The sequence below is a fragment of the Microcaecilia unicolor genome, chromosome 7, assembly GCF_901765095.1.
Source record: "Microcaecilia unicolor chromosome 7, aMicUni1.1, whole genome shotgun sequence".
Taxonomy (NCBI): Eukaryota; Metazoa; Chordata; class Amphibia; order Gymnophiona; family Siphonopidae; genus Microcaecilia; species Microcaecilia unicolor.
This window is the reverse complement of record NC_044037.1, coordinates 72439072-72511160: the sequence shown is the minus strand read 5'-3', so window position 1 is coordinate 72511160 and position 72089 is coordinate 72439072. Positions and strand designations below refer to the sequence as shown.

Below are 72089 nucleotides of genomic sequence, written 5' to 3'. Positions count from 1 at the left end.
CTGAGCCTCAGCAAAGAGATCTGTCTCTCTTTTCTCCCTGGCTAAGACTGCAGCAAAAACTAGTACACTCCAAATGAAAATGAGCTCCTTGGCCAATCATCATTGCCCCATGTAAGCCGCATTGAGCCTGCCATGAGTGGGAAAGCGCGGGGTACAAATGTAACAAAAAATAAATAAAAAAATAAATCAGAGCCCAGAACAACAAGGTTTCAGAAATATACTACTTCTAGCTTCCTGTTTGTGTTAAACTAAAGAGAGAACATTCATTTCTCTGTAACAGCTTTACAGCAAAGAAACCCCACTTGCTGGCCAAATAGGATTTCATTCCAACTCCTTCAAACTTTATTTCCAGACTACTGTATCAACTCTTCACACCCAATAATATTGGGTGACTTTAACTTTATATGTGATGATCTAACCTCCTTTTTTACACAGGATTTCATCTCGCTTATCACTGACTTAAATCTTACACAACACATACCAGATCCCACACACTTAAGCGGTCACACGCTGGACCTTGTTATCTTCTCCACTAATATATCCCACTCCCTATACAATTTCTCACTGCTACCTTTGCCCTGGTCTTGTCTATTTCCTAATCTCCTTCAATTACACAGTAACTGCGTTCCAACACTCTCAAATCCTGGGAAGCTCAACATTCAGGGATCTGAGTAAAATTATACAACAATTGATACTGCAACATAGCAATCTAGATATTAGCAACTTCCCTCAGCTTTCATTAGATGACAAGGTAGACCTATGGAATACATTACTTAACACTGCTTTCAACACCATTTTCCCAATCCAGACACAATCATCTACCTGCTCTAGCAAACCCAAACACCCCTGGTGTACACTCAGTCTGTGTCATTTAAAATGGCAACTCAGACTAGCAGAGTGCAAATGGAGGCAACAACACACTCCCCATACTCTTTCTATCTTTAAAGACACTGCCCATTCTTACAAGGCAGCTCTCCTAAACGCAAAAAAGCCTATTACACAAAAAAAAATCTCTAATGTACCAAATACTGCAACACTATATAAAATCTTTAAATCCCAGACCACTACTTCCACCCAAAAAGAGTCAACTTCCACAAATCCCACTGCTCAAGACTTGTCATTGCACTTCAAAAATAAAGTTGATAGCCTGCATGGCACCTTGTGCAAATCCTTCACTTCAGGCCCTGCCTCACCAATTTCTCTTACAAGATTGCTATACAGTTCACTAGGTAGCTTCACCGTCCCTGCTTCTCACATCCTCTCCATGGCCATCAAGTGCATGAAGTTAACCACCACCCCATGACCCTATGTCCTCGTGTCTAATCAAAAAATTATCAGATATTTTCCTTCCTTTCATCCTATCCATGATCTCTACCAGCCTGTCCAAAGATTATGTCCCCCAGTACTGGAAAATAGCAGTTATCTGGCCAAAGGACAAAGACCCTGTTCAACCACTCAATGATTGTAACAATTTTCATCCAATAACAAGCTTACCATTTCTGGCAAAGGTCATGGAATATATTGTCTACTCTCAATTAGCTGACTTCCTCAACAGAACATACGTCATTTACCCTAATCAGACCAGTTTCAGACAGCACTACTGCACAGAGACAACACTACTTGGAATTATGACTTACATATACTACCTTGACCAGGCTAAGACCGTTCTTCTCCTTTCTATTGACTTATCAGCAGCTTTTGATCTGGTTGGCATTGATCATGATATGTTATTGTCTAGGCTTCAACAGATACATTGCTGTCTCATGGTTCTCATCATATCTTTCCAACTGAAGCTACGCGGGCAAAATGAAGCCTCGTCCACATTTTTCTCAGTAGCTTCAGGAGTTCCTTAAGGTTCCATTTTAGCTCCTATACTCTTTAATATCTTCTTTGCACCTCTCCTCACACTTCTACACTCCTTGGACTTCACAGCATATGTGTACGCTGATGACATCCAAGTCCTTTGCACACTTTATCCCTCTGACCCTCTCCAAAATATCAACTCGAAACTGACTCAAATAACCAACTGACTACAAGAAAACAAGCTCATCTTAATCCAAGCAAGTCTAAACCCCTTCTCTTCACTTACAGTACAAACAAAACACTGTTAACTCCTATCTTACTGTGTTCTGACCCAGTTCCACCCATGCCTACTATAAGAATCCTAGGAGTCATCATTGACTCCTCACTCACATTTTTGCCACAGATATCCTTCTTCAAACTGGAAGTGATCCATTTCATCAAAAACTTGCTAAATGCTCCAGCTATTAACATTCTTACCCACTCTTTAGTCATCAGCCTATTGGACTACTGCAACACCCTCTATAAAGGTCTCAGAGTTAAAGACCTTAGTCGCCTACAACTAATACAAAATACAGACATTAAACTCATTACAGGAAGCAGGAAATATGATCATGTAACTCCACTACTAAAATCAGCTCACTGGCTACTATTGACACACCACATAACATAAAATACTACTCCTGGTCTTCAAAATTCATACTTCCAGAGAACCCTGTTTCTCTCCCGAATCCTGACCCCTTACTATCCCTCAAGACTGTTTAGATCATTTCAACAAAATCAACTTATAGTCCCCTCCTGTCAAGAATTGTCTATGACACCACTCGATGCTCCATTTTTCTCCATGCAAGATCCAGAACTCTGGCACAAGCTATCCCACCACCTCAGACTATCATCCTCGCTCCAACAATTCATATCAGACCTTAAGACTTTTCTTTTTTATAATGCCTATAACTAATGCTAGCTTCTAGTCCCACTGTGGGCAGACCGACGGCCAGCCTGTCTTTCACATTCCCCTCCACTGGTGTGTATTTCCCCACTTTCCTATCAAATATTATAGTTGAACCCCCCTTATCCCCCCTTTTCTCTGTCTTTCTCTCTTCTGCTATATTTTCCTCTAATTATAGAATGTAAGCCACTCAGACAACTTGATAGGCAGGGTAGAAACTCTAAATAAATTTGGAAAATATAGCTGAGCTGGTACTGAGGGCTGTCACAATCCTGCCTAGAAGCAGAAAGCTCTGATCTCTCAGTGACTGTATTAATACTTTGGGCAATTTCTATGTAGCTTGGATTGAGCTTCACTCTCTAGTAATGCGAGGAAATGTCTCACCCAGGATTTTGTAGTATAGAGGCAGCGTTGTACTAATGAGTCACAAAGAAAACTTCGGGTCAATATTCAAAGCAATTTAACCAGCTAAAAATGGCTTCTAGCTGGTTAAATCGCTTGTTCAGGGGCTAATCGCTCATATTCAGTGGTACTTAACCAGTCAATACTGCTAAGTTGGGAGTGTTAGCACCCAAATCAAAACTGGCTATGTTGGGAGTGTTCTGGGGGCAGAGTTAGCACTTGACTGATTAAGTGCCGATATTGAGCGGCCAAGGTAACCGCATAAATAGGACTGCATAAAAGTCAGTCCTATCTTTATGTGGTTCGCCATAGATGGTTAAGTGCTGAATATCGCACTTAACCAGCTATGGTTTTGCTGGCTCAATAATCCTGGAAATTCAGTGCCAGAGCCTGGATATGGCCCTGCATTGCATCTCCGGGCATAATGCCGGCAGCGGTCAGCGAAACGCTGAGCTCCACCGGCTGAATATTGACCTCTTCCTATATAAGCAATGGAAGCCCTACCAGAGGAGCTTGTACGAGACATAGGAAACTCATCCCCCCCCCCCCCCACTGCATAATCCTCTTTTCCTTCCCTCCTGCAGACTTTGCAACCCTCTCTACTCCCTCCCCCCCTTCACCAGTATACACAGTGCAATCCTCTCTCTAGCTGTGATTCAGTGTTTCTTATCACCCTCTCCTCCTGCAAAATCCTCTCTCTTCTCTCTCACCCTCTGAGCCCCTCTCGCTAGGTGGCAGCACTCCATGCTGCTTGTGCCTTGTGTACCAGTCAGCTTTACTCTGAAGTTTGAATGCACAGTGCTGGCAGCAGGCCTCCTGAGACTATGAAGACCATTGTTTTCAAACCATGAGATGGCAGAGAAGGCAGACATGGTGTGACTTACCACTCACATCCTGCGGGAAGGAAGGGGATGACTTGGTGGTGGTGGTGGGAGCTGGTAGTCGAGGGGGTTGGGTGCAGGCTGGTCAACAGTGACAGTGTTCGTTCTTCAGTTGTAGTTGCTACCATTCATCATTAGAGGGCGATTCATCAGTAACTACTCGCCCATTTCTGTTCTACCCTGCAAACAGTTATACAAATTTTAGCCAAATGAAGAGCAACTGCCTTGAGCACCAAGCAAGGAGAAGGGGTGCCACGCTGCCTCGTTCAATTAGTCTGCAAGCACATGAACTTCAAATATAGGGCTGTGCTGAAATAAATCCTTGCTCAGGGCACCGTTTTGTTCAGAGACTGCTCTGGGCAATGGGTTGGGTAGATTACACTGTCACAAATGTTTGATTAATGAGGCATATTAATAGTTGATCACATTTTATTATCTGGTTTCTGGTGGAAGAAAAATGTTGAAGCAACTTTTGACATGCATTTGATATACAGCATATCTTTGAGGTTTCCTGTCTTGCATTTGAACACATTCCTTCACACTCCTAAGACTTCAGGCAAATTCTGTCTGGGTGGGTGGGAAAAGAATGCCTTAGGAGGGAATATTATTTCACTAGAAAGCAAACCAGCCTGGTTTGGGCTAGTTTGGAGTACTTAGCAGTAGTGAATATCACTAGATGTAGATGTGAATTTCTATAGAAGTTTCCTTTTGTGTTCTCCTCTATGAAAGGTGTATTAGGTTATAATCATTAATCAATACCACAAAATATGCCAGTGTGGGCATTTGTACAGCAAAAGACCATGCTGCTAGATGCATCAAATCGTTTAATGCTGCATATAAAAAGGACTTTACATCCGTATAGGGGGGCAGAAGCCTCACATTTATAGTCTGAGATGACTATAAATGTGAGGCTTCTGATTTTAGGGTTTTGCATTTTAGTAGACAGTTTAGGTGGGATCTAGAAATATTTTCAGACCTGATCTGTATAAGGCCATCATCCAGTAGGCTGAGAAGGAGCAATTTTAGCCTATGTGTCCTCTTGGTCCCAGGCATTCACTTCCCTTTTGCTCCTCTCAGTCCTGAGCTTTCACTTCCCTTTTCTTCCACTCTAGCTTGCTTTCATGTTAATGTGGAGAAAGTTACCTTTATTCATCTTTAAGCGGGTCCCTTTTGTTTATGAGAACTGGTCAGTCTGATTTTATAGAGCTGACAATAAAGATGGCACAAAGGCAGGGATCAACTAGAACAGGGCTTCTTAAATTTGTCCAGGGGACCACTTAGTCAATTGGTTTCTCAGGGATCAGTTTGCATGCATCGGAAACCCAGTATATGCTGATTTATCTCATGCATATTCATTGTGGATAACCAGAAATCCAGATGGGCTGTGGGATTGCCAGGAGAAGCTGAGGAAGCCCGCTACTAGAACAGAGCTACCAGGTGACTTAGGGGCCAATATTGAAAGGGAGATAACTAGGTAGGAAAAGCTGTTACCTGATTATCTCCAGCTGACAAGGCCAAAACTAGATATTCAATGGGTCATACCCAAAGAGTGTGGCTGAATATCAGGACAGACCACTGCAGCTCTATCTGGGCAGTGACAGGGTAGTCAGGGGAAAAATCAGAGCAGAGCTACTGGGCACCACAAGAGTTCAGTGGCAGTACACAGATAACCAGCAAAATGTTGTCCTAGGTCACTATTCAGGTACTGCTGTTGAATTCTGCTTTCTAATGGAAGAAAGGGGATGGGATTATATTCAGGTACTTATTTGGTGCCTTGTTAAGTGACTTGCCCAGAGTCACAAGGAGCTGCAGTGGGAATCAAACCTGGCTCCCCAGGTTCTTAGGCCACTGCACTAACCATTAAGCTACTCCTCCACTAAAAAGATTAGGCACTATAAAGAAGCCCTATAAAGATCAGGATTGTGTCAGTGGGTGACACACCTGCCTGTCCCTCACAATTAAGAACACACAAAAACAGCCTTACTGATTCAGATCAATGGTCCATCTAGACCAGTACCCTGCTTCCAACAGTGGCCAATCCAGGTCAAAAGTACCTGGCTGAAACCCAGTTAGTAGCAACATTCCATGCTACCAATCCCGGGCCAAGCAGTGGCTTCCCCTATGTCCATCTCAATAGCAGACTATGGACTTTTCCTCCAGGAAGTTGTCCAAACCTTTTTTAAACCTAGTTACGCTAACCACTGTTAGTGTTACCACATCCTCCGGCAACGAGTTCCAGAGCGTAACTGTTCTTTGAGTGAAAAAATATTTCCTCCTACACCACTCCGGATTTTATAGACCTCAATCATATCCCCTTCAGCCGTCTGTTTTCCAAGCTGAAGAGCCCTAAAGCATGACATCATTGTACCACCCCCTACTGGCAGGAACACTGGTAGAGAACTCCCCAGCAGCTCTAGAGGCCTGTTAGTGACACCACCACAGGACTGACATAGCTGTACATTTCTTGAAGGCACACTTCACTGTTTTTTTGTTTATGGAAAGAGAAATGGGGCTTGATATACCGACTTTCTGAGGTTTCTGCAACTACATTCAAAGCGGTTTACATATATTCAGGTACTTATTTTGTACCAGGAGCAATGGAGGGTTAAGTGACTTGCCCAGAGTCACAAGGAGCTGCAGTGGGAATTGAGCTCAGTTCCCCAGGGTCAAAGTCCACTGCACTAACCACTAGGCTATTCCTCCACGCCACTTTAGCATTTTGTTAGGTATTTTTAACATGTTTTTATACTTACCTTCTACCTTTCTCTCTCCCTTCCCCTCAGTAGATCAAATTCTGCATATTTTCCTGTTATGTTTTTGTTTGTTCCAGTTCTTGCAGACAGTTCCCAGCTTGTCTACTGTTAAGATGTTGTTCTAGAGACTGGAATGTAAGTTATTGCATTGACTTGGCCTGCAATGTTTATTCTCCTATCTCACTGTCTCCAGAACTGAGTAGGTTCCTAACACACTGCTTCAAAAGAACCTACCCTGAGGCTGCTTTCTTGGTGGAAGAATCTTCCACATACCCCATCTTCGTTAAGCAAATTACTTTTGGCATTTGGTATTTTGTTTTACTGAAATTAGTGTGCGACTTCATTTGTAGCACAGCTGTTATCAACTAAGAAGTTAAATGTATTACATAATAATATCAAATTGTTTTACGTGACTTTTATTTAAAAACTTAAGTTAAAAAAAATCACAGGTCAATATTTAAAGCTTGCAGTCAGCATTTCTTTTTAAATACAGCTGCAAAGTTGTACGAAAGTCAGCAGCACTGAATAATATTCTTACATATAACTTCAGAGCTATCCCCCAGATTCTATAAATGCAGCTATTCTGAGACGTGCAGCAACTAAACTGGCTAACAAGCCAATTAGCACCAATAATTGTGTGCTAACAAACAATTATTGGCATTAATTGGCAGCAATTTGGATTTGCATGTTCAACGTGCTAAACAAAGGTTGGGAGGGTGAATGTCTCTGTGATACAGGTCATAATCTACCTGAGCCTACTTTAACCCATCTATTCCTCTGTTGCTTTATTCTCTGGTGGTAAATCTTATAGGGTGCAACTCAAAAGGGGGGCAGGGCCATGGGAGGGGCATAGGTGGGTCAGGGGCGTTCTCTAAAGGTGCAAGCAGTACTACGAAATACCCAGGATCCATGCTTAACGTAGACACTAGGATTTACACCAGGTTTCAGTGGTGTAAATTGTTAAGTTTGGTATGGAAATCGACTCTAAGCACTATTCTATAAATGGTGCACAACTCAGAGGACTACTTTTAGAATAGCGCTTCATGTGGAATTTTTTTTGGCGCCCAGAATTTACTGAATCTAGTCCTATATGTATAGCAGCGTTCAGCCACAATCTATATGGCACACTTGCTATGGCTGGCAGGGAACTCCATGCCCCAGCAGCTGAAGAGGTCCTCCTCCAGCAGCCAGGACACGCCCCTACGATTGGCAGTCAGTGGCACTGACTATGGGTGGTTGCCACACCAGCCTCTGCCCATGCTCTGTTTTCACATGCACAGAAAAATGAGAATGCAGAAGGAGCCAGCACGGCGGTGGCCCATGGACAGTGCCACTAACTGCAGAGTGTAGGGGAGTGTTCTGGCCGCCAGAAGAACACCTCGTCACCTGGTAGGGCTTGGGGATCCCTGCCAGCTTGTGTATTTATAATTTGCATTGGGTGACACTGGGGAGGGAGGCAGAGAAAAAAACACGTTTGGCCATGCCACTTCTATATAGCTAAGCAATTTTATTTGGATCAGGCTTTTTGCTGTCCTAATTAAAACTGCTTAGTTATGCGGATAGTGGGTGATTGTCTCCAGCTAGTTATATGAATGAATGGAATGTTATCTGTGCCCTGGCTTCCTCTTGGTACTATTTAGATAGCACAATGGAGGTCTGTAGGAATTTTCAGTTGCACCGTCTGGGCAATTCTTTAACTTAGGTGCTCACATTTATGTATACAGTACATGTGTAAATGTATAGAATACTAGCAGTTTTGCATGTATATGTGCACATACATGCATAAATGCTAGCATGGCATGTAAGTGTTATTCTGAAAATACCCATTTAACTTACATAGCATGTATATGCAAAGGGCGGTGCATGGGCAGGCATAGGCAGGGCTCCTACTGTGTTTGAAACTTCTTCCTACTGTAGAGTTGACTGAGGTTTAATTTAATTAATTTAGCTCCCATTGTACCTGGTGCCTAGTAGAGTCTGTCTGGCCAATATTCAGCACTATTTAACCAGCCAGGAATGGCTCCTGGCCGCTTAAATAGCACTTAGCCAGCTAAGCGCTAATATTCAGCGTGAGATAGCTAGTTATCTCTACTGAATATCAGCGTGTTACGCATAGCATTTAACTGGCTATATTGCATGATATGAACGGCTATCTGCGAATATTCGACACTTCGCCGACGCCGGCTAAGTTTAGCAGCCAAATCGGACTACATAAATAGCAGTTCTTTCTTTGGCCACGATAAATGTAACCAGCCAGCACTGAATATTAACTTGGCCAATTAAACTGCTGGCCACAAAAAAAAACAACAACAACGTATATTCAATGCCAGTCACCGGGAATGGTCTGGCATTGAATATCCGGGCTTAGCACCGATCATGGCACTTAGCCAGCCTGCCTCCTGCGGGCTGAATATTGGCTGGATTGTCTTTAAGGGAGGGGATGCTTCTTGGAGAGTTGAGAATTCCTGAGAAGTACTACAAGCTTGAAAGCTAAGCTTTTCCTGATTTATATATTTTCAGAGTTTGTGCTTGTTTTGATTCATAGATTCTATACTGCTCTTTTACCTGTGTGTCTCTCTCTAGTTTCTTCCTAGAACATTGCTGATTTACCTCCATCTATCCTATTCAGAAAAAAAGGAAGAATAAAACCTTCTTTTCCTGTCACTTGCAGAGCTGTTTGCTGCTATACTTTGCTATATTTCTGACCTCCTGCTGGGCTCAGGGGTATAACCAGCAGCAGAAAGGAGGTGTTGATGCCCATGTACAAGTCGTTGGGGAGGCCCCACATGGAGTATTGTGTTCAGTTTTGGAGACCGCATCTTGCTAAGGATATAAAAAGGCTTCAAACGGTTCAGAGAAAAATGACAAAAATGGTAGGGGGTTTGTGCCACAAGACGTATGAGGAGAGACTTGATGACCTGAAGATGTACACTCTGCAGGAAAGGAGAGACTGGGGTGATTTGATACAGACATTCAAATATTTGAAAGGTCTTAATATGCAAAAAAAGACCTTTTCCAGAGGACATGAATTGAGGTTGCAAGGAGGGCCAACTCAGGAATAACATCAAGAAGTACTTTTTCACAGAGAGGGCTGTGGATGCCTAGGATGCCCTCCTACAGGAGGTGGTGGAGATGAAAACAATAACAGATAAGCACAAAGAAATCTTGTATGAAAGGCATGGAACCAAACAAGCTTAGAGGCTTGGGAAGCAAAGCCAGTGCTGGGCAGATTTCTATGGTCTGTGCCCTGATCATGGCTGGATAAATAGGCCAGTGCTGGGCAGCCTTCTACCTTCTGTGCCCTGATCGTAGTTGGAGAGATTTGGATGGGCTGGATTAGGGCTTTGATGACAACTTTAGTAGATGGAGAACAAGGCCAGTGCCGGGCAGGCTTCTATGGTCTGTGCCTTGAAAATGGCAAAGACAAATCAAGATCAAGCCCCATCTCTACCTATTTTCAAATCTATGCTGAAAACCTATCTTTTCACTGCTGCTTTTGGCTCCTAGCCACTACTCATTTGCCCTCCCCTTGTCCCTTCCTTCCTTCTCACCCAGTACTTCCCTCACCCGTAACTGTCTTGTCTGTCTGTATTACTTAGATTGTAAGCTCTATTGAGCAGGGACTGTCTCTTTGTGTCAGGTGTCTGGTAGCGCTATACAAATGCTAATAATAATAATCAAGTATGTATATAGTATATAGTATCACATCATACCTTATGCTATGAGTTTATCTTGTTGAATAGACTGGATGGACCATACAGGTCTTTATCTGCTGTCATCTACTATGTTACTGTGGAGCTCATTTTCAAAGTACGTAGACTTACAAAGTTCTATAGGTTACTCATAACTTTATAAGTCTAAGTGATTTGAAAATACAACGCCATGTTATATCCATAGCGTACAGAATACTGTTACTTATGTGTCTGCTTCACTTAGTTGCTCATTCTTACACCATCTCTAGGGCTGGCATAAGCGTTAGGCCCGTTATTGCTTGGTTACATTAATATTCTATAAAGGAAAATAGGTGCCTACTGCATCCCTTCATGCTGCTTGTAAGAGAAATTTTACAACTGGGAACCTCCACTGATGTGCCCCATGGATGCACAGTACGAGCCTATCCTATATAATAAAACGCAGCTCCAACATTCTGAAGCTGACTGCATGGCTGAGGCATTCCTGCTCTCTATATCCATCTCCTGAATTGACATCACGTACTTCCGGGTTCGTCACAGGCAGAAGTGACCAACCACATGAGGTTTCTCGGCTTCAGAATGTTGGAGGTGCATTCTATTAAATAGGATTGGTCAGTTCCTTGAAGCAAAGCCAGAGCTCAGCGTCCTGCACAGTAACGCTCAGACACCAGAGAGTGAGGGGGGGCCTGACACCAGAGAGGGGGGGGGGAGGTATCTCTGTCACACATACACACACACACACACACTCTCTCTCTCTCTCTCTCTCTCTCTCTCTCTCTCTCTCTCTCTCACGCACTCTATCTCTCTCACAGTCAATGTCTTTCTCTCTCTCACTCTCACACACTGTCTCTCACACACTCTGTCTCACACTGTATCACATTCACTCTCTATGTGTCACACAGTCACTCACACACTCTCTTGGTCTCATACACTCAGTCTCACAGAGAGTCTGTGTCTCACACACACTTTCTCTCTCGCACATACTGTATCTGTGTGAAACACACTCTCTCTCTCTCTCTCTCTCACACTGTCTCACATACGCACTTGCACACACTCTCATTCTCACACACACACTCTCTCTCACAGACACACTCGCACCCAGACTCTCACTCTCTTTCTCACACACACACACACTTGCACATTCACTCTCTCTCTCTCTCACACACAGTCACTCTCACATACACTCTCTCAAGCATACACACTCCGAGGAAAACCTTGCTAGCGCCCGTTTCATTTGTGTCAGAAACGGCCTTTTTTACTAGTTATATAATGGTTCCTGGGCCCCAGGTTCTATTATAGAATACTAGCGTAACTCGGTATTGCCATTCCTGGCGTTTACATGCCATAGACCTGATGTAACTGCAGGTGCGTAAATGCGGCAGGGATACATGTAACTTACAGCATTCTCTAAGTTACGTGCATAGTTGGGAACTCTGCCCATACATACACCCCCCTTCATTTATGTGCTATATACGTTTGGCACACCATCACAGAGTAGCTCTTAGGTGCTCTGCTGGCACTTTTGCAGGTAAGTGTATACTTACATTAGTATTCTACACACTTGTGTACATAAAAGACACATAAATGCGGGCACTTAGATTATACACAGTGTCTGGAAAAAACAGGACACCCAACATTTTTCCAGATAACCCCCAAAACAAATATACTGGTATTTAAAAAATACTACTATTATTGACAGATGTTACTGCAAGATGCTGTAAAAACCCGATGATCCCTGTTTTCAAAATGACATAATTCAGGAAGTGACTATTAAGATCCGTTTTAGCAAAATAGCGTTTACTGAGGAATTAAATTTTTATGACAAAATGAGGCACACGGCGCAAAGCGTTTGTTAAGGGAGTTTCCTAATAAACGTTGGCCTAATGTATTTTCAAAGGTCATACTAAATGTTTAAACAATTGAAAGTATTTTGAAACTGTGTAGGGGGTCCATTTTTTCCATACATGTGTACAATTGCCCTTTATATATGTTCGTGATAGGGCATTTACACATTTAGCAATCACTACTAAACATATAAGTGCTTTTGAATTTTGGCCTGTCAGATTTTTATCTATATCTAGAGTTTTTATACCTTTTTCTGGTTTCTCACATATAATGTTTCTGGTGCACATGGGATGCGGTTGTAAAGGGGAGTTCTGGGTAGAGAAAGGAGGAAATGAACTTTAAGTGTTGTTTTCATTTCAGTACTTCAAAATTTCGATTATCATATCATGACTTTCAAAAAAGAGAGTTCACAAAGTTTCATTTCGTCTTTTGTTTATTCTTCTCTAAAAGGCTTCTCTCTTTATACCTTCCCATGTAACTGAGCTCACTTGTGCATCTCTTGAAACCTTTGTTGTATTCTATCCACATCCCCTTTCATGAAATGATACAGACCTTTCTTGGCTGAAGTGAAAAAGACTTGCAGATATTCTGTGGTTGACAGAGCAGGACTGTTTTTTTGTTTTTTGTTTTTTTTGTCTGAGAGATAACAGTAAAGCTGCTCTTTAGTTAGACAGCAGTACTGCTGCATCCCCAAGATATAAAATAAAATCTTGATTATCCGACTTAAACGGGACCGATCTGTTGTTGGATAAATGAAAAGTCAGATAATATGGAAAACAATGGTAACCCCTCGAACAACGCAGGAACAAAGGGAGTAAAAGCAGGGTCCCGGGTTCGGAAAACAGAAAGAGGAGTCAAACAATGCAGACAAAAAGGCAGCAAAAGCAAGGTTCCGGCTCACAATGGTGGAAAAATACGGTCCCAGGTTCGGAAAACAGAAAGAGAAGTTGCATGACATCACCGGGGGTCTGTTAGATATGTCGGATGGTTGGATCAGTGAAGGTCAGATAACCAAGACTGTACTGTACTAGTAAAACTTCCTACATTGCTTTGTTTAGTGTGTGAACATATCCAAACTCTGACCATGGTTCTCAGTTATCAAAGCTGGCTGGGTGCAGGCACTGTGGTAAATGTAATGTAATGTAAAAGTAGACGTTGCTTTGCCCTGCAGATCTTAACTACCTGTTAGTTAAAAATGCCACAATTTAATTAAGCTCTGGAATTTGTTGCCATTGAAGGTGGTAAAAGCCTTTTGCATAGCAGGGTTTAAAAAGGTTTGGACAACTTCCTGGAAAAAAAGTCTGTTACTAAGGTGGAGTGGGGAAAATTCACTGCTTATTCCTGGAATAAGCAGCAAGGAATCTATTTACTCTTTTGGGATCTTGCCAGGTACTAGTGTCCTGGAATGGCCACTGTTGGAAACGGGACACTGGTCTTGATGGACCTTTGATCTGTTCCAGTACAGCAATACTTATATACTGATGCAAAGGGGGAGCCACCTGCTCTTGTACCTAGAGCCAACCCAGAGGATAAATCTAGCAATGCTTACCACCTGTATCTTAGATTTCTCCTTCACCATGATTTCACTGGCTGGAACTTCTCCACTGATTGGGATGCGTGAGTAATTTACTGGCTCCTTTTACTTTCACAATGTTTTCTTTTAGCCAATAAGACTGGTGCATCTTAGCATTAAAATAATTATCTATTCCCAACTTCTTTTATATGCTTCTCCCTTAATAATAGCTGAAAGTTGTCTCCACATTTGATTCAGAATTGAGTGGACATACTTCTAATCTAAGAAACCTGGGTGGGTTATAGCTGCAAGGGATTGCAGATGTAGACAGAGTAAGCATTAAGGGGTTGTGTTAGTCAAGCTGGTGAACTACTATGATAAAGGAAACTGTATTTTGGCAAGTCTTCACTGGAGGCCAGTGTTCCAGATGAACTTCTATTACCAAAGCTAAGGCTGGTGTAGTGTACCAACCCTGGGGTGAATCACGGGCTAGAGGTAGTCAGGAGTCTTCATGGCTACATGCTCACTACATTCTGCCACCTGGTTAAGAGCCATATTTAGCCGGTAGAACTGGAAATACTGGAATAAAAAGAAGTGCAAGGAAAGTTGCTAACGGCTGTTAGTCACTTGGTCACGGTATCCTCTTCCTCATAAAGTAATATTTTCAACACTGAGTTGCAAAATCACTCTTTCTCTCTCTTTCTTTGTGCTTGCATAGCTATTTGGTTTCTGTGCTCTGTAGCTCACTTTTTAATATCTTTTCTCTAAAATCAACAATACCAAATGATATATTCACTATGGTAAGAGAAAATAGCTTCACATAATGATATAAGGATGCTACATGATTCCTTCGAATCGGCAATAATATATTATAAAGCTGCATTTTATACCTTTGTATGTATTTCCTATTGTAGTTGATTTTGTCTCTGCCAAATGATCCCATTCCATTTATTATTTTGTTATGCCACCATTCTAAAAGGAAAACAAAGCGGTTCACATGAGTTGCCACTAGTACAATATACAATGAAAAGTACAATATAAAATGCTAAAAATCAAAATCAATAAAAAGAGCTACACTACTGGAAGTACTCCACAATACACTAAACATTAGCACAAAGAATAATGGGGCCCTTTTACTAAGGTGCAGTAAGAAAAGAGCTTAGCACGTCCTAATGCAGGACTTTCCAGTGCGCTAAGCCCATTTCTAGCACGTCTATAAAATAGCCCTTTTTCAATTGATTTTTTTCAGGCTGTGTGCTAATGTTAGCATTAGCACGCGGCAACTGAAAAAAATGTAATGTGGAAACACTTGTTGCCTCCTATTTAGGAGGCGCAAAGGGCTCCCATGTTATGGACATATTAACTAGTTAGCACTACCTGGTTAACATGTCCACACCCATCATCCACGTATGGCATGCCCCCTTCAAAAATAAATACAAAAAAATAAATAACATGTGCTTAGCTTGTGAAAACAGGAAAATTACCTCATAAAAGTAAGAGGAAAAGAAGGCCGCTCTGCATAATAGCTGAAAAGGTAAGGAAAAAAGGTTAGCCTTTATACATTACAAGATGACTCAGAAAGAGGAAGACAAAGGCAAAAATACTTTGAAAAGATCAGAGAAGCTGGAAAAGCTGTCAGGAAAGCGAAGAGGCAAACAGAGGAAAAGATAGCCGATACAGTAAAATTGGGAGGCAAGACATTTTTTAGATATGTAAGTGACAGGAAGAAGTGCTATAATAGCAATGTGAGGTTCAAGGCTGAGGGGGAGGAATATGTAGAAGCTGATAAGGGTAAAGCTGAACTGCTAAACAAATATTTCTGTTTGGTGTTGTTACGTTCCTCACCTGGTGCCAGGCCTGTGCGGCCGATTCGCCGGCGAGTCGTGGTCTGGTGAAGATAGCCAGCCATCTTGGTGTTGGTTTAGCTTCAGGAAGAAAGGAGGGTCTGTTTTTGTTTCCTATTTCTGGTAGCTGTCATCTGGATTGGATCAATGGCCGCAGCCATCTTGGATAGATCAAGCCATCTTGGAGTAATGAGGTCAGGAAGGAAGCCCATATTTGGACGTAGGCATCTCTGCTGATGGGGGCAGCCATCTTGTTTCAGCTGCACATGTTTAGGATTGATTCCTGCTCTATTTAAAGCCCTGCCTCCAGTCCTTTGTTGCTTCGGGCTCAATTGTTCTGAGGAGTTGCTGTCGGAGTGCTGTTCGCCGACTACTTCTGTTTCTTGTTTTCCTGTGTACCGGACCTGGGCTTGTTTTCTCGGATTATGCTTGTTTGCTGCCTGCCTTGACCCTGGACTGATTTTGACTATTCTTTGCCTGTTGGAGTACTAGTTCTGGACTGTGTCTGTTTCCTGCCAGCCTGGTCAGCGGCTGTGCAACCCTGCCGGTTCCAGAAGTCCTGGTGGCCACCTGCAGCTGGGGGCTCAACTCCCAGTGAACGGTGGTCGCTTCTCAGGTGAAGCTAGGGGTTGTCTGGCTTCCTGACTGAGTGCGGTGTCACTCCATCTCTGCCGTGCTCAATCGGGGCACAGGGGCTCACTACTACCGGGTCATACTGATGAAAAGCCTGGGGCGGCACTGCAGAAGACAAATGCTAATGAGGATAGATGGATGGTAGATCTGGACCGATTTTCTGTGTTCATGAGGAGCTGGCTAAACTGAAAGTAGACAAAGTGATGGGGCCTGATGGGATACATCCGAGAGCACTCGTGGAACTTGGAGAAGTTCTGGTGGCTCCAATGTCTGACTGTTCAATGCTTCCCTAGAATCTGCAGTGGTCCCAGAGGACTAGAGAAGGGCGGATGTGGTCCCTCTGCACAAGAGCGGAAGCAAGGAGGAGGTTGTGAATTACAGTAACCTCAATAGTGAGTAAACTAATGGAAAAGCTTCTAAAGCAGAGGATTGTGAGGTTTCTCGAACCAAATGGACTGCAGGACCTGAAGCAGCATGGTTTCACTAGAGGCAGATCTTGTCAGACAAATCTGATTGACTTCTTTGACTGGGTGACCAAACAGTTGGATGTGGGAGGGGCGCTAGATGTGGTGTACTTAGATTTTAGCAAAGCCTTTGACACGGTTCCGCACAGGTGACTGATAAATAAATTGAGTGTTCTCGGTATGGGAATTAAAGTGACTGACCGGGTTAAAAACTGGTTAAATAGGAGGAGACAGAGGGTAGTGGTAAATGGAGTTTGCTCTGAGGAAAAGGATGTTACAAGTGGTGTAACACAGGGGTCGATCCTTGGGCCGGCTCTTTTTTACAACTTTGTGAGTGGTATTATGGAAGGGCTGTCTGGTAAGGTGTGTCTCTTTGTGGATGATACCAAACTCTCTAATAAGGTGGACACCCCAGAGGGTTTGGATAGCATGAGGAAGGATCTGGCGAAGCTTGAAGAATGGTCTGAAACTAAACATGACCAAGACTGAGCTTCTTATCTTTCCCCCTAAACCAACCTCTCCTCCTCCCCCATTCTCTATTTCTGTGGATAACACTCTCATCCTTCCTGTCTCATCAGCTCGTAACCTTGGGGTCATCTTCGACTCCTCCCTCTCCTTCTCTGCACATATTCAGCAGACTATTAAAACCTGTTGTTTCTTTCTCTATAATATCACCAAAATTCGCCCTTTCCTTTCTGAGCACACTACCAGAACCCTCATCCACACTCTTATCATGTCTCGCTTAGACTATTGCAACTTGCTTCTCACAGGTCTCCCACTTAGCCATCTCTCTCCTCTTCAATCTGTTCAAAATTCTGCTGCACGACTAATATTGCGCCAGTGTCGTTATGCTCATATTAGCCCTCTCCTCAGGTCACTTCACTGGCTTCCTATCTGTTTCCGCATACAGTTCAAACTCCTCTTATTGACCTATAAGTGCATTCACTCTGCAGCTCCTCAGTACCTCTCCACTCTCATCTCTTCCTACATTCCTCCCCGGGAACTCGGTTCACTGGGTAAATCTCTCTTATCTGCACCCTTCTCCTACACTGCTAACTCCAGACTCCGTTCCTTTTATCTTGCTGCACCATATGCCTGGAATAGACTCCCTGAGCCGGTACGTCAAGCTCCATCTCTGGCCATCTTCAAATCTAAGCTAAAAGCCCACCTTTTTGATGCTGCTTTTAACTCCTAACCCTTATTCACTTGTTCAGAACCCTTATTTTATCATCCTCACTTTAATATTCCCTTATCTCTTGTTTATCCTGTTTGTCTGTCCTAATTAGATTGTAAGCTCTGTCGAGCAGGGACTGTCTCTTCATGTTCAAGTGTACAACGCTGTGTACGTCTAGTAGCTCTATAGAAATGATAAGTAGTAGTAGTAGTTAAATTGGCAACTAAGATTTAATTCTAAGAAATGCAGGGTCATTCACTTGGGTCACAAAAACCCGAGGGAAAGGTACAGTATGGTGGGTCAAGAGCTTCTGTGTACGAAGAGCAGGACTTGGGGGTGATAATGTCTGATGACTTTAAGGTGGCCAAACAGGTAGAAAAAGCGATCGTCAAAGCCAGAAGGATGCTTGGGTGCATCAGGAGAGGGATGACCAGCAGGAAAAAAGAGGTGATAGTGCCCTTGTACAAGTCTCTGGTGAGGCCCCATTTAGAATACTGTATGGAATAATGGAGACCGCAATTACGGAAAGATATAAACAGGATGCAGTCAGTCCAGAGGGTGGCTACAAAATTGGTCAGTGGTCTTGGTCATAAAACAGGGACAGGTTCATGAACCTCAACATGTATACGCTGGAAGAGAGACGGGAGAGAGGGGATATGACAGAGACGTGTAAGTACCTCAGTGGCGTTAATGTACAGGAGGTGAGCCTTTTTCAAAAGAAGGAAAACTCTGGAATGAGAGGGCGTAAGATGAAGTTAAGGGGAAATAGGCTTAGGATGAATCTGAGGAAACATTCTTTCACGGAAAGGGTGGTGGATGCATGGAATGGCCTCCCGGTGGAGGTTGTGGAGACAAAGACCGTGTCAGAGTTTAAGAAGGCATGGGATAGACACGTGGGATATCTTAGGAAAGGAGGAGTTAGTGGTTACTGAGGACGGGCAAACTGGATGGGCTATTTGGCCTTTATCTGCTGTTATGTTTCTATGTTTAGTATGTCCTGCTTTTTAGGCATGCTAAGCCTATGTTAGGTCTTAGCACACCTTAATAAAAAAAAAAAACGCAAAATGCAGGACCACTATAGCCAGTGCCATCAACCTTTAGAGCTACAATCCCAGAAAAGTCATTGTAAAACAAGAAAACCTTGAGCCCTTTCTTACATTTTGAAAAATTGGTTTCTAGTCTAAGATATTGGGATAGTGAGTTACATAGGATGGGGTTAAAAAAAAGGCTGACTGCCTGGGGGAATTAAGTCTTTCTCTGGACAAACATGGTATTACTAATCAATTCTGCTCTATAGAGCAGAGAACCTACCCAGGGGGCTTTTTTGAGGGGGTACTTGGGGGTACTGAGTACCGGCACCTTTTTCATTGTCTGCTAAAATTGGCCCATGGTCCCCAAGTTTTAATGAAAGAGTTCAGGCTCTACACACCAATTCTGCCTTGTCATAGATTCTGTGACTGGTTGCAGGAGACCTGGCTATTGTGGGGTGGGTCCCTCAGTTATCACCCCACCTCTGAAGAGTGGCCCGGCATTTGAGTACCGGCACCTTTTTGCTAGAAAAAATGCACTGGGTATAAGGGATCAACAAATCCACAATGTAAAAAACAAAAAAAAAAGTCAAGAATAGAATGCCTTATGTGCCATGATCAATATTTTAAATTTAAAACAGAAACCTAGAGACAGCCAGTGCACCTCGGGCAATAAAGGAGATACACAGTCACAATGCCTCGCTCCCATAACTAGAAGAGTCGCAAAGTTCTGAACAAATTAATGGCACTGAAGAGCACATTTAGGAAGACAATTATATAATGCATTTGCATAATCGAATTTGCTAATGACTAAGACATGAATCAATTTAAATAGAGCTAGTTTATCCAAAAAAATGCCTGAGTAAATTTAATTGATTGCATGGCACAAAAACAAGGTTTAGCAACCGTAGCGATGGCATTAAACGTAGCCGCAAATCCAGAGTGATGCCTAATAGTAAGTTTCTGGCCCAATTTAAAAATATACCTATTTTCTAAGCAAAGAAAAAAGTGAATGATGTGATTTTGGGTGAGAACAGTAGGCTCGGTGGTAATTCTGTAAGCATATGCACTAACAGACATGCACCTATTAAGTGAATGAATCATTAGAATAATAGTCATTTATGATTCTGTTCTCAACATTGCAGTTCTAGGATGTTAGGGAAAAATGAAAAAAAGCAGTTTAAGGAACTTGGACAAAAATGTATCTGTACACAATGCAGTTCGTAGAGGGTAAATAGTACAACCCGGTATGTACACTATTGAAAAATGAAGTCTCTGTTTTGACTGTTGAGCAAGTTCTGCACTCTACATTCATTTGAAAGTACTGTTACACCCATTCCCTGCCTTCTCAGAACTCTCTCTTCTCCAAGTCAAATGCAATCACTCCTTCCTGGGTTAAGGCGACCAATGCAGCTGCTAATATCTATTTTTATACATGAGGTCCCTTTAGGGGCACAAAAATATTGTTTTTGGAGAAAAGCCTTCATTGAGCAAAATGTTGCTATTTTAATGTCTCGTCTTGAATGATAATGGTGGGAAATCTCCCAGCTCAGGAAAAATGTTTCTGCAAATTGCTCGTGACTTGTCAGAGTTTACTCAAAAGTAACTGCATTTTTCTAAAATGCAGCTGTCTGGCAAAAAAAAAGATGGTTTATTTTAGAAAACAAGCATGGAAACTCCCCAAATTTTAACTTTGAGTGAACCTTGTTTAATAAGAAAATAAGGAAGACATGAGAGAGGTTAACTGCATATAGACCTAAGCTAGGCTTACAATTATGTTGACAAATTTTTAGGGGTGATAAAGTTCCTGTACCCCTCCCTTTTGCCCAGTGGACCACTAAACTACTCTGGATCTTCCAACCCTTCCTCCTAACCCCCACCCAGACTTCAGGGCTTCAGCCCCCCCCCCCCCCCCTCCATTAGGCACTAAGCATTGGAACTTAGATTGCGCTCACAGGGCCCACATGGAAACTCTGGGGCTGGGGAAAAAATGGCACCAGCACCTAAGTGAGGAGTTTTCTATTAAATATGTGTGAGCTCTGCATCTGCTTTATCACAGTTGCAAACAGTATGTGGTAAAGTATTGCACATGCAAATGGTTTCAAAATGAAATCCCCTTGCATATTCCCCCCTCTATCACCCCTCACCCCCCCCTGCCCCCCCCCCCCCCCCCCCACCAACTTCCACATATTGTCCCAGCTAACTCTTTCTCCCAGCTAATATCAGTAGGAGTTGGACTTGGACAGTAGAACAATAGAGGCATCGGAGTCAAAAGTTTGGTGTCACATTATTTAATTTCCTTTGATGAAGATACATATAAGAATTCTCCTTGGGAGGACTTAAAGACCTTGGGGGTGCACAAAGGGAAGTCCTGTTCTTACTTTAACATAGTTCTCCTTGCCATTGCACTGAGGTGAATCCTAATTGAAAACAATAGGCTAGGAAGTCTAACTGCTGACACTGGTACATGTTCACTGTCCTTTATCCTGACAAACACTGTACTCATTGTACGTCGGGCACTGGCTGTACCAGAATCAGGGCTGCGACATTGCAACTCCACTGAGTAGGATCAGGGGGGTGGTAAAATTCCTTTAGAAAAGGAAATTGTATCCTACTCTTATTTTGCAGGAATTATCACTCGATATTAGCCATCTCGTTTCTCGTGACCATAGTTTCTTGTTAGATCTGTTTACAAGGAAACTTCATTGCTGGCTAATGACCAGATGGCATCACTTCTCCCTATTGTTATCAGTAGAACTCCTTCCTCCTTCCCTTCAGCAAAAACATAACAGAACCAACCATTTCTGCTCCCTGCAGACAGAGAAGCCACACTCACGTTTCTCCAGTGCTTCATTTATTAATTTTTTTTAAAACACATAGACCTCTCCTTTCCACAGACTAAAAGAATTCCCCTTGACATTCTTGCTGCAAATTGAAAAATTACTGTACTGCATCCTTTGTCAGCTATGAGATGAAACTCATACCTCTTGGGTGTTACAGCCTCTGCATTAAATTGCAGTGCCAGATCACAGGTAGAAGCCTGATTACATAGTTAACAGTGATTACAACCAGGTATTTTATCCTCTTTATTAAACTAGTGGTGGGAATTGGCAGTTCTTAAACATTAGGGAGACAATTCCATAAATTGGTATCTCTATTTAGGCACCAAGGAGGAGATTCTATTTATGGCGCCTAAAAAATTGGCGCTGAAATCAGTGCCGACTAAGCATATTCTATAATCGGCACCTAGATTTAGGCTCCGATTATAGAATATGCTTAGTTGATATTTCAGCGCCGATATCTGCGCGCATCCCTTTACACCAACAAAAACCTGGTGTAAATCTCAGTGCGTAGATTTAGGTGCACTGGGCCATATTCTATAAATAGGTGCCTAAATTTCAGAACACCCATGAAACGCCCGTAACCACGCCCCTTTTTGCCTCCGCTCATTAGAAGTCCGGCGCACATTGTTACAGAATATGCTTAGCGAGTTGTGCGCCTGAATTCTAATCAGTGCCAATTAGTGGTCATTATTGCTTCTTAAGTGCTGTTATCAGCGCTCGTTAGCTTGTTAAGCCAATTAAGTTACGCGCAGTGTTATAGAATCCGTGTCAATTTCGGCGCCTATATCTAAGCATACTATATAGAATCCGGGGGCAAGTGCTGGGCACACATTTTATTTTGACAAGATGATTTTATAGAATACTAGTGTAAATTGGCATGGGTGCACCTATGATCATTTTAGGCAGGTGTAAATGGGCACACCTTCATTTGCTAAGTGGCACGCATAACTGATAGTATTCTAAAAATTATGTGCATCTCTTGAAGACATGCCCATGTTCCACCCACATGTATGCCCCCTGCAGTTACACACTATCCCCTGAATTCTGTAAAAGTCGCAAATTTGGGTACAACCCAATTTGCACTTGCAATTTAACTGAATAATGAGCTAATTATCTAATTAGAACCAATAAATGGCTTGTTAACAAATTGGCACTAATTAGATTTTAATTGAAATATACACATGTAAATTTAGACTTGGGAACTGTGCCTAAATTTTACACAAGTTCAAAAAGGGGGGGGGGGTGCGGAAATGGGAGGGTCATGTCAGAATGGGGGCAGTCCTATAACTTACACGCGCAGTTATACAATAAGGGGGATACGCGCCTAATTTAGGTGTGATGATTACACCACATTTCAAATGGCGCAAATGGCTGCGCCTAAAGCTAGGCGTGATTCTTGGGCATAAGCCCTATGCAATAAACCATGCCTAACTTTAGGAGCGGTTTATAGAATAGCACTTTTATTGGCGCCAATTTTTTTGTGCAATATATATTCACAAAGAACTACCACTTATTGGTACCAATTATAGAATTACCTCCTAAGACCCTATGTCTAACTTGAGTCAGGTTCATATAAATTCCAGGGCAGTCTGTTCTTGTTTCAGTTCAGAGGCAGGAGAATAGCAAGCCTTTGCTATTTTATTGCTTTTAAAGCACTGAGACTGGGCAGCGGTGGCTGCTGGGCATTGTATTTTTTTGTCAGGGCTGACCTAGATTAGTGACTCCTAGAGGTTGCTGATTCTGATTCTGATTCTGCAGCTGCTTTACATAGAGCATTTTGTTTTAGAGAGCAAGGTGTGAGGTGCTTTGGTAACTGGAAATAGCATCCCTATGTTTTGTAGGCTGTATTGCATTTTCCTTAAGACAGAGTGGTCTGCGTGCTCATTTTTTTTTCTCAGTCTGTTCCTGTGTTTCAGAGCTGTGTGTGAGAGGGCAGGTGCTTTCAGGCAGTGTAATTTTAGATGCGTTTAGGCATGCCTAGAATTCCGGATGAGCATTTCTGCAGTGAGGAGAGATAACCCAGCCTAGGAGAAATTACTCTGGTGTGCTCTCTGATAACTCAAGCATTGTGATTATCCACTTGCAATGTTCTTTTCCTTTAGGCTGTATAATTTACTGTCCCTCTTTTTCATTTATAAAATGAATACAGAAAATTCACATTCACATCACACAGCAGGGAGGGGTTTACTCAATATACACTAAAGATTAAATCATTTGCATCAGTTTAAGCCCTAACCAACAGCATAGCAGATGAGACAATTCTTCATTGCGCAATGACATTACAGTGTAATACAGGTTCTGACATGAGGTGAAAGGAAGTAGCCTGGGGAAGTGTGCATGTTAGTAACACATCATGGTGTGCATCCTCTAAAGGAATGCCTACTGGTACACTGAAGACCTGTTTTCTTTGGGTCTTCAGAAGGCTACATATAAAGCACTGTGGGTGTGAACATTTATGTGTAGATTACGGATGTAAATATTTAAAATACTGGAATGTACATGGGTTTATGCACACATAGGCACATAGATGTGAAATTCCTGCCTGAGTGCTCTTCTGTAAGAATGCACGCATCTTATTTAGAGTGCGCCTAGCAGGCGGGCGGACCCTGGACGGAGTGTGGGTGGAATTCACGTGCACATACCTTATAGAATACATTAAAGCATGTGTGTATCTTCAGCATTTAGCTGCTCACGGTTATACCAGCTCTATTACCGGTGTAGGTGGTCACACCTAAATACAGCCTATTTCATTTAGCCTGGAAAGACCCTGGCTGTGGAGTCTGGATAAAGCTCTCATGTTGTTTTATGTGGTATTTTATGTTGTTATTCTTAATTGTGTATGTTTTATTGTAATCTGCCATGAACAGTGAAATGAGCGGAATATGAATGGTTTAAAATAAATAAATAAATGTATATAACCTGTTATGCTAAAATTCTATAAAGGAAAGTAGGTACCTACTCTGCCTTATTGAGTAGGCTCCTATCAGGCGCTTATTTGTAGGTGCCCAGTTATAGAATAGCTCTCCATCTAACCAAACAGCATAATATAAGAATACTAGTAAAAAAGGCCCGTTTCTACCAGAAATGAAACGGGCGCTAGCAAGGTTTTCCTCGGAGTGTATGTTTGAGAGAGAGAGTGTGTGTGAGAGATGGAGAGTGTGATAGACAGAGTGTGTGTCAGAGAGAGTGTATGTGAGAGACAGAGAGTGAGTGAGTATGTGCCCCTCTCCCTCCCTTTATGGTTTGAGGCCCCCCTTCCATCCCCACCTCTCTGGTCTCAGGACCCCCCTCACCCCCTCCCTCCAGCCATCCATGTCCAGCGACCCTCCTCCCCCCTCAGGGCCGTGCCAGCACGGTAAGCGGGGTAAGCACCGCAGGGGGGCGCTGTCCTCTGGGGGGCACCGCCGCACCATGCTTACCTCACCCTCCCGCTCCCATGTCCCAACTGCCCGCCCTCTTCTCCCCACCAAGATCCCTTTCCTTTTTTTCCTTTTAAATTTACCTCCGTGGCAACGTAGCATCAGTGAAGGAGGCAGCGCTCCCAGTCCCGACGTCTCTAGCCTTCCCTTCGCTCAGTGTTCCGCCTTCTTCTGACGTCAAGGAAATGACGTCAGAAGAAGGCGGGACACTGATCGAAGGGAAGGCTAGAGACGTCGGGACTGGGAGCGCCGCCTCCTTCACTGACGCTGCGCTGCCGGACGGAGGTAAATTTAAAAGAAAATTTGTTCACTAGCTGAGAAATGATCGGAGTTTCCGTTGCCAGTTGGAATGAGAGAGCCTTACGAAATGACTTTTCAGGAGATTCTGTTTATTTCGGTGCCAAGACCAGAGCGTTGCATGATCTCAGAGAGGCTCTGCCTCTGCTCTGACCCCTCGGCCACCGTGAGCCTGCAATAATTTGCAAACAATTAGGGGGAGAAAAGGGGGGGGGGCGGGGGACTGACGTGCAAGACTTTACTAAACAATATAGGGATAGCTTTGCTGTATGTTCAGCATTCTCAACTTTTGAATCATTATTTTATTTTTATTAAAAAAATGAATAATTAACCCATACTATCTTACCATTATTGACCTGCTTTGTAAAAACATGCTAAAATATCTCTGTGGAATGTGTTTGGACTTGCTATGTGACTGAAAGTATTCTGTTTTACTGTTCATTGTATAGCAAGAGAAATGCATCCAGGGTATAAGGACAACATGGAGTCTAAGGGGCCTTTTAGCAAACTGTGGTAAAATGTGGCCTTGGCGCCAGGGGCGTAGCTACGTGGGGCCACGGGGGCATGGGCCCCTGTAGATTTGGCCCTGGCCCCCCGCTGCCAACCCCTTCAACCCCCACTCCCCTGCCATTGCCGTTGTGTACCTTTGCTGCAGGACATTAGACTCACAGAAACAGAAGCCTGCCCTTGCAGATCAGCAAAGCGGCCGCGCCAGAAAAGAGGACTTTGGCTGGCGGGGGTTGGGGACCCCTGCCAGCAAAGGTACCCGACGGCGGCAGCGGGGGAGGGTTGGTGGCGGTAGGAAGAGGGGGTCAGCGGCACTGGGGGGGGGGGGCTAAAATGTGCCCCCTTACCTCGGGCTCTGGACCCCCCTCCTGCCAAAATCTGGCTACACCCCTGCATGGCACATGCTTAAGCGGGTCATTCCCATGTCCTGAGGCCACTTTTCCGCATGGGTAAAATGGCTGTTTTTCCTATTTTCTGTATTAATGGTCACGCGCTAATTTTCTGATTAGCACGTGGCCATTAGTGTGTGAGCCCCTACCACCACCTATTTTGTAAGCGGTAAGGGTTCACGTGCTAACCACGTGCTAATTGGTTAGCGTGAAATGATGTAGCTGTGCTGATTAGCGCAGAACATGCCTACTGTCTGCCCCAACCCAACCCCAGTGCAAACACGTGGGAAGCATGTGTCAATGCCAAACTTCCTGTGGGATGCCTGAGTGCACCCCACAGTAAGGCATTTTAAGCTGTGGTAAGCATGTGTTAGTGCTTACCACAGCTTAGTAAAAGGACCCCTAAAAGAGTGACTGTAAATTTTACTGGGTACATGTTACTATGGCAAAAATGCTGTGTGTGAAATGGAAGCGATGTTGCTGTGTGTTAGGAAGGTAATACTAAAAAGGATTCCTATTTCCTTGTCATCAAGCAGATGAAGCCATTACGTATGGGTTGTGTCCATCACCAGCAGGGGGAGATAGAGAGCACTCAACTTTTCTCAGTGCCTCATGGCCAGCTAGCTCCACTGCCTCTTCAGTATTCTCTATCTCCCCAAGCAGGGTGGCTGCAGCTTCTTCGAGCTCCATCAAAATCTGCCTGGGGGTGGCTCCTGGCTTGCCAGTTTTTAGCCGAGGTGTTAGAGGCTATAGCAGCTTCACTTTGAAGGCACATAGGTCAGCCCTTTCCCTGCCTTACCCATGCCCCCTTGGATGTGGACAAGAATGTGCCTTTTCTAGCAGTTCTCAGACTGTGCACCGCGGCACCCCAGGGCGTCGCAGTGAACTCTCAGGTATTGCGGCATATTTTCCCCACCTGCCTCCCACCGCCACCCAAGCTGCTACTGCTGCTTCTCTAGATGAGTGTAATGACCCAAGAAAGTTCAGGAACCACTGGCCTATTCTATAAAGAAATGTAGATGCCTACTTTTTGACAAGTGCAGGTGGGAGCACATGGTGGGAATTTTATAGATTTTTTTTTAACTACCAGGAACAACACTCTAAATGCTAAAGCACCAGCAGGTTTGAATGCTGAAGTTGAGTGGATAAATCTGATTTACAGTATTTGATTTCATTGCTGACTAATGCCGAATGTTCAGCTAGTGAAGAAACAAATTTGATTGGTAGTACATGATGTAATATGTTGTAGCAAGCGCTGATAAAACATATAAAAACCAATGTATGTTGGTTTCAGTTTGAAGCAATCAATAACACATAGGGAAGGAGAGATTTTGGCGATATTCATAAATTGATACCCCTGAAACCCAGTTATTCGCAAAACACTAATTGCGTTGAGGCTTTTAGAAAAGTTTGTTAAATTAATTTGAGAGTTTCTTACAATGTTGGATTGGTGTTGCACTACCGTTGGTGTTTCTTCACATGAAAGCTTAAGATAAATGGTTTTCCACTGAGCACTTGATATTTAAGTGGCATAAGAGCAATAGTATGAAGACCAAAAGTAGATGTAGGAACATTTTTGGAATTTTGTGTTAATCTACATGCATATTGGATTTTTAGGATTAAGTGATGCCTAATTCCAGAATAAAAACCTTTTGATTGGTTTTGGGACATCAGCTGAATAGGTTAAACTTTTATTGGAGTCATTCAGATAACTGTCATTACTGACTCAAAAAAAAATGTAAAATTATAAAATGCCATTGTCTTTTCTTTATAACTTCCTCTGGTTATACGAGACAGCTGCAGGAAGGATAGAAAAATCTTGTTTAGCTGAAGTTACTAAATAATGGAAATATCTATGTATACACCAGGTAAACAAATGTTTCCTGTCTCCAAAGAACAAGAGTCCATTCCATAGCCCATAAATACATGAGTATTTGCCATAGTGAGTCAGACTAAGGGTCCATTAAATACAGTTTCTGTTTCCAGCAGTGGCCAATCCAGGTTACAAGTGCCTGGCATGATCCCAAAAAGTAGCAAGATTCCGTTCTGCTTTCCCACAGGAGTAAGCAGTAGCTTTCCCCAGGTCTACTTTAATAACAGTTTATGGACTTTTCTTCCAGGAATATATCTAAAACCTTTTTTAAACCCAGTGATGCTAGCTGCTTTTACTACATCCTCTGGCAACAAATTCCAGGGCTTAATTATAGGTTCAGTGAAAATTATTTTCTACTATTTGTTTTAAACATACCAATTAGAAACTTTATGGTGTGTCCCTTAGTCTTTGCACTTTTTGAAAGAGTAAAAAATTGATGTGCACATACTCATTCCACTCAGGATTTTATAGACCTTTATCATACTTCTCCTCAACCGTCTGTTCTCCAAGCCATCTTTTCTCCAACCAAGGGGCCTTGAAGTAGAGGCACCCTATGATCTAGGGTCCAGTCTCTTGAATGAATTCATTGATAAATTATTTACCCTTCAATTTGCCATATGAAAACGCTTCTCTTTTTAAATTATGCTGCAAATTTGTGTATTATTCATACTATACTTAAATAAGCCCTCTCCTTTTTTGGAGTTCTCTACAGCCATACCTCAGGAGGAAATTCTGTAAGTGGGCACCTCCAGTTAGGTACCCTGAGGCCTCCTGGTAGGAGCCCATTCTATAATGGAACCCAGATTCTTTTATAGAATACTAGTGTAACTTGGTATTGGCCTAACATATAGGTGCCCCTAGTTATACCAGCTATAGAGCCAGCATAAGTGCGGGCTCCTAAATGCATAAGGGATGCATGTAACTTATATTATTCTGTAAATTACTTGCATAAGTTTATCATTTATTATCATTTATTAAAATGTACTAAACCATCTTTATCACTAGAGGAAATCAAGGCGGAGTACAATAAAATACATTTAAAATTCAATTTAGGAAAATAATGCAATAATAATAAAAGACAGGTCCATGTCCCACCTATGCTGTGCCCCTTGCAAATATATGCTATGCTAGTTATATGGGCATTTGCAGAGTAGCATTTAGGTACCCTGCTACCACTTATGCAAGTGAATGCACATATACCCACGTGAGTGCTAGCATTCTGGACATTTTTTGTGTGCGTAAATGTAGGAACCAAGACGATAGAATGGCCCTTCTTAATGTCCCATAAACCATAAGTTTTTGCATTTACTGTCACAAGCTTAGGACACTCCAAAAATCATCAGTCACAAGGCTCAACATTCTTTTCTGCAGCAGTTTTAACGTTCACCTGCTACAAGTTCAGCATCTCCCCACCATGCATACAATCAACATTGTGAGTGTGAGCTATTTATAGAATTACCCGATGTTAAAAATTACTTGATTGGCTGAATTACCTTATTCATTTAAATTATGACTCCAAATTATCCCTTACCTAACCTCAAGATTCTGCATATAATCTAATCAAGTAGTATGAGGTCAATTCACTAGGTTCCAGCATGTTCAATGCTAAAATTGCTCTCCATCCATCAACAGCATCTGAGTTACTGTGTATACTGAAGTATAAACTGAGAACTTATTTTCCAAGAATTACCTCAAATTAGCTTATCAGTTTATACTTGAGCCCCCCTCCCTCAGTCTCCAGCATTTCTCTTCCCACCCCCTCCCCGCCACTGGTGGTATCCAACATTTCTTTCTTCCCCCACCTCACCACCTATCCATGAGGTTTTCCTTACCTACCTTTCCTGGGTTGGTGCTGGTGTAAGCTGCATAATACCATAAACATCGCAGTCAGCTGGTACAGGGCCTTGAGCAAGGCCTGCCAGCTCCTGCCCCCTCTGAAACAGGCCCCCCCAATATTCAAAAACATTTAACCAGCTAAGAATGGCACCTGGCTGGTTAAATGGCAGTTAACTGGCTATCCAGAGATATTCAGCAGGAGATAACCGGCTATCCCTTTCTCAATATTCCCGGTTATTGGCTAGGAGAAAACCAGCTATAACTAGTGAAAACTGCTGGACACCAAGGGGGGTGAGGGAGGAGAGAACTGTTGGACACCACAGGGGAGGAGGAGAAAAATGTTGCATACTATTGGGGGGGGGGGGGAGGGTCCTTTTGTTTTCACTGTCTTGAGGCCCATGTGATATCTTATGAGCACACAATTTTCTATCCTCTCAGTATATATTTGAGTTAACTTTTTTACCTCTTTTGTAAGTGAAAAATGTGACCTTGGCTTATATTCAGATGGGCTTATATTTGAGTATATATGGTACTGAACCTCAACATTTTGTGTTAGTAGAATTCAAAATTCTACTATTGCAAGATTAAAATAAGGATAACACTACATTACAGCAACTGAAACATAATATCCAGTGCTAAAATATTAAACATCTCGGTATAGAAGCCAGCTCTATGGGTGCCAGTTGGGTGCTGAGCACCCCCAATATTAAGCAAGCTCCTTTGTTATGTCCATGAAGGGGTGATTTCTGTTGTGTTTGCCACCTCTAATCATTTTGAAATGTTGGCACCTATGTATCTCAGAAATGTGGTTGCCGTGTTGGAATATTTAATGAAGTGACCTTTACAGACACTACGCTTTATAGAGAAAAAAAAACAATAGGAGACCAATTAATTTTATGAAAAACAATTGGAGACTAATTAATTTCCCTCCTGAGCTCAGTGTGACACCCGCTCAACTTCAAGGGGCTCTTAAAAGTGCCACCCGATGCTTTTCCTTTGATTGTCAAAATATTTGTCTTACAGTTCTTTGAACGTTGTGGGATGCTGAGGGGCTCGGAGACAGAAGCAAATTTCAGTGGATTTTTCAGCTTCATTGAAAATAGTCCTCATGGGTAGAGGCAGCTCTTCAAGCTACATTTGTTTTTGAGCCAGGGCGGAGAGAGGATATGCAATTTGACCTCTGTGGGGCTATACTGGAGGAAAACATTTTCTGCTTCATATCCACACGGGGTAGAGGGTTGGGTGTGCGTGTTCTTCTGAAATTCCCCTATGTCCATCAGATTGTGGGAATGTTACTACATCCAATAAGATCTAGACGAATCTATAATAAATGGAAAATCCAGATTGCAACTTTCATCTTTTTTGGTGCTGAATGCATGATTTCACAATTTCTAAGAAGAAAGAAGGGGAAATAAATCTACCCCTATTTGTTTAGAATACAAACATTCTGGTTTAACTGATAGCTTGGTAGCAGCTTTTTCTTGTATTGGTATGTGTAGCTACTCCTTGGTACCTTCTTCACTTCTAGATCCAAGAAGTGTATGCAGTAGCCTAGTGGTTAGTGCAGCGGACTTTGATCCTGGGGAACTGGGTTTGATTCCCACTATAGCTCCTTGTGACTCTGGGTGAGTCACTTAACCCTCCATTGCCACAGGTACAAATAAGTACCTGTATGTAATATGTAAACAACTTTGAATGTAATTGCAAAAAAAACCACAAAAAGGCAGTATATCAAGTCCCATTCCCTTTCCCTTCTGGACTCATTTGGGAAGAAAAGGACTCTCTTCCACTCAAGGGCTCTAAATTCAGTGCCTAGAAGGAAGTGCCAAACAAACAAAATCCTCACCTTCAAGCTCAGAACTCTACAGTGGGGAAACGCTTAGTATGAGACATTATCATCAATCTCAAAAACCCTTTAAATTTTCACACATAATCAATACCTTCAAAAATTACTTTAAAAAAGAATGATTAACTTAGAACTCACTTCGAACAGGCTCAGTAATAGGGAGCCATTAAATAAGCCCTCATTCTACTTTCTAGTGTAAGGACAGTCACTAAGCAATTTATTTTTCTGTAGCTCTATTCATCCTAAGTACTACAAAAGAAAATGGCTGCCATGACCATGTGACTGGTAACATAGTAGATAACAGCAGAAAAAGGCCCACAGCATCCATTCAAGTCTGCCCAACAATATAAACTCATTATGTACAGTATGTGTTACTTCATACATAAACCTGGTCTTGATTTGTCCTTGCCATTTTCAGGGCATAGACCATAGAAGTCTGCCCAGCACTGTCCTTGTTCTCCAACTTCTGAAGCTGAATCTGTCCAGCCACAATCAGAGCACAGACCGTAAAAGTTTGTCCAGTACTAGTTTTGCTTGCTTCCCAATTATCGGTGTTGCTCCCTAATCGCTGCTAAGTTTCTTTGGATCCTTTCCTTCTAAACAGGATTCCTTTGTGTTTACCTCATACATGTTTGAATTCTGTTACCGCTTTCATCTCCACCATCTCCCACAGGAGGGCATACCAGATATCTACCACCCTTTCCGTGAAAAAATACTTCCTGACATTATTCCCGAGTCTGCCCCCTTTCAACCTCAATTCATGTCCTCTAGTTGTAGTGCCTTCCCATCTCTGGAAGAGGTTTGTTTGCGGATTAAAGCTTTTCAAATATTTGAATGTCTGTATCATATCACCCCTGCTTCTCCTTTCCTCCAGGGCATACACATTCAGGTCAGTAGGTCTCTCCTTTTATGTCTTGTAACACAAATCCCATACCATTTCTGTTGCTTTTCTTTGAACCGCTTCAAGTCTTTTTACATTCTTAGTAAGATATAGCCTCCAAAACTGAACACAATACTCGAAGTGGGGCCTCACCAATGCCTTGTAGAGGGTCAAGTAAGTAAAGAAGGATAAAGTCACTAAGCAATTTATTTTTTTGTAGTTCTATTTATCCTAAGTACTACAAAAGAAGATGACTGCTGTGACTGGTAACATCATCTCTGTAGTCTGGCTGCTGACATCACTACTGTGACCCCTTCCCTCTGGTAAAATAGACTTTCTAGCCGACTCGTAGCATGACAACTTACCTCCCAATCCCCAGCGTCAATATGACATATCAATTCCTATCACACTAAGAGGCAATTCAATAACTTGGTGCCTTGTTAGGCATGTTGATGCCGCACACCGATGCCTGTTCCATAACAGCAGCTTGGTGCCAAAATTCTGTTATAGAATACTAGTGCAAGTCGGCATTGACACATCTACATTTAGCTGTATCCACCTCAGTCAGGTCTACATAGGTTAGCATATCAGCTTAATGTTTCCTTGAAATTTGAGAAATAAATGAAAGTTTTGGTTTTAGGACTCATGTTATAATGTGTCTCTTGGGAGTTGGGTGGATATAGTGGGGTGGAGGTTGGCAAGGGGTAAGAACTGAAAAAAAGCTGCTATTGTTTGGCTTGTGAAATGTTTTCTCCAATAAAACATTCAGATTATAAAATAAAAAAACTTAGATGGGGGGAAATATGATTTTATGTCAATTTCCCTATAGGAAACAAGCTTAAGAATTGATCTGAATTCTAGACCTGATCAAAAGGACACATGTGAAATGTTAAAATATCTTGCAAGGGTAATAGTTTATTCAAGATAGCTTTTAATGAGTGAACTCAATGTACAAAGTTAAGAAACTTACAGCACATAGGCAGATAGGACATTATCAGCTAACACAAAAGAAAATTAGAAATGTGCCAAACTGCAAATTTAAGCACAGAGAAAGTATGTGATCTAGAAATGTGAGGCAGATAGTTTCAAGGTCAGTTCATTTAAAAATTGTCTTATGAGACAGAAACAGTCACTGATATTGAAATTCCATTGATGATGCAATTTTCAGGACCCAGACCCTGTAACTAGATTCCTGTTAAGAGCAGACTTAAGATTAAAGCACATGGGTTGTTTCTTTTATCTGCAAGGCCAAAGTCAAACTCAGAATCTTGAGTTTCTAACATCAAAACTTCCAGAGAAATGCACGCCAACGTCAAATACCGATTTAACTTTGGAAACAGATGCAGGAAACATTGGTTTAGTAGGATGGTGAGAATTCTGAAGTGATCAAAGAGAAATATGGTCTCAGAAGGGAGCTTCATGTGTGAAATAAGCCAGGTCATTCATTATATATATTATAAATCAGTATTAAAATTAGGTCAATATTCAGCCAGGGGGCCAATGTATGTTTGTTTTTTTTTTTTGTTTTTTTTTTTAAATAAATGCTGGTCATCTTGCCATGGCTAAATTAAATCATACATTTGGCATACTAGCTCCCTCATTCTAATCTCAGATGCAAATGTCTTCTGTGCAATTGTGCACACACAGATTGTAGAATACTAGCAGTTGCACACGTGTTGGAATCAGTTATAGCCAAGATCTTTCTCCTCACCAGTACTTTTTCAAGAATGTTCCTTTAACTCTTACAATTTTCATATCATGTATTATACATTAACTTGTACTGTTTATTACTTATGTAAGCCACATAGAGATATTTTTCTACCAGACTAGGCAAATGCCTTTACGGTATTATGTAAGCCACACTGAGCTTGCAAAGAGGTGGGAAAATGTGGGATACAAATGAAACAAATAAAATAAATTGTATTCAGATAATGTGGGATACAAGTATCAAAGTCATAATTGGTGCTAACAATGATTGCCACTAATTTATATTTAAGTGCGTAACTGCACTTCAGTGCCTATTCTGAAATGCTACCAATTGCAAAGGGGCATTTATTTATTACATTTGTACCCCGCGCTTTCCCACACAATGCAGGCCCAATGCAGCTTACATAGTAATTCAAAATACAAAGTCTTATAACGAAACATTATGAAGTTGAGCTTGAATAATGTATTGAGTTTGATAATGTATGATTAGGATGAAATAGGGTGGATAGGATAATATAAGTTAGGGGAAAAGGGTAAGGAAGGATATAATAAAGGGGAGAAGGATGGGATGCGTAGAGGGGGAATGGGGAGGAGGGATAAGTAAAACCAATGATGCGGTCGGTATCTAATGCCCTGCATTCGTGTGCGGGGCATGGGTGTGGCAGGGGCAAGCCTAGCACTTTCATGCCATCTTTATAGAATGTTATTTATGTGTGCAACTGCCCTACTTAAGCGTGACCAGCAATTATTCACATAATTGCCGTTACAGAATTCATATTTTGCACAAGATAGACTCCTAACTTTGGGCAACCTTTCTTGAATTGATCCCATGAATAGCTAAAGTCAGCACAGCCTTTTTGCTGGCGTAACTGTATTCAGACAGATGTCTGGTTAACACACTGAAAAGTGCCACTAACACAATAGTCAACTCCAGCCCAGCTTCACCCACTAACCGCCCTGGTACTATCCAAATAAAAAAAAAAGCATTATGGGCCTCCAGGATTGAGGATTGCTAACAGATCTTTATTCTCAGACCGACACGGGCCATGTTTCGGCATCTATGCCTGCCTCAGGGGTCATTATGGTAGCTCTTAAGAACAAAAGCTATCCAAGGAATAATAAAGATGGTCCAGATACTCGGTTCAATGATTAACTCCAGATGCGTCAAAGTCCGGTTTGTATAGTGTCAGTATACCATACGGCTCACACAATGTGCCAAAATGAATACTGATGCCTGTACAAACCGGACTGTCAGGATAGGGGCCCCCCCAGGAAAGGTTTAGGAACTACTGCTTTAGGGTATTACTATCACTGAACACTAGGAAATCTTAATAGAAAGTTTAGTCAATTAGCTTAGGTGCATCTGAAAAACATTTACCAATCAGAATCAAACTGCAGAGTTGCTACACTAGCTGGGCAGCCACTCTGTACAGTCCTTCAACCCCCCCCCCCCCCCCCCCACAACATTAACTTTACTGAGAGCCAGGTGGAGAACAGGGGGGGGGGGGGGAAGTAATGGAACAGACCTAGGCCCACTCAGTATTCCATCACTAGCAGCAGAGCCCAGATTAATTCAGCTGAATTACTCTGGGCTGCAACTGTCCGATTTTCAGGATACTCACACAGAGCTAGACTTAAACATGTACTACTTAAGAGCTGCTGATGTGCATTTTCTGCAACAGGACTCCTTATACTAAATTGCATTAAGGACTAATATGCACTTAATGCAGACAAAAAGTGTTACTGCAAAACACATTAAAGCATTTTGTAATAATTTGCCTGTCAGCATGTGCTAGTTGCGTGTTAATAGTTTTTGTAATTTTGTAGGAGGAGGTGTGTCATGGGCATTACCCAGTTCGCATTAGCACATACCAACTGGATAATGCAGAGTTAACATGGGAGCACTTAGCACATCCTAAATGGGAGGTGTTAAGTGCTCCCGCTTTAATTTTTTTCAGGTAATGCACGCTAATGCAAACATGAGCGCACGACCTGAAAAAAAAAAAAAAATCAAAAATGCCTTAAACACGGGCGGGAAAGTCCCATGTTAAAAACATGCTAAGCCCATTTCCTAACATGGTTTAGTAAAAGGGTCCCCTAGGTACTAATAATGTTAGTGTTAAACACAGCAGCACTAGTAACTCTAACCCTTAATATATTATTTCCTAAAAATGTTTAACTGTTCAGTTTGCATGCATTGTTTGGCTACCCTAGAAACAGTCATGTCTGTTCTACAGAACTAAAAAAGGAAGCTTTCTAGCTTATGGTAGTATGCAGTTATTCAGCTTACTGAAATAAGTCAAGGAACGTTGGACAACATACAGCTCAGCGAACTGCGTATGTCACCGATAAGTCCTTGCGCAAGGGCAAATAAGGACAGCCCAACATCTGAGAAGTGATCACACTGCTACCAAAGTCACGCCCCTACTGTGACAGCAGATTACATCTCTAAGGATCTATCCAGTGTAACCGCACCACCAAAGCCGTCAAGGGCTATTTGAGATCTGCTAAGGTCATAGCTATGACTGCAAGTCTAGACGAGGTTTAATGGATGACAAATTACTAACCCAGGGCTTCCCAAACTTGTCCTGATGAACCTCAGAAGAAGTTGGGATTCAGGACATCCACAATGAAAGTGTAAGAGAAATTTACATACACTGGAGATTCAATATATGCAAACTTATATCGTACATATTCACCATGGATATCCCAAAACTCATCTGCCTGTGGTATCCTCAGCATAGGTTTGGAAACACTGCACTAACCCCACGAGGCCTGCTATGCAATGTAAACAGTTAAGATGCCAGAATTTGAGATTTTCTGTTTTTACAGTAAGGTAAAGAAACACAGAACAAACTCAAACAACTTATATCATTTTATTTAACAGAAAACAAAAATAAAAATGAAGCTGCAGCAACAAAATACATCATTCTGTGAATACACAAGACAGGCTAAGCCACCTCCTCCGATGACCAAAGCAACATTCATCACAGTTCCCCAAATCTTTGGCAGTTTCTCACCGAGCTGTTTCCACCTCTAACTTTCTTCATCACTTGCTCCAAGAAGTAAAAACAGATGAGCCCATAAAGCAGAAGGTGGGTATGTGGTCAGGACACGCTTAGCAGCTGGTGTAGCAGGGAATGGGGAGAGGGTGCGCTTCTCCTCTGCCTTCCAAAGCTCTTGGCAAATTAGGAGGATTCAATTTTAAAGACTTTTTTTAAGCCAAAGGCTTGATTGTATTCACAGCCATAAAAAAATGATTAGGAAAAACAGGGGGGGGGGGGGGGGGGGGGAAGAGGAAGAGCACATAACTGGTGTCACATCTGTCCCCTATGACTTCTGACAAGCTGCCTTCTCTTGCTCAATTGCTGGAAAAAAAAATGCAAACTTTAGTTACTCCACAAGATATGCATATTACGATTAAATACATGAGGAACTCAAATATGCAACATAACACACTTAACAGCATGCTGGGAATACGGCAGTGGAGTGAGTTAACTATGCAGAGAAACCCTACCCAGAAATCACATATCACTAAAGCTGCAGTCGGCAGGCCTAAACCACTGTACCGTTGCCTCTTTCTACTTTGAGCACAAAAGGCCTAACTGGAGTATAAAATAGCATACATACTAAAACATGTTCCACACAATCATAAAAACAAGGCAAAAGGCAATCAAACAATGATTCTATAGTCATTGCCATCCTTATTTTTAGTTCTGGTGAATTTGTATTTTTTAACTGTCATTTATCCTTTACCAGTTTGGTAAGGCTTGGAATTACAGCCACCTTCTCTGTGTGTATTAGCTTATAGATGGTTTCTTTTTGGTTCCTAATATATGTGTATGTTTCTACACTTTCCCCCGGATTCTAAATATGGCGCCTACTATTACACGCACAAATCGGCATGCATAGCCAATTTGCATGTGTAATTTGAGTAACGAGCCAGTGCCAATAACTGAATGTTAAGTAATTAGCACTAATTAGAATTTACGCGCACTACTCACTAAGCACATTCCATGAAGATGACTAAATTCTACCACATGGATCTCAAAAGGGGGCATTGCTATGGGAAGAGCATGAGTGGGCTGTGGGCATTCCAAAAATTTATGTAATGTTCTTTGTTTTTAATTTTTAATATTTGTTCTTACGGTTTGAACTCCTAAACCAACATGTATATGTTTACAGTAGCCATCTGTCCCTGAGGCAGACGTTTTGGCAACATGGCCATATTGAGTGAACTCGTCTAAATCTGAGAGCAAGAATTGGTAATAAAGTGATTTTCTTCAGATGGCCGGCTTCTTTTTTTTTGCCCCACAAAGGGAGGTCTGCTCAGCAGCAATTCTACAATGGCTTAAAGGTGTGCCTAAGCCATTATGGAATACTAATGCGCAGCTGCACGACAAAGGTTAGGCCTACTTAAAACAGATCAATGGCTGCTATACGTGGGCTCCCCCAAGTGCAATAGGCGCAAAAGTTGTGCACGTTGCTTGGTGACACGCCCATGCTCCCCCTCTGATAGTTGTGTGCTAAATGATTCAGGCACACTCCGGCCAATATTCAGGCAGGCCGGTTAAGTGCCGCAATTGGAGTTCGATATTCAATGCTGGGCCATTTCCGGCATTCAATATCCAGTTTTGTTTCAGCTGGCTTAAACTTAACCGGCCAAGTCAATATTCAGAGCTGGCCGGTTAAGTTTATAGCGGCCAAAGACAGGCCTGCTATTTGGGTGGCCCGATTTGGCTGCCAAACTTAGCCAGCCAGTCACCAAATATTCGCAGCTTCGTGCGATATAACCAGTCAGCCATTACGGGCCAGATTCTAAATAAGGTACCTAAAAAATATCCACGCGGTAAACAATTCCAGCTAAGCATATTCTATAAGCGGCACTTAGATTTAGGAGCAGCATATACGCTTAGTTGATATTCTGGCAACTAAAACTACATGCCTCCATTTACATCAACGCAAACGTGGCATATATCCCTGCACGTAACTTTACGCACACTGGGCCATATTCTAACACGTGCATAAAGACTGGAGCACCCACGAAAGAACACCTATTCCCCTACCCATAACCACGCCCTTTTTGAACTGAACGCATTAGAATTTAGGAACAGTTCATTACAGAATATGCTCAGTGAGTTGTGCGTGCAAATTCTAATTGCCAATTAGTGCTCATTATTGCTTGTTAGGTGCTGTTATCAATGCTGATTAGCTTGTTAAGCCAATTAAGTTATGCGTGCTAAGGAATATCCTTAGATTTCAGCACGGAATGCTAGTCATGCTATATAGAATCCAGCAGTATGGGCTAAGCACTAATATTCAGAGATAACCGGCTATCTTGCACTGAATATTAGTCCTATTTAAACCAGCCAGGAGCCATTCCAGGCTGCTTAAACAGCGCTAAATATCGGCTGGACTGTTTGCAGAATAGTGCCTAGCACTTAATGCATGCATCTGCCAATTACTAGCATCAACTGGTTAAGTGCTAGACGCTAGTCTGTAAAAAGTACGTCCAAATTGCTTACCACACAACTATCAGACAGATTTAGAGAAAAGCCTTTAGTAAATCAGGCTCCAAGTCTGTGCATTCTGGGGTCAATATTCAGAGAGAGATTTACATGGCTAGGAAAGGCTCCTGGCTGCTTCAAAAGCCTGTGTGAGCCTATCTGCTGAATACCAGCACCGATCGCTACACTCAAAGATGGTTCAGGGGCAGAGTCCGCACTTATGCGGTTACTCGGCGCTTAGCCGCCTAAGTGGTTAAATCAGTACTATGTGGTGTCGTTTAGGCGGTTAAGTGCTGAATACCTAACCATGTAAGAGATAGCTGGCCATATAAACTTGGAAACTTGATGCCGGTGCCTAGAGGTGGCCAGACACTGAATATCCAGGGAGAATGTTGGTGGCGGCCAAACAAAAAAATTAAAAATCCCTCACCGCCGCCAGTTCAATATCTACTCCTGCGTTTTTCTAACAACTCTGTTTAAGAAAGCCCTTAAAAGTGCATGCTTGCTAGTCAGCTCTAATCTAACTTGTGATTCTAATAGCTCTAATATTTTCTGCTGGAGAGTATAAACACATAAAAGGTCAAATTCCTTATAGATGAGATCAGAGGGTGACTGTGGGGTTGTTTTTTTAAGCTTGTTTCGACCTCCAAAGCCAAAATTGGAAAACATCAAGCCTTAGAAAATGGTCAAACTACAAATATGGAAAGGTATTTACATTTCTTTAAAAGAGAAGCTTTGTAGAAGAACTGTATTCCACTTTACAAAGCATCTCCATTTGGCTGTATACGTTTCTGAAGAGCTAGAACTTTTTCTGGCAACAGTACACCCCAACTAGAAACTGCAGCACCTGAACAGTAAGCCATTAATCATTTTTGGCTTCCAGTGCTTTTAATTGCTCTTTAGCTGAAGTCTGCTAGAGAGACACATCCTGCAGCTAGTATTCCCTCTAAGCTGTACGTGCGCACACAGGTCAGAAGGGAGTGCACATGCATCTAGCAACTGTGCACACAAAAATTTTGGTTTTCTTTGTGAACATAGGCTATACTGCATGCATCGAGTCAAGGATGAAAACTTGCACTCTTCATGCACACCTGGGCCAGCAAAAATTAGAAAGCACACCGTCTGCAGTCATACCACTCTGGGCTCAAACTGGATAATCCAGGCATCCTTAGGCTCAGCCCCTAGCACAGACTGCTGCAACCAAGGACATGCTTCAGGCATCCAACACCCCAGCACTCTTCTGGCTTGGATGCTACAGAGAAATTCATCTATCTGATGCAACCAAAGGCAAGACTGCCTCATTTTCAGCAGTCTTCACTGACTCTGTCGAGCAACAACTGCAAGGCTGTGTTATATCTGCAGAAGAACTGGCAGGTCGTGGTGTCTGTCGAGAAACACTTTCCACAGCAGATACAATACAGCTGCAGTATGTCCGCTACAGCAAATAAATTACTTCCGCATTAAATACATGCCCCTAACTAAGATATAAAGAGCAAGAAGGGAATGCAAGTGTAGTTGCATGAGTCTCCCCCCCCCCCAAAAAAAAAAAAAAAAAAAACGTGTCTGAGCAGGAAACCCAGATGTCATTAGCAAGGTAACCACATCCTCCACTGTCACATCAAAAAATTAATCTCCTCTATCAAAAAGTCAAACATGCCTCTCCCTCGCTCCAAGTAGAAAACTGCTTATATATACACAGCCACTTACTCTCTTTTGAGGGAAGGGTGTTCTTCTCCTCTGTACTGGTCTTTTTCAACTTCCTGTGGTCAAATTTCTCAACTTCAGACATATCAGGCTTTGGGTCAGACATTTTGGCTAAAAAAGAAAAACAGCAAACTTCTTTACACCAACTCCAGTCATCTGAAAACAAGTAAGTTAACCACATTCACAAGACACCAGCCAACTACAGAAATGGCTTTAGGTTATGAAGTCAGATGTTCTCACAGTGGACTGTAAAATCGCATACTGTGTTTCCTAATACGTCTTTGTTCTGGGGTTTAATAGGATGACCTTTGTAAACTCACTGCATCAAAATGTTATAGGCACAGCTCAATCAATGGCCAGGTTTCTATATTCAAGTTTTTTGGCATGAGCGCATCACACAACAGTCCATCCATGCTCCCTAGAACAGGGGTGGAACTGACAGGGCTCTGAGCCCCCAGAACAGACAGGTCTCTGAGGCCCTGGACAATAAAGGTCATTGGGCGCCCCCCCCCCCCCCCCACACACACACTAGTGCGCCCTCCCCAATCTTACCTTGAAGGGCTCTGGTGGTCTAGTGCCTCTTCAGGGGCAGGAAAGAACCCCACTCTTTCCTGCCCACTGCTCTGCCCACCCGGTGCCACCATGTTTTAAAAATGGCTGCTGAGATTTCCTGTGGTATTCTCATGGGCCTTGTGAGACTGCCATATGGAAGTCTCAGCAGTCATTCTGAAAATGCAGTGGCATCAGGCAGAGTAGTGGCAAAGGGCAGGAAAGATTGGGGATCTTTCATGTCCCTGAAGAGTCCACTAGGGCCCATGGGCACTGCCTGGTTGCCTATATGATCAGTCTGCTCCTACCATAGAAAGTTCTAGATTATCTACCGTCTATTATACATCATGGGATAAACAAAGGAATCCTGTTCAGAAGGAATGGAATGGATCCTCAGAAGCTTAGCGGAGATTGGGTGGCAGAGCCGGTGGTGGAAGGTGGGGCTAGTGCTGGGCAGACTTCTACGGTCTATGCCCTGAAAATGGCAGATACAAATCAAAGTAGCACATACGAGTTTACCTTGTTGGGCAGACTAGATGGACCGTACAGGTCTCTCTCTGCCGTCATCTACTATGTTACATCTGTACTTCAGTAGTAGTATATATCAATCAACATGAAGGGGCAGATTCAGTAAATGGTACCCAAAAGTTAGGTGCTGGGAAGATCTGTACTAAACTAATATTCTGTAAAGGGTGAACAACCTTTACAAAATACTAAGAAGCTTAGCAGAGATTGGGTGGCAGCACTGGTGGTTAGGAGGCAGGGCTAGTGCTGGGCAGACTTCTACAGTCTGTGCCCTGAAAATGGTAGATACAAATCAAGGTCAGGTATACATATAAAGTAGCGCATACGAGTTTCTTGTTGGGCAGACTGGATGGACCGTACAGGTCTTTTTCTGCCGTCACCTGCTATGTTACTATGCTATGTATATGTTACTAGCTTGGTGCAGCACTTAAGCCTGCCAAAACCTTGTATACATGCCAGTACCCAACTAATGGCAGCTGCGTGTGCAAATGACATTCCATAAAATTGCACCTAAATCCTAGAAACACCCTGACCCATCCATGCCCCCTTTTGAGCTGTACGCTATAAAAAGTTTAGGCGCATAGGTTATAGAATAGCACCCTTGGCAGATCTGTGTGTAAATCTTAACTGCCAATACTAATCATCAACTTAAAATACTTCATTGAACAATCAGATTACATGCAGATCTGAGATCTGCAACCAACTTTGGGTGACCTATATAGAATCCGCTAAGAGGCGACTTGTTCATGACTTAAGAAGAGGGAACAATTTTCCTGAAATATCAAAAAATCAGCCTGCACAGAAATAAAGGTTATAAAACCAAAATGTAAGACAATAGTCCAATTTAAAGAAGGATGAATTTTTCCCTTCGTTTTCTATCTGATTAGCATTACCATTAGTCTGGGGGAAGGGAGGCTCATGGGTCAGCAGTAATATCTATGCACACATGTGCATAAATGCCAAAATTCCATCTAAGCACTATTCTGTAAATGCATGCACATCTTATAAAGACATACCCCCAGAATCTATATATGGTGCCCAAATTTTCACATGCTGCTGAGATGTGTGCGCAAATTGGCTGAATGAGCCCTTAACCATCATTAATTGGGTGCTACCAACCAACTAGTATTCATTAACATTTGTACAGGCATCTGGCTGCACGCTATTCTATAAGTCAGGGCGCCTAACTCAAAAGAGGCGTGGCCATGGGTGTGTCAGGATGTTCCAAATCGTTGCACGTAGAATATGGCCTCAGCACACCTAACTTGGGTGCTAGCATTTACACCAGGTTTCTGCAGGCATACATCTGGGGCCTACAGTGAGGCCCAGGACACGGCTCTATGCACTATTCTATAAAGGGCGTGTGTCCTTCCTAGACTAGCGCTTAGTGCCTATGTTTCTTCAGTGCCTAATTTTGAGCACCATTTACTGACTCTGGTCCATAGCGTATATTTTACAAATAGTTGGGCACATAGGCGGAGTCACATTTATTCACGTAACTTTACAGAACACTAGAAGTTGAGCATATATCGCCAGTATTTAGATGCAAGCTTTATGGCTGGTGTAAATGCTCATGCCTAAATTATAGGCGCATATCTAATCTATTAAGCTAGTACTCTATACAGTAAAGTAGGCGCCTACTTTTCATTTCTAGCAATGGTTCTCAACCCAATCCTATGGCCACACTCAGGTTTTCAGGGTATCCACAATATACAGGAGATATAAAAGCTTATAGTCAAATATACATGGTATGCATGCATTACCTTCATTGTTTGCAGAGATTTTTGCCCCCCCTCCCCCCCAGCTGCTGCTGCTTAGAGGGAAAAGAAAGAAAGCTGGGCTGGTGTGGGGCCTTGGGCATCTGCGCATGTTTATGATCTCCCAGTTCCTGCCTTCTCAGAATGGTTGTACCACAGAAAAGTAAATCCATGATCCTTGCCCTTTACCTCATCCTGACCGCACTTGTCAGTGGTAAAACAGGGGTTGAGTGAAGGGAAGAGGAGTGGCAGCTGGACAACTGTTTTCTTTGGATACTGATACCACCATTACTTATGAGCTACACGCAGCTCCCATATTATGTGTATATTCATTAAGACCTATTCTTATGTTTTACTTATATTTTGGGGTCAGACATGTCAATTATGTTTTGATTCCATTATTCTGTACGTTTTGCTCCTCTCTTGTATTGATATTTACATTTATGATACATTGACTATTTAAATTAGCATTTTACCTCTGTATATGTTCTGCCTTTTAGAGTATTGATACTTATAACTTCATATAAAATTTCCATTTTTTTGTTTTATACTTATTTATTGATGTTTGTCTAGACCTCTGATACAGGCGTTTCTAGCCTTAACACAGATCGTATTGGGTGGGATTAATAAAGTACAGCTGAGAAGCCCCATATCTTGAAGGCTTCTTTTTCTTCATTTGGTTAGCTGTCCATGTGAGGCCAGCTGAAGATATAAATCCACCACTAGGAACAAAGGCCTTTTTGCTCAAGATGGAACAGGATTACACCTTCTGACAGAGAACCACAGCAGATCAATACCACAAACCACAGAAAAACAGAAAAGTTTTATTATATGCAATATAACACTTGAGGACAAATTAAAAATCACAACCTGAGAAGGCCATGTTTCACCCTAATACAGGGTTCCACTAGGGATGTTACTAATGGTCAGTGGGAATAATATACAATCTCCCAGATTCTATACATGGTGCCAAAATTTCATCATGGATACAAGATGGGTGGGCCACTAAATTAGTTAACAAGCCCTCAAGTATGAATAGGCCTTAATTACTGAACTTAATGGTACCAATTTAGATTTCCATGCGCATCTGGCTGCATACTATTGTTTATTAAATGTTTATACTGTTTAAGTTATACAGATCAAAGTATAAAAATAGCCAAATAAAAGCAAAACAAAAATATATAAAAAAAAGGAACTCCCATTGTTTTGAAGGAAAGACCTAAAAACACTCACGAGTCATTCAAATCCATCCCATTCCACTGCAAGCTGTGTTCTGCAGAGAAGCTAGTGTATAATGCTATCACCATTTATAGTAGTTCAATATGAAAGGCTTCCTTAAAAAAAAAAAAAAGTCAACAAAATGTTAAATCTTTTAAAAATTCTCTTCTGTACAAAGATAATTTGGAAGATGATTCCATAGAATAGGTGCCACATAAAAAAGGCTTGGGTTGATTCCCACCTAGGTTTTTTTTTTTTTAATTATTATTTTTTTTAAATAAGGTATTACTAACCTGTGGTCCTATAAAGATCCAAGAACCCTAGTAGGGGTATAAGGGATAATGAATGTAAGTAACTTGGTTGTTGAATGTAAATATGTCTTTATGCGTAAAAGCTAAAAACTTAAATCTGACCCTACAGAATACTGGGAGCCAAACACTGGGCTCCTAAATACCAGAGTGCGCAACTTAAAAGGGGGTGTGGCAGGGGAGGCATGGGTGAGTCAAGGGCATTCCAAAAATTTATGTGCTGAAATGCCATGACTTGGGCACCAGCATTACAGTCAGGTTTCAGACAGCATAAATACAAGCTCAACTTTAGGCGCTGGAATCAGCTCTAAGTGCTATTCAGGAAGCTCCTTCCTCCAGCGTCTACCTACCTCAAAACTACTTAAATATTGCTGTAATAACCTCAGAAATGGAAAACATTGATACTAACCCTTACCCAATCAACTCATTCTCATAGACTATTATAAACATAGTCCATGCCACTTCAGATCAGTTTTAAGTACGATACTTCAACGAAACTCTGTCTCTCTTATAATATGTAAGCCACATTGAACGTACCAATGGGTGGGGAAATGTGGGATACAAATGCAATAAATAAAATAAAATTCTTTAAGGGGCGCTCAATTTGGAGCACTCTTTATAGAATTGCGTTTGGTGCCAATTTTTGAGTGCCATTTTTAGAACCCCCCCCCCCCCCCCCATGCTAAAAATTAGTTCAGGACAGTTCTTACCAGGCTGCCTTCTCCAGCATACAAAGTGTAGTAGCTGGTATTGTGGCATAGATCTGCCTCTGGCTTTTGCAGATCTTAGCATCTTGTTTGTCTACCCCATTTTGAGTCACTGATACACTATGGCATCTACCTACTAACCAGAACTAAGCAGTAGAGAGCTGTATGGGAATGGGGATCATGGGAATCCCGTGGGGATGGAAGAAGTTGCGGTGGGATTCCCATGGCAGTTTAGTCCAAATCTCTGGCAGTGCCAGAATGAGGCTTGGAATGCCCACTAAGCAAAGCAACTAGAGCACCAGAATTAGGCTTGGAATGCTCAGGAAGGAAGCCAGAACATGAGGCTGAGGCTTGGCACACTCACTGGCTGAATAGTGAATACCCCACACACACACACAAAAAAACCCACACAGGAGGCTTTGGGTGTTAGGAGGAAATGGAGGGCTGAAAGCGAGTAATAGTGCTTGACTCCTACAGATACAGGTGGGTAGAGTTACCATATGGCTCCAGAAAAAGGAGGACGGATTGAGCAATGGAAGTAAAACCCGGCTGGCTCAATCCGTCCTCCTTTTGCTATAGAAATGCTAAATAGTAGTAAGTAGTAGTTCTGGAGCCATATGTTAACCCTACAGATGGGGACGGAAATTAATTGCAGGGATGGAATGAATCTTAGTGGGTATGGATTAGATTCCAGTGAGGATGAGCCAGGATGGGTGAAATTTCTGTCCCTGTGCAACTTTCTACTAAGTGGTCGGGGAGAAACTGTGTGCTAACACGATGATATGACGGCATGCTAATTCCCACATTAACTTCCTAATATGGAAAATGGACAGCAAATGAGTGGGGACTGTGCCTCATAGTTAATGAAGAAGAGTTGCACTATTCAGGTGCACCTCATAACTGTACTGCACTATCTACAATGTAGTCAACAAACACATGGGCATTTACTACTACTAATCATTTCTAGAGCACTACTAGATGTACACAGCATTGTACACATTATATACAGGTACGTTCTCTGTCCCTAGAGGGCTCACAATCTAAGTTTTTGTACCTGGGGCAATGGAGGGTTAAGTGAGTTGCTCAAGGTCACAAGGAGCTGCAGTGGGAATTGAACCCAGGTCACCAAGATCAAAGCCCACTGCACTAACCATTAGGCCACTCCTCTGCATTAACTTACGGGAAGATGCTGGAACACCCGTCAACAGTTAATGCAGGAGTCTGGTGGTTATCACGTGTAAATTCTGGCAATTAACATGCAGGAGTAAGCCTAATGATTAGAACAGAAGGCTAAGAACCAGGGAAGCCTTGCTCAAATCCAGCTGTTGCATCTTGTGATCTTGGCCTCAAGTACATACTTAGCACATGCTAAACTTCAGTGGGAGGGGCCCCTAAAGGAATTAGCCTGCACTAAATGCACATGCTCAATTCCATAGCCACGGGCTACGTGGCACTTACCACATGCTAATGTTTAGATCATGAGCCTTCCAGGGTCAGGGAAATACCTACTCTACCTGAATGTAACTTGCCTTGAGCTACAACTGAAAAAGGTATGAGCTGAATCCAAAATCCAAATAACTGCATCATAAACAGACCTTTAAATTGTCCCATGTACTAAAGATAGCTATGCAAAAATTGTCATAAAGTGATGCTTGTGCAAATAACTATATCCCAGCTCAGATCAACATTTTTCTTAACTGCATTTCTTCCCTAATTTTAATTCGTCCCAATCTAATAATCACTTGCCCCGCAAACCTCCTCTCTCTATTGGACATTACCACAACCTCCAAACTTAATACACCTATTTCAGGGAATGTTTTGAAGAGTTAAGTAACTGAATTATGAATGCTTAAGAAACAAGTATAAAATGGCCTGCAGCTAAGGTGGGAGCTTAACTGGCACCAATGCTCAGAAAATTTCACCTTTGTGCAACTTCAATCCTTTGGAGTCTTTGAACCAGAAGCAATTGAGGGTTCTGTGACTTGCCCAAGAACACAGAGCTGCAGTGGGATTTTAATCAGGCTCTCCTGGCTCAGTCCACTTATCTAACCATTAGGCTACTCCAGTTCTGAGAAGAAAAGAACATTTGGAAAAGGAAGATAGCCTCTGCTTAGCTGAAACCACCATTATAAAATGAAGTAAAGATTGCAACATTAGTCTGAATCTTTGCCCCCATCCAGGCCAACACCCGAAATGACAATGTGATCTGATAAGATTGTACCTTAAGTAGATGCAAGAAAAGGACGTGGTTCTACGACACCAAAGGGGAAAAATTGGCAATGTGACATTTGTGAAAGAGAGAAGAACGTCAATCGGAACCCCAGAAAACACCAGGGTGCTGGAGTACAGGTATCAGCCAATTTAAGAGAGACAATGAGGGAAAAGCAGCAGCGGCACAAACTGCAGACAGGAGTTCTTTCAACCCCAGCACATGGCTAAGTAGGTGTCTCATCAATGCTGGTGTACAATACACAGCCACTCTTGTGGAAGCACTTGACTAACTGCACTAGCCTAGAAACATGCAACCGAATTCTTTGAGGAACCAGCTGAAGCAATAAATATATCTTTTTTAAATGACACCAGCCCCTCTATAACATGAGGTTCACTGCCAGACTTCACTGTCAATGTCACCAAGCTTGGAGTGCACCATCCCACAGCCAGAAGCTGATCCACATACGAGAGGTTTCTGAAGTTGTCAGAAAAGCTAAAAATAAGGCAACCATTAAGTAACATTTTTTTTTGAAAGTAACACATACTAGTGTAGGTTCCTATAAAAAAAAAAAAAAAATGGTAGGGTATCTACCCCATAGCCTCTCCACAACACTGTTTCTACAGCAGACAGGAAGAGCCCAGGCACAGATGAATGCACTTTCACCCTCTTGCACATAAGAATGCTTTTCAATTCAGCCCAAATTAAATATGCAGTAGAACGCTAATGCCCATTAAGTGCATCCATATCAGTCTCCACAGGAAAGGAGCAGAATGCCAAAATAAGGGAGAAATCTGAGGAAAATGAATTCCCAGAGCACAATTTGGAGTAACAAGTCATGAGGTAAGCCTGGATGAGCCCACACCAATTAACAGATGCCTTACTAAGGCTACATATGGAGAAAGATTACCAACAAATGCAGAAACCAAGAAAATATGATGAAAATATACAAAAACTATCCTAGTGTCAGTGGGATGATAGGAAGATGCACTTGCAAATTGTCAATGCTGCCTGTGCACATGTGAAATCCAGGAGGAGGCTCTCTTTGGAAAGTGTTGAGGTTAGTGTTAGCAATGAATTTGAGATCATCTTCAACATACCCTGGCTGGCATAAGGAAGAAGTTCATTTCTGCCATGCTATTAACTTACTTGAAGATATTAAGCCAGTGCCAGACAGATGTCTATAGTCTGCGCTCTGAAAATGGCAAGGACAGCTCAACACTAAGGGAACCTTTTAAGACTGTGCACAGCAAATTGGCCCTACTGCTGAGCTGGCCCAGTAGTGGTAGTTCCGGGTCTGCCACATGCCATTTCTGGCGCTAGAAAATATATTTTTTTCCAACACCAGCAGTGGGCACAGAGTGAGCTCCAGCAGCAAATGGTCACACGGCAATTTATTACCCTTAAAAAAAAAAAAAAAAAAAAAAAAAAAAAAAAAAAAACTTACCTGCTGTACTTAGGTTGCCTGGACAGGCCACCTTTTACTGCTGCTTGGTAAAAGGGTCCCTAATTATGCGTATGTTAGGCAGACTGGATGGACCCTGCAGGTCTTTATATGCTGTCATCTACTATGTTTATATTGGTCTCAGTGAACCGGGGGGGGGGGGGGGAGAGTCTGCCTTTTTTGAGTAGGCCCAACCATTACCAACAAACAAGCCTAGCAACTCTAGATAAATAAAATCCAAAAGAATTTTTCTGCCGCGGTTGTAGGATGGTTCAGGGTACATTTTTGAGAGGGGCATAGTTTGAGCTTGTCAGCAGTGGCCTAGATTGTCGCCTGCCTCGTGAAGAAAAAAAAAAAAAAAAAGGGAGACCGAGGGGACGGCTTTGTCCTGCTTCTGCCTAAGAAGCTGAAATCTCTTAAAGTATGGTGTTACCTCAGAAAAAATTCTTTCCAACATGAGAATGTAAATATGGCATAGCTCTGTAAAAAAAAAAAAAAAAAACCCTCTCACGGTCCATGGAAGCAGGTACATATGTTGGAACAGGCAGAAGAACTTATATAATTTTTTAATAAAGTGGTGTAATGCGGCACAGAAAGCTGTGAAAGAGGAACACGCACGTACAATGGAGAAGAAAAGCCTCATGGTGGTATTTTACTAAGGGGGGAGGAGCAGCCTACCAGAGGGATCCCTAGAGAAGGCAGAACTAATAATCTATGAGCACCAGCATGTCTTGCATAACATTCTCTCTCAATATAACGTCTTTTCCCGTGATGGTACAGATAACTACGGCCTCTCCCTAACGACGATTTCGCTTCAGGGATAGAAATCTCTGAAAAGGCATTAATGTTAATTAAGTCCTAGCTCCACAGAACAGAGAAACCTCCATGTCTCTGGTCTGTTAACAATGGCTCTGCCCCCTCTTTTTAACTAGCCCAACAGCTACCGGGGGCTGAAGGGCTTCTTCAGATCAGACGTTTGTGAAGGGACTTTCTTCATTATGGCATTGCACACATTCCAGACCACTCCCCACTCGGGCAAGGACAGGAGGGCGGATAAAGCAGGCGATTTCAGCCCCCGCATGGAAGAGCGGACAGGAATGCGTCATCAATCATGGCATTTCCATAAAACGTTCTGGCAAAGGAACAGCTAGTGGAGAAAAAAAAAAACACCCCACCACACACTCCCACTTTACACTTCCTGTACTTTAAGAATTAAGTACCCATCTTTGTAAAAACAAACAAAAAAAAAAGTATGATGAATTACAGCTAAAACTTACCTTTTCGAAAGTCCTGCTGTGCCTTCAGTCTGGCAAAACCAATTTTTATCTTTAATAGTCCCCACAACAGCTAGTGAGTGACAAGGAAACACTCGGGGTGGGGGAAGGGCAAAAATTGAAACAAAGGCGGGGGGGGGGAGGGGGGGAGCGCACTGCCTGCAGCCCCGGCCCGAGAGGGACAACCAGTGCGACTAATAACGAGATGAAAAACTAAATTTCGATCTGGAAAGGGCTATGTTTATCTGATTAAAACATGCTGCCGCCACACCTTTTATATGAGCAAATTGAAATCAAGAACTGGAGGAGCAAAATGTTTTGCAACATTAGGAGTCTCCCCAGACCTGCTGTGAACAGAGGTTTGCTGCACTGGAACGTCAATCCACAATGCGAAACGGGGGTGTCCGTTCCAACAGATAGACCCCCCCCCCTTCACACACTTCACTCTCACTCCCGCCCAAAGTACCCACAACCCCAGGATGCTTTCGTAAGGGTGAGATAGACATCTTGGAAAAAGAGTCTAGTAGGCTTTATGCATTCTCCATTTTTTGGATCATCCCCAAGCTCGTGAAGCTGTCGGAATCCTGCACACCTAGCTGCGCTATTCCCAAACGCTAAAACAGAGCTCAGGCGCAACCTGTCTTACCTGTACTGCTCTCACTAGTCCTCGGCTACTACAATCCTTAAGGTGAATCTGTGCTCCCTGTCCCCTCCCAGGCGAGCCTCATCGTTTTATAGTGCAGGAGTAGCCTTAAAACCTGATCCGCCTGCTTCGCTCTCATTGGCTCAACTAAACTTTCTGACAAGATTGAGTAGGGGCGAGACTAAACAGCCACAGATTTGGAGGTGGCAATTGTCTCATCCGTGGCTATCGTTAAAAGTGGACTACATTTCCCAACCTGTTCCAAAAAAGAATGGAATTAATATTTTGTTGTCTGATTAAATGTTCGAACTGTTTTTTTTTGCCGTGGAAAAGATTTTTTTTAAAATTGTATAGCTCATATTCTTTTAACGAATAAAAGATACCAAAATACTTTTAAACAATTACAGTTATGTAGATGTTAGTTATCACGCAGACAGATGCACTTCCTTTCTTCTGGGCTACAAACAGGTTCTATTCATGCATTGACAACCACTCGTGCCCGTTCCCCGTTTTCACCTAGGATCCATCTGCTGCTTCTGAAGTCACAATGTCATTCTTTAAAACAGGAGAGTAGCCAGCTGGCAAATTTAGGGTGGGCCTGAGCCCAAAGAAGGTGTGCCCAAAAGCTCATCTCTTCCCTGCCCCCCTCAGCCCCTGGCTATGCCACTGACAGATGCCCTAATAAAAGAATAGTCCCTTGCACTGTAACCAGAGCTGTCTAGCAAATTTATTTCCGAAGTCTGCAATCTTTTAGGGTGTCTTAGCTTTTTTCTTGTTCTCTTTAACATGGGAAAATAAAAGTAAGCAAAGAAGCTGTAGATGATTCCTTTATATTGGACTACCCTTAGTCCTTTACATGTTTGAAAGAAGGTCAGTTATGAAGTGCATCTAGCTCTGCAAAGCTAATCACAAATATTGGCTCAATTAAAAAAAAAAAAAAAAGATCAACTACAACTGGTTTGTTGACCTTTATTCTACCTTTCCAAATCAACCTCAAGGTCTCTCTCTCTTTACAATGCTTCCACCTAGTGTCTACATTTGGTACTCCATGAATCCCAATTAAAGAAAACCAATGTAGGTTTGACAATTTGAAGTACTTCTAAGATTGGAACATTCTATTACATTCATTACACTCAATATATAATTTTTGCCACAGACCCAAAGCAGTTTCCAAAAATAACAACATTAAAAATACAAATATAAAACCCTACCACCCTATCAGTGGCGTAGCCAGACCTGAGATTTTGGGTGGGCCCAGAGCTAATATGGGTGGGCACAATATATATATATGGATAGATAAATAAATTTTAAACTAGGCACTGCAGAGACCATCCCCACCCAAAAACCCACTAAAATGAGAGAAAGACAACTTTTTTAAAATTAAGCTAGCTTGGCACTATTAAAATTTATTGTTGGGGAAATTTTGGGTGGGGATGGGCTCCTCATTGCCCTAGGCACCGGCACGTCTACCCCCCCCCCCCCATCCAGAAGCCCACTAGCAGACCACAGCCATCATTTTGATTTCAAAAGAATAATCAAAATGCTGGCAGGTCATGGTGGTGGGCTTCGGGGTGGGCTCTTCACTGCAGGGCAAAAAAAGGTATATTTTAATCATTAAATATATACATTTTTTTGCCCTAGGCAGTGAAGTGTTTACCCCACCCAGAAATTCCACAACAATAAATTTTAAAAGTGCCCAGACCCCAGCTAGCCTTAATTAAAAAAAAAATTACATGATTATAATGAAAAAAAAAAAGCATTTGCAATTTTATAACCTACTGGCTGCTGCTGGGCTGGGCTGGGCTGCTGGCAGCAGGCAGCTGCTGCTTACCTTGGCACTGGTAGTAAAGTTATGGAGGCAGACACTACTGCTGAAACTTCTGGAGTGATCGCTTGTGAACTTCCAGGTCCTCCGATGCCAATTCCCATGTCCAGGGCCAGGCTGAGGCTCGCCTCGCATAGTGCACGTGCGCACTTCCAGTCATTAGCACCGCTGCTACTACCGCTACCGCCGTGCCGTGTAGGATCCGGATGGAATCACGATGGGAAACTACGTCGCAGCGTGCTGCCTGCGCGGCCCTGCAGTGCATTCATGAAGGTAGGCGTCGGCGGGCTGATGTTTGGAGCCTACCCTGAAGACCTACGCGGATGCCTGGCTACCGTGACGGGGCTGCTGCTGCTGCAGACTGCAGCAGTGTGTGTGTGTGCACTTGGGTGGTGGTGGGCGGGCGGTGGGCCTGAGCGAAATCGGGCTGGAATGGATTCCTCCGTCGTCGTGCCATGCTGCTGCTCCTGCAACTGTGTGCGCTTCGGTGGGTGGGCCTGGGCCGAAATTGGACGGGCCTGGGCCCACCCAGGCCCACCCGTAGCTACGCCCCTGCATCCTATAGCTCCAATCCCTACATCCCAAATTAACTCTACAATCAAGAAAATGTTCTACTCAATGTGGAAACTTAAACGTGTGAAACCATTCTTCCAGAGGGTAACTTTCCGCAGCCTGATACAATCAATGGTATTAAGCCATGCTGACTATTGCAATGGACTGTATGCAGGATGTAAAGAACTACTCATAAAGAAACTACAGACTGCTCAAAACACAGCAGCCAGGCTTATATTTGGTAAATCCCGATTCGACAGCGCCAAACCCCTACGAGAAAAACTGCATTGGCTCCCAATCAAAGAACATATTACTTTCAAAATCTGTACCCTGGTCCACAAGATTATCTATGGTGATGCCCCAAGTTATATGGCTGATCTCATAGACCTACCAACCAGAAACACAATTAGAACATCACGAACATACCTAAATCTTCACTATCCTAGCTGCAAGGGACTGAAGTACAAATCAATTTACGGATCCAGTTTCTCCTATATAAGCACACAACTATGGAACGCACTACCGAAAGCCATAAAGACAATGCAGGATCACCTCAATTTCCGGAAATCACTGAAGACCGATCTGTTCGAAAAGGCATACACTTAAGTAACTGAACTCAGCAACACAACGAAGCCATAACCTGCAATGAACAATATATCACTCTTCTCTTGATTCTCAAATGTTCTGTAACAACATCACTCTGTATTTGTTTCATCACCGGAGGTGGCTAACACCTCACGGTACTATGTAAGCCACATTGAGCCTGCAAATAGGTGGGAAAATGTGGGGTACAAATGCAACAAATAAATAAATAAAATAAATATATATTAGCAAACCCCACAATAACTCTCAGTTTACAATAAACATAAAACAAATATATAATTCTCACCACCACCAGCCATCCAGACCTCATAAGACCTCACAACTATAACCAGTCTCCAATCATACCAACTTTACTTCAGTACAAACTTAGTTAACTCCAGTTTGATAAGAGACTGTGTCTCAAAGTAAAATGTTGGCTTCTTACTGTCCATGTTCTTACCTTGACAGGAAACTTCCTAGCTGGTATCTTATGATTTTCAGCTCTCTTTAAACTAGTGGTTCCCAAACAATGGTTGCAACCCCAAATAAGGTCACAGGATCAGTGGATTAGGGTCACAAAATCAGGTCCACGCCTCCTCCCTCTAGACACCCATTATGATCTATGCCCAGTAGTGTCAGTCATCATGGGGCCTGTGAGCCAGTACCAAGCAAACAAACAGTAGGAAGTAGACCTCACACTCCAGAGATGGAAGGTACAACTGGTGAAGTTTAAATGAAGGCTGAAGGTTTATTGATGGAAGACTTCCCACTGTTTGTTTGCTTTGTACTTTAATCATGGGATTTCAGCATTCCTCCGCTTTGGCGGATTTTCTCTGGCCTGTGAGCCAGTAAACATTTACAAGTCCACACCTCCTACAGAAGAATTCCAGTTAGACACCTGCAGAATATTGGGTTCTGAAAGCACACATTGATTCACCATGCCCTGCACTGACTGCTGCCACTATTTTCACCAAAGAAGTTTGATTAACAGGAGAGTGCTTGGCCCATTATCTGGGCTGAAGCCAGTAGGCAGAGTTTGTCGCTCTATCAGTTACATTGGTATGGATGTACCAAGATGGTGATGGCTGCATTGGGGAGAATGAAAACCTCCTTGGGTGGACCGGCTTCAGTTTTGTGTCATCATGCCATCTCCTGTTAATCAAACCTCCTTGGTTTTCACCATTGCTGCTGCTGCTGTCTTCCTGCTTTGGATGAGTGGAGGAAAGAGGAAGTGGGCAAGAGAGAGGAGGGAGGGTGCAGTAAAATTCCACATGCTCTCTGCACCTATTATTGGTAGGGCTGGCCCATCCACCTAGAGTAGCAAACTTTTTTTTTTTTGGGGGGGGGGGGGGGGGAGGCAATGCACTCAGTCACAGGAGGCATCTTTTTCCCTCTTCTGCTAATGCCAGTGCCCTACCTCCTCCCAGGCTCATAGACTGAAGCACTATGCATGGCGTTTATGTATAGGCCTGTGCTCAAGTGCTAATATCTTAATTTCTTCTGACACAGAAAGACAGTATATCAAGAATCTAATAAACATAAGCATAAACAGACTTCCTGTTTGGGGGGGGGAGCGGGCAGGACATGGTAGTGTTTTGTCCTTTGACAGCCTCGCACTAGTTTATAATGTGATCCTATAATGTGTTTAATGCTTTTACTGTTATTCTCACTTCTAAGGATTTTCATTGCTGCAGTTCTCACTGCAAAGATACGTGAGCAATGCATTGTGTGTAATGTAGTTCACAGGCAATGCAACCACACTTCTTGTCTGTACAAGAACTGTTATTGGTTTGTGCTGCGGCCCAGACCTCCTCTCTTTCTGAGCCAAGCTTGGCTCCTTTGTCTACCTGCTATCATTTCCTGGTCATTCTTACTATCTCGGTCCTGAGAGGTCAGCCAGGTATGACCTTTCTCTCCAATCGAAGGCTGTCCTCTAAGACCACCCCTTGCTACCCGATGGCAGGCTCTGTCCCCATTGGTCTATTTACCCCCTCCTCCCTGGGCCTGTGTGAGCCCTTCTTAGCCTCTCCCTCCCCTCGCCATGAGGCATTCTCCATCTTGCTTCAGACAGCACTTGTCCTGCTAAAACTCCCTGGAACGAACTTGGATTTTTACCTTGAATATATCTTCTTAATAAGATATTGCACTCTCCAGTCACCCAGCTCTGAGATACTTCTATCTGTTCAACTATTTCTCACCTCTGCAGTAAAGCTGCCTCTCTTCAGATTTCTACCTCCAACCACTGATACAGCTCTCAGAATTACGGAGTCTCTGTGCCCTGGGGCCACACTTCTGAACATCTGACTGTGAGTAAATTATCTGTGTTTTATTCAATAAAGGAAGCTTCAGAAAATAAAGAGACTTCAGGTGTGCTCTGGTGTGCCAAGGTTATACTTCAAGATATTGAGGCTTTGTAGTTAACCAAGTCTTAAGAGGCTTGTTAGGCAGTGCATGAGCATAGGCCCATGCATAAAGGCCCCATGCAGTGCTTCAGATCCAGGAGAAGGCCCAAAAGGGGGAAGGGAGGAGACACTGGATGAGGTGGGGGGTAAAGAAGGTGAGATTAGAGGCTGGCCACCTGGGGAGGAGCAGTTAGGGTAAGGGGAGATACTGGACTATGGGGTGATTGGGGTTTGAGCCACCCCTAGAGGTGGAAAGCGCAAAGCTGAAAGTTCCCCTAGGGCATCAAATAGCCATGGACTGCCCCTGATTATTGGTAAAGCAGGGGCTGGTGCAAGGCCCAATCACAACAGTGGCTGCAGCAGTACTGCATTATAAAGGTGCACACTCTGTTCTCAGGCTCTGACTTCTGAATGGAAACCATGAAGAGGCCTGGGAGTAGAGGGGTGTGGTGCTCTCTTACAATGCAATGCTGCAGCAGCCACTTCAGTGATAAGGCCCTGGGCATATTTTCTTCTGGTCTGGAGGTTAATGGTGGACAAAAAATTGGCAAGTACATTAATTAGTTTGAAAGATCCTGTCAGCCACCAACTTCTGTTCATGAAAACTGGCCTGGTGAGGGGTGTTGCTACAGAGGGCCAGGAGGAGAACAGGCCCCTCTCATTTTGGTTCAGACCTCACTAATATGACACAACCCATTTACACCTCCAAGGGAGCAGCATCAGCAGCAGCAGCATGATGTGCAGGACAGCACTAGCCCCAAGCTTTTTTCTGTAGTTAGATTCAGGCTGAACTCATTCGCCAGCCTGCAGCAGTGAGCGGAGCTCATTATGATTTCATTTCCCATGTGCCTCCAAGCACGGGAAATGAAATCATAAGACTTGAGGCAGGCTGCTGTGACTCAACAAAGAAGCACAGCTGGGATTTAATTACAGAAAAATGTCAGGGCTAGTACTGTGCCGCTCTTTCTTCTACATTGGAGAGAGGAGATGCTGCACTGTTGATGTTTTAATCAGTGGCATAGCCAGAACTGATTGTTTTTTTTGAAGGGATGGGGTCACTAGGCATATTGGTCCGAATGATGCCTTTAGGTGCAACTGAGAATGGATTTATAAGTCTGCAACGTCATAGGAGCATGGCTAGCTCCAGTGGCGTACCTAGGGTAGTTGACACCCGGGGCCGGTCATTTTTTAACCCCCCCCCCCCCCCCCAAATCCATTACTAGGCATGCCGAGAATACAAAACACTCAGGACCTATAGAGCAATTCTACCATACCATAAGCAGTCATTTCTACGAGTCACACAAGGAAAAGGAAAGCATCTTAAACACTACAGTGAGCACTAGAACATCAATTCACCTATTGTAAAATGAAACCAGACAGAATAGTACAGATCGTAGATCCTGCACAGTCAATGCCAACTGAAAGCCATGTCTTTTTCACAAACACAGATACACCCTAATCCACTATAGAATAAGTAATCATAAACTTTCTATTTAGACAAAAATTAAACTGAACCCCCAATGCCAGACTCTGCATACAATGCAACACCACAGAAACAGAAACTGTCCCCTAGTACTGTGCAAAATATAAAGACAGCAGATGTAAATTTGAAAAAAACTAACAAGTACCAATCACCACTTTACAAATTAACAAATAGAAATAAAACAAATATAGAAAGTAAAATAATACCATTTTATTGCACTAATACATTTAGCTTTCAGAGGCCAAAACCTCCGTCCTCGGGTCAGTACAGTATAGTGCTGTTACAGTATCCTATCCTGACCTGAGGAAGGGGGTTTTGTTCTCCGAAAGTTAGTCAAAATGTATTAAAATTAGTCCAATAAAAAAGATTACCTTATTTACATGTTCTATTATAAACATTTAACACATCTACAATACTTTATCCTAAAGCAAAAAAAATAAAAAAATATATTTTATTTACAGTTTGTTGTCTCTGGTTTCTGCTTTCCTCATCTTCTTTTCACCGTCTTCCTTCCATCCAGCATCTGTCTTCACTCTCTCTCTCTCTCTCTCTCTCTCTCTGCCATCCACTGCCTGCCCTTTCTCTCTGCCCCTTCAATCCACCATTTGCCCTCCCTCTCCCATCCATCCAGGGTCTGCCCTCCCTCTCGCTCCCTCTTCCATCTAGGATCTGTCCCCTCTCTCTCTCTGCCCCTTTTTTCAGCCCCCAGTTCCAGCCCCCTTCTCCCCTCTGAACACCCCCACCCCAGTCCCCTTCTCCCCTCCCCTTCTCCTGTCTGAGACCCCCACCACAGTCCCCTTCTCCCCTCCCCTGTCTGAGACCCCCACCCCAGTCCCCTTCTCTCCTCTGAACACCCCCACCCCAGTCCCCCTTCTCCCCTCCCCTTTTCCCCTCTGAACACCCCCACCCCAGTCCCCTTCTCCCTGTCTGAGATCCCCACCCCAGTCCCCTTCTCCCCTCTGAACACCCCCACCCAGTCCCCTTCTCCCCTCTGAGATCCCCACCCCAGTCCCCTTCTCCCCTCCCCTGTATGAGATCCCCACCCCAGTCCCCTTCTCCCCTCCCCTTCCCCCGTCTGAGACCCCCACCCGTCCCCTTCTCCCCTCCCCTTTTCCCCTCTGAACACCCCCACCCCAGTCCCCTTCTCCCCTCCCCTTCTCCCCTCTGAGATCCCCACCCCAGTCCCCTTCTCCCCTCCCCTGTCTGAGACCCCCATCCCAGTCCCCTTCTCCCCTCTGAACACCTCCACCCGAGTCCCTTTCGCCTCTCTCCTTCCCCACCGGCGAAGCAGCGTCGCAGGCAGCGCCTCGTGCCCTGCTTGTAAAAAAAAAATCAAATCTCCTTCCTTCTCCTCGTCTTGACGTCGACTCGGGCCTTCCAATCAAATTGATTGGAAGGCCCGAGTTGACGTCAAGACGAGGAGGAGAAGGAAGGAGGAGATTTGATTTTTTTTTTTTTTACAAGCAGGGCACGAGGCGCTGCCTGCGACGCTGCTTCGCCGGTTTTTTTAATGTGCGGCGCCGCGGGAACGTCCACGGTGTTTAAACCTCCTCGTCTAAACTTGTTTACTGAGTATCTTCACCAAAAAAGAATAAAGAATAAAATAAAGAAATAAAAGCAAAAATGCTGTATAATTTTTCTTTTTATTCAACTGCCATTTGGATGACAGGGCTATGCAAGAATATTACATAGGAAGCAAGTTAGGAACAATCTCATCAAATACAGAGATGAAGTTGCCTGTTAAGAAGAAGTTGCTTGCATATACAAATGTCTCCTTTCATATATACACATAATTCTGGCATCATCATACATTCCTTGCATCTCATTTAGCTCGTTACTAGTTTATCTCAAACCTTCTGGTGTCTAACTTTCTCTCCCCTTTTTTCCCTCATGCTGCACTATCAGACACCTGTTTCACATGTCTTGCCAACCTCTGTTCTTACTTTCATCTCATGGTCATGCTGGAGACATCCGTGCCTCTACTCCCTTTTTACTCAGGGTTCTCAGTACATTCTTTTATTAAGGTTATTATAATGTCAGATTTTCAGTGTCAGCTATTCCAGCTGCACTTCTGGAGTCCATTTTATATTTGCGACTCCATTTTGTCAGTTTTAATATATACAATCCTCCCTTGAACGCTGTATGCAGCGTTCACAATTTTTTTGGCAAACACTATAGTATGTCTAGCATGTTTGAGCTCTATGGGGATATAGTATTTCTCATTACTCCCTTTCTAGAGGCCGTCATAGCTAGCATACAGTTTCTGTCAAGTGTTATTCATGATTAATCTTTGAATAGATTTTATTACATGCCATTCTTTCCTTTGTCTGTCCATGTCCTGGATATATGTTAACATGTTCCCTATGTGTTATCATAGTAGTATTTGTTATCTTTGTCATCATGTTCCCACATAGTTTCATACAGCATGGGATAAGACAAAGCAACAACAGTATTACAACTATGAAGACCATTGTGACTGAAACAAGACCCTTTAACCATGGGCTCAGGGATCCAAACCATCCGGTTATTGAATCCCACCAAGATGTGTCTAAAATTCCCCTATAATCACTCACTTCAATTCTTGCCAGTGAAAGAATGCGCTGCATTGCATTTTTAACAATTATTGATTGATTTCTAATAAGTGAACAACACGATGTATCATTCACTATGCTGCACACTCCTCCAGATTGGGCTAACATAAAGTCAACCGCCATGCGTGTGTGCATTGCATATCTCGCTGTATCATCAATTTCCTCTTGAAGTGCTGTTATAGCTATATCTAATTCATGTGTTACAACATGTAATAGTGATTGTAAGCGTCTGATTGACATACCCATTTCAGCTGCAATAGCAGATCCTGCAAATGGAAGCCATCCAGTGGCTGACAAAGCATCTAAACGTGTCTTAGTCATAGGATAGGTACTGTTAATATAATCTAATGCTAATTGTAAAGCTTGGTCATCTCCTGTCAAAGCACTAAAGGAGGTACTAGAAACATCTCTTTTACGTCGTCTCTGACTATTAGAACTATGTGATGTGTCATTTAATGGAATAATCAAATCAAATAAATTTAGTTGAACAAGAGTGCAAAACTTATAACATGATGGAAGATAGGTGTACAGGATATTATCACATAACAAATAATCTCCCAACCGTAAAGACTGTAGAGAAGTTAGGTTATGATATAAAGCATATGTTTGAGAAAAAGGAAAAATAGGATTATTTAGTGCCTTAAGTGAAGAACACGCAGTAGGCATAGCAGTAATGGCTTGTATAGAAGAGGCATTAAATTGACATAATGAAAAGAAGAAAGTCAAATTTGTAAGAGTAAGGTTAGTAGAAGTCACATAAGAAGTTGTCAACGTTCGGTTACAGAACATTTTGTTAGCACAAGCTATAGATGTTGCAGTCTGATTTATGACATAGGATCCTTGTAACACAGTCCAATTTCGAGATTGTATGTCATAAGTATAATTACATAAAACATTAGGCATCATACCCTGGAGTGAACTAGAGTTTATCAGACACCAATAGTTTAGTGCAGGAATGGTATGAGCAAACAAAGAAGGCAGACGTTGAGCAGTAACATTGGTCCAATATTGTCTGTGTTCATGACCCCGACCCAAATAGCAGGTACCATTACTGAAACAGTTATGAATACCTTGTAACTTAATCATAGAGTAAGGATGAACATGTGCTGGAATGGTAAGTACAGAAGTAACAAGTGGAGTGCAAACAATACAGTTAGTCAGATTAAGAGTCTTTGAGGCATGTTGAATTCTCTCAACATATGTATTGAGTCCATAAGTAAGTCCTACCAGCAAACAGATTACAAAAGCCTTCATAATCCTTTTTCACTGGTAATGTTGTTAATCAATGTTCTCTACTCTCTGGAGGTGCAATAGTGGTTTCTATTTCCTCAGGTAGTCCTAGATCATGAACCTTACGTATATCAGATAAATGTACCCAAGTGGTATGGTCTGATAATCTTGCTGATGTATGAGTTAATTCCTTGATCTCAAATGGTCCTACGTAGATAGGATCTTTCCAGGTTTTGTGTGTGAAATTCTTCCGAAGTACTTTCTGACCTACAGAAAAAGATGAACAAAAAGTCATGTTAGGAACTTCTTTAGATTTGGCTATTGCCATATCTCTTGTCAAATTTATTATTGGATTTATTTGTTTCCAATAGTTAGTCACTCCTTCATTATCGTTATTAATTTCTTCGACAGGTACCCCTCTGGGGTCTCGTCCTGTATGCAACTGGAAGGGTGAAATCTGTAGCTTTGTGCTAGGATGGGATCTTAATTGAAATATCGCCAATGGTAACACATCCATCCATGTATATTTCTTTTCCTTTCCTGCTAGTGCTTGCAAGAGCACACGTAATCTAGTCTTTAAAAGACCATTGTATCGTTCTACTAGGCCATTGGAAGTGGGCCTATACACTGCCACCCTTCGGTGCAGTATCCCACACAATTCAGTCATATCTTTGACCAAAGCGTTGACAAAATGACTACCATTATCTGTAACAAGTTTCTGAGGACAACCATGTGCTGGCAATATTCTCTGCAAAAAAGTTTCAATTACTACTTGTGCATTTTCCTTTTTACAGGGGAATGCTTCTACCCATTTTGTAAAAGCGTCCACCCAGACCAAGAGATACCTTTTACCTTTTACCGGTATTACCATATCTGTGAAATCCACATGCCATTCTACTCCGGGTCCGGTGGGAATTGGAATGGATCCGGGAGAAATAACTGGTCCCCTGTGTACTATATTTTTGGAACAAACTAAACAATTTAGTACAACTCTTGTGGCATAAGAAAGCATATTAGGATGCCAAAATGAAGCTTCCATTGCTTTACTCATGTCAGAAGCAGACAAATGTAATGTAACATGCCAATTATAGAAATTATTAATTAATTCTGAAGTAGACATGCATATTTTTCCACTAGGATGTATCCATCTACTTTTGTCAGGGTGTGTTGTACAATCCAAATTCTGCCATTTCAATTTTTCAATTTCAGTTGGTTTTTCTCGGGGTTGTGAGACATCTGGTGGATATGGTGTCTCAGTACACTGTATATGAGCACGGGTAATTACCATGGTAGAAAGTACCTCTTTAGCTGCCTTATCAGCTAGATCATTCCCTTTTGCTTCAAATGTCTGTTCTCCTGTATGGGCAGGAACCCAAACAATGGCTGTATGTAATCCTCTTCCTTCTCTATCACTCAAACAGTTTAACAATTGTTCCCACAAACTTTCATGTTTCAGGGGCTTTCCATCTGCTGTTAAAAATCCCCTTCTTTTCCATTTCAACAAATGATATTGCAATGAACTAACTACATATGAACTATCAGTATATATAGTCCCTTTCTTTTCTGTCCCTAATTGTTTTACAGCTTCTAGTACTGCTGTTAGTTCTGCTTCTTGAGCTGTTGTGCCTACTGGTAGTCGTTTTTAAATCTTTTTACAAATTTCAGTGTTTCCTTGATTTGATTGAATCTTAAGTGCTGAAAATGAAGCATGCTCGCCTGTTTGTGCTCCATCAGTAAACCAAATGTCTCCCTTTCCACTAAGGGGCTCAAATATGAGTAATCGAAAGACTGGGATGTCTTTCAACCCATCTAGATGTTCCTGAGTCTCTTGTTCTAATTTAAATAATGCATCCATTCGTTTAGTATTTTCTTTAGTCAATGGCTGGGTACGAACATCTTGTCCTATTAATATGGCCTGATATTTTCCAAATCTTGTATTAGTTAATGCAACCAGACTAGTAGATAATAAATTATGAATTGTATGGTCAGAATGGATGATAATAGGACCGAAAGGCATAACTGCTCTCCATTTCTCAACGGCCGCAACTGCGGCTACCAGGAAACGAGGAATGGTCTCCATTCCCCTTTCTACTGGACTAAAGGTTCCTGATAAAAATGATACAGGTGACACAAAGGTGTCTTGTTGATTTACCATTGCTGCCCACGTAGTACCCATATCTTTAATCCACAAATGTATCTCTTCTTTGGGGTCTACTGTGGTTAATGGATTATATGATACTAAATGTTTTACTAACAATTGTATAATAACAATATCACTCTGGGTAAGCTGAATATGAGTCTTATGCGGTGTGCCAGCCGGTACACGCAAGTGTCGATATAGTGGGCTAACTAATTGAGAATAATTAGGGATCCATTGTCTACAATAATTAAGAGAGCCCAGCAATCCTCTCAATTGAGTAAGTGTTTTTGGTAATGGGGATTTCAAAATTTCTGTCAGGGCTTCTCGTGTTATAACCTTAGCTTTACTTGAAACTGTTTGCCCTAGGAAGGTAACTTCTTCCCTGCACACAAAGCACTTATTGCGATTACACTTATAACCCTTTGATAGTAATTGATAAAACAGCGCTACTGTCCATGAAAGACATTCCTCCCTTGTGGATGCAGATAATAAAATATCATCCACATACACAAACAGAGACACAGTGTCAGGCAACAATTGTTTAAATGATTTCAAGTCTTCTGTTATCTGCTTAAAGAAAACAGATGGACTTTCGGTATATCCCTGTGGCATTCTTGTCCAACGATACGCTTTATTGTCTAAGGTAAATGAGGTTAAATCTCGTGATTCCTCTGCTAAAGGAATGGCAAAGAAAGCATTGGACAAGTCTATAACCGAATTAAATGCATAGATAGGCTGTGATTGTAATAATGTCAAAGGATTTGGACATACTGGAAACTGAGCTTTTACCAAATCATTCAAACCTCGTAAATCATGAACAATTCTTACGTCACCATGTGGTTTAGGAACTGGAAAAAGAGGTGTATTATACGGTGAATTTGATGGTTCTATGATATTATGTTTCAACAATTTATCAATATGCTGCAAAGTTTTGGATAATAATTGCGGCCTTATAGGGTACGGTGGCCAAATAGGACCATCTCCCTCATGTTTAAGACGGATTACATAAGGTTCCATTTCAGCCAATCCATAGGGATCATCAGGTGTGCTCCATAAATCTGCTGGTAATCTTTGCATCACCTGCATACCCTCATCATCCTCGTCAACATAAAACATATCTTGTACAACTGAAATCAGCAAACTTTGTTTACATCTGGGAAATTTTAAAGTAAGTCCTAACTGTGAGAGTAAATCTCGGCCACATAAATTTACCGGGCAATTTTCTGCCAACACAAAATCAATAATTCCCTTCCTGTTCATTTCCCTCATATTTGGTCCAGATGCTTTTAAAATTACTTCAGTAGGTACAGTAACACGCTTATCCTGCTTTTTTCCTTCAAATCCTACTAATGTATCTATCTTTTACTTAAGGGTACACCCCTAACTCTAGTACTCAATACTGATCTAGTGGCTCCGGTGTCAATTAAAAAGGACATAGGAATCTTTTCAGGCCCTACAAACAATGTGATAAAGGGTTCTTGGTTGGACAAAGAAAAAGTAAAATCATCATTTCCCTCTTCGGTTAGTCAGTAAACATCTTCCTCATCTTTCTCCTGTTCCCATAAAGGGAATTGTTGGAGTGGTATATTCTGCTGATTCTGAGTTTCTGGAATCGCATTCTGTGTCTGTACAAATGGATTGTTAGACCCTATCATTTGCCCTAAGTTCTGGGGCATCTGTGTTAACTGCTGAGGCTGACTAATAGGATTTGGCACTATTGGAAATGCTGGCTGTCTTGCTGGACATTCATTCGCATAATGTCCCCAATTTTGACATACCCAACATTGAACGTTTGCTCGTCTGTTGGGAGAGGGTTGACTAAAACCCCTTCCTCTATTCCCTCTTCCGCGTCCCATACCTCTACCACGATTATTCTGATTATAAGGTTGTTGATAACCCTGTTGATACTGGTATTGCTGATAAGGCCTAGGATAACTTTGATTATCATTTTGTCCTGGCGTCATATAATAAACAGGCTGTCGTTGCTCTTTACTAATTTTCTGTACCTTTTTATCCTCAATTTCTTTAATCTGCATGGCCACTAATTTATCTGACAATTTCTGCTGCTCTTTTCCGGGTGTCTCAAGCATTTTAATATGAATGGCACTAAAATGCAACAATGTAGCACGGATTTCAGGCCATGGTTTAGTTGCCAATGCCACTACATTATCCAAATTCTTTCTCATGTTCATAGGTAATGTAACTAAAAATAGATGTAAAAATATAGCAGAGGCAGGAGCAACATCTGGGTCATCCCCAGTCTGAGCTTTATATATCTGCATACACTTCATTAAATGTGTAGCAAAGTCATCTTTTGTATTCCATTTAGAGGTCGTTATAGCAGAAAAATCTATTTCAGTTGGATACATAATCTGTAAGGCACCTGTAAGTTGTCGCCTAGCATTACCCACAAATGCCGCACCATCTCGCGTATGGTTTAACATTGCCGGATTCTGAGACTGCACCGCAAGTTGTGCAAGACTAACTCCTGCAGCAGTACAAAAGGCTTTAAAATCTCCTACTGCCAACTGTGTTCCCGCTGTTAAAGCATCCATCTGTTCTAGCCAAATACGCGCACCCTTTTGAATATTTGGCAACTTATTGACTAACGTACTAATATCAACTGGACTATAAGGTTTATATACTTCCTGTCTTTGTCCAAATGGCCCTGTGCGTGTAAATATGGGAAATTGACTATTCGTAGCTACAGAACTCTTACTGTGTTCCAAAGTTTCCAACATCTGATTTTGCAACAACCCTTTCCATAGGTTTAAACCTTCCAAAATATGTATCTGATTTGACCATTCTGTCCCTCTTCTGCGTATTTTTTCTATCAATTTATCGATATCTCCCATGCAACTCGGACCCCGTGAATCAATAGGCAAACGAACATCATTATCTAAATATGTCCGGACCACTTCATCCCAAAACTTATGGCCATATTTGTGTACAAAATCCACTGGGAGTAAGGACATTAGTCCTTTAAAAAAGTCTTCCTTATCTGGGACATTTCCTTCTGTATCATCCCGTCTCCCTGCATCTTTTCCTCCCTTATCTTTTGGTCTTACAACAGGATCTTGCAAATCATCTGTCAAGGGGTTCTTTTGTTGTATCATTTCTCCTTTCATTGTAAAAACACCTTTTAATTCAATGTCAACCTGCTCCCTCCCTCTTCTACTTACAGATTTCTTTTTCTTTCTTAAGTCTGACTCAGATTTAGAACAAACTTCATCTTCAGTTTGACGGTCAGAGTCAGTATCAGTATGTGATGAACACACGGGTACTGCGCGTGGCTTTGGCTTTGCTGGCGGCTTCGGGACAATCTTACTATCCCAAGGCTCATATCCTGCAGCCGTTTTATCTGATTCTTCTGCCTCTTTTTGTATTTCTTTTAAACTTTTTAAATTGGGATATATTCCAGGAGCAGTACTATGTTCATAAGACGGTGGTGCACTTGGTGTGAGACAGTGTGATGTATTATCCTGCCTGGCTTTCTGCCGCTCAGCTACAAAAGCTTTATCCTGACATTGTTGTTTATCATACCGCCACATATCAGCGGTAACAGTAAAAAGATTCCAGACATGCAAATGTTTTTTCAAGGAATCCTTTGTCTTATTGTCCTGAATATATTTCAACAACTGCCATAACACTGATTTCTCAAAAGAGCCGTGCTCAGGCCAACCCAGAAATGAATTATTCTTGCTATATGTTAGCCATTTTTTATGTAAATCTTTAATGCGTTTTTCATCAAAAGGAAAAGCAGCTATAACATGTTGCAAAGGAGTAAATGTGCTAGAACTATCTACAAACAAAGTATATTTAGATTCAGAATCCTGTGCAGGTACTTCTATGTCAATGTTAATGTTAGCCATTTTACAGCAGGTACAATAATATTGTAAATAATATCCAATAATAAACAATAAAAGAAAATATAAACAAAAAAGCGGGAAGAAAGAAAGCAGCGTTAAAACGTGAAGAAAAGAGTTAAGAATGACGTCAATATTTTATACTCACCATCCGTTGGAATCAGAAGATTGCAGAGCACCTCTCACGAGCTGATCAGTATCGTAAGACCGATGCACCGGTGATCAATCAACATCCGTAGGTATCGGAAAATTGCAGTGGACCTCTCACGAGCTGGCCAGTATCGTAAGATCGGGACACCTTAATGCAAAAATCGAACCAAAAAAATATTGGCTGTGCGTGCACGGTCCTGCCGCGCAGGTCGCCAATTGTTTAAACCTCCTCGTCTAAACTTGTTTACTGAGTATCTTCACCAAAAAAGAATAAAGAATAAAATAAAGAAATAAAAGCAAAAATGCTGTATAATTTTTCTTTTTATTCAACTGCCATTTGGATGACAGGGCTATGCAAGAATATTACATAGGAAGCAAGTTAGGAACAATCTCATCAAATACAGAGATGAAGTTGCCTGTTAAGAAGAAGTTGCTTGCATATACAAATGTCTCCTTTCATATATACACATAATTCTGGCATCATCATACATTCCTTGCATCTCATTTAGCTCGTTACTAGTTTATCTCAAACCTTCTGGTGTCTAACTTTCTCTCCCCTTTTTTCCCTCATGCTGCACTATCAGACACCTGTTTCACATGTCTTGCCAACCTCTGTTCTTACTTTCATCTCATGGTCATGCTGGAGACATCCGTGCCTCTACTCCCTTTTTACTCAGGGTTCTCAGTACATTCTTTTATTAAGGTTATTATAATGTCAGATTTTCAGTGTCAGCTATTCCAGCTGCACTTCTGGAGTCCATTTTATATTTGCGACTCCATTTTGTCAGTTTTAATATATACAACGGGAGGCGGCGGGAGCGGAGCACCCCCCACCCACTGGCACCCGGGGCAGACCGCCCCCACCGCCCCCCCCTTGGTATGCCACTGGCTAGCTCAAAGCATTAGGCAAGTCCTGGCTATGCCACTGATTGAAACAGCCATTCAAACAAATAAAATGAACAGAGTGAGCAAACCAGGTAAAATACACATGGATGACTTCCTTCTTGCAAGGGATGCATCCAATGGATGGAATAAAATTAAGAAACTCAGCCAGAGTGAAATGTAATTTCCCTCTACTGAGAGGGTCATGATCTGGCACCCTCAGCAGGTTCTTGTGTCTCTCTTTTGTTCCAGTATTTCCATAGATAGTTTAGCACTTTATTACATTTTATTAGCTGAGACTTTCCTTTTCTTTCAGTGAGCCCTAGCTTTTGACCTAGGCAGTGCCGTAGCGAGGGCTAATGGCACCCGGGGCGGGTTGCCACTGAGCACCCCCCCCCCCCTCTGCGGCGCACCCCCCCGGACCACATTCTTACCCGCGGGAGGGCCGATCCGCCCCGAGTGCACATCACTCGGAGCTGCGTCGGCCCCGCTGGTTCCCTGTTCTCTCTGCCCCGGAACAGGAAGTAGCCTGTTCCGGGGCAGAGAGAGCAGGGAACCAGCAGGGCCGGCACTCCCCGAGTGTGTGCATCCAGGGTGGACCGCCCCTCCCGCCCCCCCTTCCTACGCCACTGGACCTAGGACAGCTGGGGTTTTTTTTCTTCATTTTATTAAGTTCATTGTGGTTAATATTCAGCATGGTTTAAATGGGCAGGAGACACTCCTGCTTGCTTAAATAATGCTGAGTGGGCCATTCCCACATTTTCAGTGGCACTTAATCACACAATGCCACTGAAAATCCAGAGTGACTACAGCAGCATTGTCTGGTTAGTGCTGGTGGTCCAGGGACAGAGCTGGAAGATATATGGGCACCAACAATATTCAACGTTCACATAGCTCACCAGACTGAAGCAGGACTTTTGGGTGCTGCCATTTTGTGTACCACCATAAAAGCACCTATACACATTGGCGTTGGATTTTTGGGTGCCCAAATGGTGGCATCTATAAATCCTTTCTGTGCTTTTTCCCTCCCCCCTCCCCCAGCAGCTGTGGGTAGAAGTCCTCACAGCCCCCTAAGCAGAAAGAAGATCATAGCTGCCCCAGGCAGTTCCTGTAAGGGAACATAGAACAGGCCCCTGTACGGAACAGTACAACCTTACAGGCACCCACCTGGGCAGCTATGATCTCCTTTCTGCTCCGAGGACTTCCGCCACAGCTGCTGGCCCAGCACCTTGCACTGGAGATCAGTGTGGGGGAGGGAGAAAGGGAAAAGCATAGAGAGAACTTTTAGGCAGTGTTGCCAGGTGGGCGGTTTTACCGCCCAATTGGGCGGTTTTCCGCAACCCGCCGCGGGAAATTTTTGCCCGCGGCGGGTTGCGGTTTTTTGGGCGGTTTTTTGGGCTTCCGGGCGGCTTTTTGGGCGGCTTTTTGATTTTTTTCGGCCGCGGGGGGCGGGGTTAGTGACGTTTTTGGGCGGGGTTAGTGATGTTTTGGGCGGAGCCGATGACGTGGGAGGCGGGGCCGATGACGTGGGAGGCGGGGCCGATGATGGGGAGGCGGGGCTGATGACGGGGAGGCGGGCCCGATGACGTGGGAGGCGGGGCCGGTGACGGCGGGGGGCGGGGCCGGTGACGCGGGGGTGGGGGTGTCAGGGGCGGGGTTTGTGTTTGGGCGGGTTTTGGGCTGGTTTCTGGCCTGGATTGGGCTGGAAAAAAAATTTCTACCTGGCAACCCTGCTTTTAGGTGCTGTCATTTGAGCATCCAAAAATCCAGCACCTATATAGCAGCATCCAAATGGTGGTGCCCAAAAATCATGCATCGTACCAGATGGAAATGCATAAAAAGAGGCTTGCCTTTTCTCGGTTAGGAATGTGGGCACAGGCACTAAATATCAGCTGGCACCTGTATAACTTCTGGGTCCTCTGATGACCCGGATATTCCAGTGCCTGGACCTGGCCAATATTAAATA

General features: G+C 42.6%; 1 protein-coding gene across 2 annotated transcripts; it reads right to left on the bottom strand.

Moving 5' to 3' along the window:
• Positions 1 to 37794: 37794 nt before the first annotated feature.
• On the bottom strand, positions 37795 to 52536 carry TMSB15B (thymosin beta 15B). Of its 2 annotated transcripts, none has more exons than XM_030209407.1 (3): positions 52424 to 52536; positions 41790 to 41897; positions 37795 to 37943 (listed from the first exon to the last, which is right to left on the bottom strand). In XM_030209407.1, the coding sequence occupies exons 2-3, from the start codon at positions 41890 to 41892 to the stop codon at positions 37906 to 37908; spliced, it is 141 nt and encodes a 46-aa protein (XP_030065267.1). In that variant the 5' UTR covers positions 41893 to 41897; positions 52424 to 52536; the 3' UTR covers positions 37795 to 37905. The 2 variants fall into 2 exon arrangements, with proteins under 2 accessions (XP_030065267.1, XP_030065268.1); XM_030209408.1 differs by lacking the exon at positions 52424 to 52536 and adding an exon at positions 51781 to 51879.
• Between the last annotated feature and the right edge of the window lie 19553 nt (positions 52537 to 72089).

Bases quoted from the DNA above. Each gene is read 5' to 3' on its own strand.
- TMSB15B (XM_030209407.1), bottom strand. From the start codon at position 41,892: ATGTCTGACCCAAAGCCTGATATGTCTGAAGTTGAGAAATTTGACCAC. The intron at 37,944-41,789 runs GTAAGTGGCTGT...TTTTTTTTCCAG, and splicing joins CACCCTTCCCTCAAAAGAGA to CAATTGAGCAAGAGAAGGCA.